The 72,089-nt window shown below is 46.3% G+C and overlaps 1 protein-coding gene across 1 annotated transcript; it reads left to right on the plus strand.

The window, feature by feature from the left end:
* Positions 1-8,866: 8,866 nt before the first annotated feature.
* On the plus strand, positions 8,867-48,389 carry kcnk12 (potassium channel, subfamily K, member 12; the record flags this gene model as incomplete). The annotated part of the gene is made up of 4 exons (XM_080848589.1): positions 8,867-9,203; positions 36,828-37,700; positions 46,331-46,492; positions 48,271-48,389. 4 exons carry the CDS (start codon positions 8,867-8,869, stop codon positions 48,387-48,389), a joined length of 1,491 nt encoding a protein of 496 aa, XP_080704715.1.
* Positions 48,390-72,089: the final 23,700 nt, after the last annotated feature.

Raw genomic sequence — 72,089 nt, forward strand, 5'->3', positions numbered from 1 at the left:
CCCTTATGGAAGACAGTACAGCAGACAGTACAGCAGTCATCCATGTCATCGCCATGACCACTGAGGCCCCGCCCTGAGTCTCCAAAGTCAATGGATAAACCTCAGATGTCTCACCCTGACACAGAACGGGTCATAAGCATGGAATAATCTCTTCAAATCAACATTAAGTGGCTAATTGTTTCATTCAGTTAAATAGCTACTGTACATACTTTAGAAATGAATATCAGATATTGTATACATTATACCGAGAAACAGACAGTCACTATACTTCCAACATACCCGACAGCAGTGGCGAGTTGGGAACAGCTGTTTCACTCTATATCCAAGTGTGTGTGTGTGTGTGTGTGTGTGTGTGTGTGTGAGAGAGTGTGTGTGTGTGTGTGAGTGGGGGTTCACTCTATATCCAAGCTATTGATTTGGAGAGAGGAGGAGGAAGCAGCTCTAAGCAGGGCCCTGTCAGTAGTGGGTCATTCACTGCTTTTAGGACAGGCGCTAGACAGGACAACCTGGTCCTAATGACATATATCACGCACACACTGCAGTGAGGGCCGCTGAGGGTGTTTCTGGGTAATGCTTCTGCTAATGGTGGTTCTCCATAGCCCTTACATCAAAGAGAGATAACACAGTATAATAGAGAGATATATAGAGAGAAAGAGAGGGAACACAGTATAATAGAGAGAGATAGAGAGAGAAAGAGAGGGAACACAGTATAATAGAGAGAGATAGAGAAAAAAAAGAGAACACAGTATAATAGAGAGAGATAGAGAGAGAAAGAGAGAGAACACAGTATAATAGAGCCACATGAGCTGAGAGAGAGAGATGTAGAGTGAAAGAGAGAGTGAAGAGAGCAAGAGCGATAGAGAGAGAAAGAGAGAGTGAAAGAGAGAGAGAGAGAGTGAGAAAGAGAGAGTGAGAAAGAGCACATTTTTTTTTCTTGCTGGACTGATAAATGTGTTTTCTGGGGCAGCTCTTTGGTAAAGGAACAGAACACTGCAGCACATCACATCACATCATCACATGCCAGCTAACCATTCTGAGCTCTGACTGGGGGGATGTGCAGCTGCTCTAAATAGTGGAGTGCTGTGTCTAGGACTAAGAGTCATCTATGCTTGACCCCGTCTATTGTGTGTGTGTGTGCGTGCGTGCGTGTGTGCGTGCGTGCGTGTGTCTGTGTGTGCATGTGTGTGTGTGTGTGTGTGCGTGTGCGTGTGTGTGCAGTGAGCATACATTCGCATCTCATGTTTTTCATTATAGGCTTCTTCAGGCTTGCTTCGATCAATTTTCAAATGAAAGTGTGTAATGGCAACTGTCACTCCGCCTCATGTACACGTATGCTTCAAAGGTCATTATTCAAATGTCCACACGTTTGTTCCCTCTGTTTCTGAATGCTGTGAGTGTACCCCAATAGCAAAGGCTATATGTGCTTCATGTTGGTGGTCAATGTTAAATTGTGCATCTGTTAGCATGACACTACTGAACAACTAACCCATAGTACCATATATTTATCCACTGTAGCATATATATTTATTCCAGCACTTCTTGCACTCTCCACGTCTTCTTTGCACTACTGTTGTAACAATTCACAGCTCCTGTATATACTTTCTTAAACTTTATAGACCATTGCACTGTTTGTTTTTGTATTGTGTTTGTTTTTGTATTGTGTTGTTATGTATATTTTGTGTAAGCACATTGAGAGCCAGTTCACCTGGTCAAATTCCTTGTTTGTGCAAACTTACTTGGCCAATAAAATCTAATTCTGATTCTGATGAGAACATGTCCTCCAGGGAACAGGTCATCCTGCCTTAGTAGACGTCCTTATCCAAGCCAGAGCAGGGAAATCAAAGGAAATGGATCAATGGGCACCGAAGGGATCAATACGTCTAATCAATGGGGACCGAAGGAATCAATATGTCTAATCAAGTGGCGGAATTCTAGCCCACCTCTCCACCTCCACATGTCTCGATATGGCATTGAGACAATAATGGAAACAAGCCTTTGCCTGAGGAACCCCTGAGGACTGGTTCCCAATTTCCTGGAGAGTGAACATAGTCCTCGACCTCCACGTTCCCCTGAACCCTCAGTCGAAGAAATCAGCTCTATTCCATCTAGAACACATTTAGTCCACCTCAAGGCTCTGCATTACTGTACAGGCTGTGCTTGTGTGAGAGATGATTGTGCGTGTGTGTGAGAGATGAGTGAGGTTGGATGTGTGTGTGTGAGAGATGAGTGGGGTTGGATGTGCTTGTGTGTGTGTGTGAGATGAGTGTGGTTGGATGTGCTTGTGTGTGTGTGTGTGAGATACTGTAAGTGTGGTCGGATGTGCTTGTGTGAGAGGGGTTGGATGTGCTTTTCTGTGTGTGAGAGGAGTGGGGTTGGATGTGCTTGTGTGTGTGTGTGAGATACTGTAAGTGTGGCCGGATGTACTTGTGTGAGAGGGGTTGGATGTGCTTGTGTGTGTGTGAGATGAGTGGGGTTGGATGTGCTTGTGTGTGTGAGATGAGTGGGGTTGGATTTGCTTGTGTGTGAGATGAGTGGCGTTGGATGTGCTTGTGTTAGTGTGAGATGATTGGGGTTGGATGTGCTTGTGTGTGTGAGAGGTGAGTGGGGTTGGATGTGCTTGTGTGAGAGGGGTTGGATGTGCTTGTGTGTGTGTGAGATGTGTGGGGTTGGATGTGCTTGTATGTGAGGTGAGTGTGGTTGCATGTGCTTGTGTGTGTGAGATGAGTGGGGTTGGATATGAAGGCACACAATACCACCGGGTACTCCACTTGCACCATATGCACTGAAAATCAAAAATATTCAGAAGTGGTTGTAGTTCAGGACAGTCATATTTCTACGTACAAATTTACATCTGAACTGAGTAGACTCTGGATGAAAATGAATTCTAAGGGATTTTCTGTTACATTAAAAATGCCAGTCAGAACCTCCATTGGTATTCCAGTCATGTATGCACAAGACATCTCATGGATAATTGATGAGTCTTTCAGTATGAAAACAGAGTGAAGTGATTAACACAGCTATTGATATTCACACTGTGTGTAAGGGTGTGTGTTTCCGTGTGCATATGTGTGCTTTTCTTTAAAGTGTTTCACTGTCATGGAGATTGAAACAGGTAGAAGGCACTCAACTGTTAAATTAAATTAAACATTATGTCCACCAGGGAATTAAACATTATGTCCACCAGGTATGAATTTACAAAGTTATTGCTATGGTTAGCTATTATAAGGTTCAATTTGATTCCCACAGCAAGAACACAGGTCTATCGACACACGCAGGACTTGAGTTCCTGGTCAATGTCTTCAAGCTGAGATGACCTGTGACCCCTTGGGGACGAGTCCACAGTGTCAGTCTCCAGCCTTCTAATCAACTGCTGAATGTCAAATTAATTTGGCTCCGCCTCTGCCAACCTCTCTCTCTCCATCACTTTCACACAACAGTTACTGGATCAATACCCCTCTCTCTCTTTCTCTCTCTCGCTCTCTCTCTTCCTCTTCTTTACTCTTTCTTCCCCTCTCAGCACCACTTCTCCTCTCTCCCTCCCTCTCTCTCTCTCTCCCTCTCTCTCTATCTCTCTGTCTCGGGTGTGAGCGCAGTGTGACGCTTCACTCTAGTGTAATTAGTAAGGGAGTGATGATTGACAGGTGATTGATGCCGGCATATGCTATGGGTCGTACTGGCAACTCTGCACTGCAAGCACTGACAAAAACTGACACAAGATGAGTTTGAAGTCCGACGGCAGGTCTCCCCCTCCCCTCTCCCCCTACCATATTGAGAACTGTTCTCAGGATATGACCAGATCAGAGTTACCATAGTTTTGAAATGGTCAAAGTGTTCATCTTATCCCTTATTCCTTATTAAGGGTTGGGTATTGTGTGCATTGTTACCTCCCTCTCTAACCACATTTCATCAGTTTCTCTAAACTGTTTATAACTTTAACTTCTGTAAGGTCTTTCATGTCTGTTCACCCTCTCTATCTCCTGGTTTGTTGCCATGGGGATCCTGTCTTCATATGGGTTCCAGGAGCTGCCGACTGCCCCAGCAGTGCAGGTCACCGTGGAGGTGAGAGTTCCTGTTTTGGTATGAGGTTACACCATTTTGACCTCTTAAATGTGAACATACTGTAACTGACCAATAAAACTACTTGACTTCTGTACCACTCATCTGGCCAGTGCTGGAGGATGCCACACACGCCACCCAAGACCAGCCTGACCTGAACCAGCCTGACCTGAACCACCCTGACCTGAACCAGTCCGACCTGAACCAGTCCGACCTGAACCAGTCTGAACCAGTCTGAACCAGTCTGACCTGAACCAGCCCCGACCTGAACCAGCCCCGACCTGAACCAGCCGGACCTGAACCAGCCGGACCTGAACCAGTCTGACCTGAACCAGTCTGAACCACCCCGACCTGAACCAGTCTGAACCAGTCTGACCTGAACCAGTCTGAACCACCCCCACCTGAACCAGTCTGACCTGAACCAGCCGGACCTGAACCAGTCCGAATTGAACCAGCCGGACCTGAACCAGTCCGACCTGAACCAGTCTGACCTGAACCAGTCTGACCTGAACCAGTCTGAACCATTCCGAACCATTCCGACCTGAACCAGTCTGACCTGAACCAGTCCGACCTGAACCAGTCTGACCTGAACCAGTCTGACCTGAACCAGTCTGAACCAGTCCGACCTGAACCAGTCTGACCTGAACCAGTCTGAACTGAACCAGTCTGACCTGAACCAGTCTGAACCAGTCCGACCTGAACCAGTCTGACCTGAACCAGTCCGACCTGAACCAGTCTGACCTGAACCAGTCACTGTTCTCTGGGCATCTGCTCTATATTCTGAGCCACAGCTCCCTCTCAGTTAAAACTATTACCATCATATTTATAGATAGACCACAATCATCAGAGTATTTGTATTTATAGATAGACCATAACCATCATCAGAGTATTTATATGTACGTATAGATACAGTAATACCATCATTAGTATCTTTTTATAGATAATACCATCATTAGAGTATCTGTATTTATAGATAACACCATTACCATCATCACAGTATTTGTGTTTATGGATAATACCATTATCAGGGTATCTGTATTTATAGATAATACCATCATTTGAGTATCTGAATTTATTGATAATACAATTACCATCATTAGAGTGTTTGTTTGATAGTTCTATTTTATACACAGTTGTTACAAGAACATTTTTTCTGGGGGAATTTAGGATGGTGATGATACTGGTGTAAGAAAATGAAGGCTTTTTTCCCTTTTTGCAGCCTCTCAAGGGTGGGTTTGTAGGAGGGTTTATGTTATCCATCAGCTGATACTCAGGGTGGGTTTGTAGCAGGGATTATGTCATCCATCCGCTGTGAGATGCTGATGATATGCACAGGCTGTACACGTCCTGTGTGCTACAGCACTGTCCAGTACACAGAGAACATCCCATAATGCACATCAGCAATCACAGTGCACACAGCACTAGCCATTAAGGGGGGGGGGGCTGTGCTATTTCACCTGAAAGATGTTAAGCTGTTATAGATGAATGGGGTAATTACAGTCCGCACAGCCATTTGATGTTTGTGTCAGCGGCATTCCTCCCTGCGTGGCGATGGGTTTTCCTCCTGACTCATGAGCATCTATTGGGGAGGAGATAAGGCTGCTGGTGCTGATGAGACTGATGATGAGACTGATGAGACTGGGGCCCTGGGACCAATCACAGAGCACCTGCTCCTTGTTGGCGCTTTTGTATCTATTATCACTTGCCAGTCTAATTAGTTCCCTTTACAGCCCCAGAACAAAAGCCTGGCCCTAAGCAATGCACTGATCCTGGCATGTGAGCGTGCTTTGAAATACCCTCCACAAACCTCCAACCTCCTGCCATCTCTCTCAGTGCTGTTTAGCCCATAAAGTGGCTGAACATCCAAAGGCTGATTTCACACCTTGTGATTAACTCACAGCAGACGGTCCACAGAGGTAGGGGTAAAATAATCTCACAGCGCTTGTGTTGTTAATTAGATAAGACATTTTAATTACACAATGATTCAATTATTATCATTTATCCCCTCTCATCGAACCCATGATCCACAGTTATTTCCCTCCTTGAAAAGGTCTGTGGGTATTTATGCAAGCTTTTACAACAGGCTTTTGCATATTGAGAGGCATAGTTATTTATATAGAGAGGCCTAATAGAGCTAGACGTGTGGCCTTGAATTTCCTCACCAAATTCCTTTCCTTGAACTTCTTTTATTAGTATGTCTGTATTTTCATTTCCCCACCCCTCTGTATGGGGCAGGGGGTGTGCCCTGGGAGGAGAGTGTTTTCATCCCCGCGTTAGGGACTTTAAGTGGGGGTGTTGCTGCTCCCTCTGCATCCCCGCGTTAGGGACTTTAAGTGGGGGTGTTGCTGCTCCCTCTGCATCCCCGCGTTAGGGACTTTAAGTGGGGGTGTTGCTGCTCCCTCTGCCTCTTCTTGCCGATGCCCAGTGTGAGTGTGTGTGAGCGTTGAGAGATCAATAAACCTATAGCGAAACCCAGGCTGGTTGTTGGCGTCACGTCAATTTCACCACACACAACACAACGCAGAGAACCAGGAGAGGTCAAACACAGTGGCACAGTTAGTCAGAATTGATGGGGAAAACAAACACATTTTCTGCAGAAAGGTAACTGAGGCAAGTAACTAAGATTACTAAAATAACTAAGATTAATTAAGATGTGTCTGAGCTCTATAATCTGAACACATTTCCTTGTGATTGTATTTTATTACACTCCAATACCCCTGTGTTTAAATCGGAGCCTCAAATGATCCAGTATCTTACTCCCTAACCTTATATATATATATATATACTGTATAATATATATATATATATATGTGTGTGTGTGTTTGTTCTCTTATGACCTGTCAATGCACGGTATTGATCTAGCTTACAAAAATACACTACACACTTTATGCTCAAGGTTATATGAACCATTTAGAAATAATGAGTGGCAAGTAGGTTTCCCGAAATACATTGGCTTTTTTATTTCGCCTCTTAAAATTAAATGAGGCATGTCAAGTGAAGCTATTCCTCCGTCAAAATGTGATCACTCAATGGGCAATCTGACATTCTATGCAGGCAGTTGCGTTCCGTCCTTGCCTTAGCCGTTTTGCGTGTAAATGATAGCTTAAGATTTCAAACTATATATTTATTTTTTGACAAAATGTACATAGAGCATATTTAGTATTTAAGTAAAACGGTGACTGTAGAAATTACACAATAGAGAACGTAGGCTGCACGTAATAGTATATCAGAAAACTACACTGCAGGTTCTAACAATTGGTAAAATTGTTCCTTTTGATAGTCTTATTGTTTTTGTGTGGACGTTTATTTCATATATAACCTTTTAGAATGTAGGCAAGCTTGGCTTCTCTTTGCGCATTTGGGAACGCCTTTGGTTCTAAGCGAGAGTGAGGTGAGGGGGGGGGGCGCCTTCATTGGTTTGACTTATTTCAGAACGGATTTTCTGGAGAGAAATTCTCACTACGCGAAGGACATGAATGACATTTTCATGGAGAATTGCATTTTTGGAGAGAAATTCAGGACAACACGTTGGTTCTGTCTTCTGAGAGTGCTGGTTCTGTCATCTGTGGCATGTCAATCCCGCATACCTCAGAAGACAAAGTGCAGTTGCAGACTCTCACATGAACACCTCTCATCGGAGACAACAGGGGAGGAGTTGATTCAAACTACTGTCGATATTATGAACCATGCTGCTGGACTCTCAATGCCGAAGGATTCCGGTCAAGACACAAATCAGGAGTGGTAGCAGGAAAGCCGACCTGTCGTACCCTAGACCGAATGAGAATATTCGCTCTCTCAAACGAATTCACTTCACCTTATGGAAGCAAGGGGCGCGATTGTGTTCATTTGCAATAAGCCAAGAGTATCCGAGCACTTTGCGGCGTGTTGAATTGATTTTTTAAGAAAGTATTTATCCTTTTCGGTGTTTTTCACCGCTTGCCTGTTGACTGGCATGGGAAAGGCAAACCTGGCACTGGACTCTGGATGACGGTGAGTTTTGTAACGGGGAGTAGGCACATATTTTCTGCAACAGACCAATCCGTCTACATTTGGACACCAGGCTGCGCATTATATCCGCACCACAGATCCCACCAGAGATACACAGGGGAGTTTGTAGAAAAAGAGAACGATGAACAAATGTGAATAATGAATGAAACGTGCAATCAGTGAAGTGCAACTAATTATTTCTCTTTCCTCTATTCTTTTTTTTTTAATTAAACGGGTTGGAGCCAATGTTTGTGTGCAAAACTGATATGATTCCTGAAGAGACTATTTGGTGCAGCGAAGCAAAGGATGAACTGGCGGTCAATTCATCGGTAGCATGCAAAATGGTGAAGGGGGAGAGATCAACTCGGCTGACTTCAACAACATTGCGAGAATCAATTATTTTTTTTCTTTATTCACAGTGGATTTAACAGCCAACATAATTCGGCGATTCTTCTTTGGAAATGTAATAACCTTTGTAAAGAATTTCGGATTCTACGGTCATCAACTGAAGAGGACGGATCCGAGGAACACCTATAAATAAGCATGACATAGGACTCTTTACCGCATGCGAGAAAAGTATTGATTAAAAAAACTAAAATCTACAAGTGGTGTGAGCTTTTCCCATTGTAATGTTATGAGATACGGTTACTAATTTATAATGTGGAAGAAGTAATACAAGAAGTAGTTTACTGTACTACGCGACTATAACACTTTGGGGAGGAACAAGGTAAGCTACTGAAGTGCGATCCAAACGAATGTCGTTCCCTTCCCCGGTGCTGAGCTGGTCGCTGTCCGCTGTGCTGGTGGTGCTGAAATTTGGATAATGCCTGGACTGCGACTGCAAGGCTGCCGCTCCTTTCACGTAAACGAAGACAACGGCCGCTTCGTGCTTCTTGCCCTCCTTATAATACTCTACCTGCTGTGTGGTGCTGCGGTGTTTTCTGCAGTAGAGAGGCCATCGGAGCTCCAAGCCCATGGCCGCTGGAACAAGGCACTTTTCAACTTCAGCGAGACATTCAACATCAGCCTGCAGGATCTGAACTCTCTCCTCCGGGACTACGAGGCTGCTATCGCCGCCGGCATTCGAGTTGATTCTTTAAGACCAAGATGGGATTTTACAGGAGCTTTTTACTTTGTTGGAACAGTGGTATCAACTATAGGTGAGTTACAATCTTCAGACACCATGCTTGATCAATAATTCCCGTTTGAGCTACTTTCAGGTCATTTGCTTATTCACCAAGATGGTGGATTTTGAATACCTTAGTTTAAATAACTATGTATAGATGGTAAAACAAAACTGAATGACAAACTGATCTGACTCAACAGATCTGTCAGGGTTATGGTATTTAAGCATGCACTGAATGTTGTGTTGATGAACATCAGGTTTTACAAACGAATGAATCCTACAGCGTCCTTCCTTCCAACTTTGTCTCTAAACTCCTATAAATAAAAATAAAAAACGAATGATTTTTTGGTAGGCTACCTTATGAAAAGCAATGCAGTTATGTCCTTGGGACTTCTCAAGCTCCCTTCAAGAGATGACCTCTCCAAATTTAGAAGGATATTCAGATTTCAACAGGGTGGCCTCAGTGAGCTGACATCAGTGGGAATTAAATTAAATCCCAAGGGGACCATTGAGTGGATGGACCTAAATCATTACAGCACAGCTGAGGCATCCACTTCTCTCAGCTTCATCAGCAGCCCCATCAGCACAATCCACCTCCATCAGCCTCCATCTGCCTCCATCAGCTCCATCCACCTCCCTCAGCTCCATCCACCTCCCTCAGCACCATCCACCTCCCTCACCTCCCTAACCCCCATCAGCTCCATCAGCACCTCCCTCACCTCCCTAACCCCCATCAGCTCCATCCACCTCCCTTACCTCCATCCACCTCCCTCAGCTCCATCAGCACCATCCACCTCCCTCAACTCCATCAGCACCATCCACCTCCATCAGCCTCCATCAGCCTCCATCAGCTCCATCCACCTCCCTCAGCTCCATCCACCTCCCTCAGCACCATCCACCTCCCTCACCTCCCTCACCTCCCTAACCCCCATCAGCTCCATCAGCACCTCCCTCACCTCCCTAACCCCCATCAGCTCCATCCACCTCCCTTACCTCCATCCACCTCCCTCAGCTCCATCAGCACCATCCACCTCCCTCACCTCCATCCACTTCCCTCACCTCCCTCCATCCACTTCCCTTAGCTCCATCAGCACCATCCACCTCCATCAGCACCTCCCTCAGCTCCATCCACCTCCATCAGCACCTCCCTCAGCTCCATCCACCTCCCTCAGCACGTCCCTTCTGTCCACTGGAATTGTCTTCTGCTGTCTGCTCACCCTGATTTGAATGCCCCTCGAGGCTGCATCTGAGAGATGAGGGAACCACTAAAGCACACAGGCTTCCCCCAGAACCCATCTACAATGAGGTGGTTCCCCCAGAACCCATCTACACTGAGGTGGTTCCCCCAGAACTGTCTACCCTGAGGTGGTTCCCCCAGAACTGTCTACCCTGAGGTGGTTCCCCCAGAACTGTCTACACTGAGGTGGTTCCCCCAGAACTGTCTACACTGAGGTGGTTCCTTGCTTGTATGGAAGCGGAGGGAGGCTTTAGCTTCTCCGTGTTACTGTTTCAATCAAGGAGAGATGTGCTGAAGCCTGAGGAATGTGTTCTCCCACACCTCTTATGTTTTCTATCCTTTCCATGCAGAGTGTTAAACTGCCAAAAGAAACAAGACAGTCTGCTACCAGATCTCAGTTAACCCTAACCCTAACCCTAACCCTAGATGTTTACGTCCCTCACTGGCTTTTTACGACTGAAAACATGATCAGCACGAGCCATTTCCTGTTGCTGTGTCATGTCCCTGGCATTGCCGCTTGTTTGGCAGGAGTTCTCTGGTTAATCTGGCAGCCCGTGGCGTGGGCCTGGGTTTCGCCGTCTCCTGTGGCCTATCATGCCTGCGGAGCTGCCACAGCGTTCCTGGTCCTGGAACAGCATCGTTATTCATTCCCCCGGTCTTCTCGCGTAGCATTTGCAGTTCTTGTGCAATAGGTCACAAAAGAGCAAGCAGTCCCTACAGCTCCAACCCACTAACCTTCTACCCAGAAACGGGTAACAGTGGCTGGGGTCATCCCAGCACACCCCTGCCCTATCGGCAGTACTGATGTGGTCTCTTTGCATTTCCATCCACAGACTGCAATTTCTCCCTCGCGTGAACTGATGACTGATTTGAAGGAGTACCAGGCGGAGAGGGCTATTTAACAGGGAGAGGTGAAATGAGGGAGAACAAGGAGAGCTGTCTGTTAATCTGTCTCACACACAGGCAGCCTCCTCGGAAACACACAATCTCTGCTTCTTCTCAGAGGGTTTTGCATGTTCTTTTGTGTGCCCACATAAGAAAAGGTTTTTTATTGCAGATGAAATTTACTGTAGACTTACCTCACAGATACACACACCACAGAGACACTCACTCACACACACACACTCACTCACACACACACACACTCACTCACACACACACACACACACACACACACACACACACACACACACACACACACACACACACACACACACACACACAAACACACACACACACACACGCACAAACACACACACACACACAAACACACACACAGAGGCACAGCTGACAGGAACCCAGTGGAGTCGTAAAACTGACATACGATGCTTGTGTTCGTATTTAAAAAAAGGACAAAGGGGTCGATAAGAAGACAAAGGGCAGAATTATAGTGAATGAGAGAACCCTAGTTGAGTAAGAGATGGGGCATGAGTCACATCATGAGGGGCAGAGGGGCAGGAGTGACATCATGAGGGGCAGAGGGGCAGGAGTGACATCATGAGGGGCAGGAGTCACATCATGAGGGGCAGGAATCACATCATGAGGGGCAGGAGTGACATCATGAGGGGCAGGAGTCACATCATGAGGGGCAGGAATCACATCATGAGGGGCAGGAGTCACATCATGAGGGGCAGGAGTCACATCATAAGGGGCAGAGGGGCAGGAGTCACATCATGAGGGGCAGAGGGGCAGAGTCAGTCTCTGGAGGTGTTGATTCTATTCAGTGCTGGTGGACTGACAAGTGTGCACACACCCTGCACTGTGTGTGTGTGTGTGTGTGTGTGTATATATATAAATGTATATTTATGTGTGTGTGTGAGTGAGGGTGCATGGCTATGCCAGCTAGTCTGGACATGTGTCAGTTGGGCCACTGCATATGGCTGTCAGGGCGGGGGAGGTTACTAGGTACCTGTGCCTTTGTGCGTCATGTACGTTTTTGAGTATGGATGTGAGGATGTGTGTGTGTGTGTTTTGGTGTGTGTCCTCTCTGTGACTAAGCTGATGGAGGATGTGAGTGTGTGTGTGTGTGTGTGTGTGTGTGTGTGTGTGTGTGTGTCTTTCTGTGTATTTGTGTGTGTGTGTGTGCGTGTGTGTTTGTACGTGTGTGTGTGTGTGTGCGTGTGTGGGTGTGTGTGTGTGTGGGTGTGTGTTTGTCTGTGGTGGTGGCTGAGACTAGGGAGGCTTCGTCAGTGGTCCATATGTCACCCTGCAGCAAAACTGCCTTCATCCACAACTTTTTCAAAGAGAGTGACACCTTTACAGTCTGCAGCAGTTAAACCGAGCCTCATAACCTCTTAAGGCAGCCGAGCCTCACAGCCTCTTAAAGCAGCCTTAGTTCAGTCTGTACTAGAACACAACATCATCCAGGTCAGATGGATGCTTTTGCCTCTCACGGTGACTTTCTTGTGAGACTGCAGTATTCCACTCTCAGCTTTGGGAGATTGTTCTGAGCTTATTCCAAGGCTTCTATAGTTCAACTCATAAAATAAGGTGCTGGTGATTCTGAGGTTATGAGTTCTCATTCACATTTACCTTGGCAGAATTCTGATGAAATATCCATACCGGTGCACCGCGAGCAGCACTGGTAGAAAGCCTTTTAATGTGCTTCCTGTGTGAAGCGGTGTGTGTTGTGAGTGATCGATTGGGCTTATACTTACTCATGATGCGATTATGAGTGTGCATAGCCCTGGTATGTAAATCGTCTCCTGTTGTTCTTGCGCTATGGGGTTTGATTCAAGCTGACGGGCCATAAAATATGTATTTACGGCTGCTGGTGGCTTTGAACCAAATGTCTGCTGAATCAACATGTGAACCTTTGTTCTTCCTGTTTTGATTTTTTTTATATGTAAAACCACTGACTTGTTTGTCTTGTGTCCTGGGTGGGTAGTGTAGAGAATGCCACTGAAAGGAGGCGCAGACTCTGAAAGGAGACGCAGACACTGAAAGCAGGCGCAGACACTGAAAGGAGACGCAGACACTGAAAGCAGGGGCAGACTCTGAAAGGAGACGCAGACACTGAAAGCAGGCGCAGACTCTGAAAGGAGGCGCAGACACTGAAAGGAGACGCAGACACTGAAAGCAGGCGCAGACTCTGAAAGGAGACGCAGACACTGAAAGCCGTGTGCAGTCACAATCCCATCTCTGGGAATGGTGCTTCCAGTCCAATGGCGTTGCACCAGCCTCCCCCTATCAGTCATGACGGAGGACGTGAGACTGTCAGACTGGGAAACATCATTAATGTCCCGAGGCTAATTACTGAGACTGCAAGGCAACAACATGTCTATTAATAGGCACACTGCTTGAGACATACTGTACACTCTGGAGTTTGGGCCCTACTTTATTTGGATGCCCCACCAAAGACAATACATCTGCGGGTATTCTGTTCACTGGAAGGGATGGAAATAGGCCTGTATTTTGGCAGGGCAGGGTCGAGAGTTAGGGCTAGGGTCGAGGTCGAGGGCTATGGCGAGGGCGAGGGTGAGGGCTATGGCGAGGGCTATGGCGAGGGCTATGGCGAGGGCTATGGCGAGGGCTATGGCGAGGTCGAGGTCGAGGGCTATGGCGAGGGCTATGGCGAGGGCTATGGCGAGGGCTATGGCGAGGGCTATGGCGAGGGCTATGGCGAGGGCGAGGGCTATGGCGAGGGCTATGGCGAGGTCGAGGTCGAGGGCTATGGCGAGGGCTATGGCGAGGGCGAGGGCGAGGGTGAGGGCGATGGCGAGGGCGAGGGCGAAGGCGAGGGCGAGGGCTAGGGCTATGGAGAGGGAGAGGGTGAGGGTGAGGGCGAGGGGAGGGTTGAGTGCTAGGGTGAGACAACAGGACACTGAAGTAAACAAGAGGGTGAGGGAGAGGGTGAGGGTGAGGGCTAGGGTGAGGGCTAGGCTGAGACAACAGGACACTGAAGTAAGCAAGAGGGGACAGTGCAGCACTCTCCACTGAAACACACACACACACATACACACACACACACACAGCGCAGCACTCTCACCCAAACAGAGCTCTTATACCTGCACTCTTCACAGGCATCCAGAGGCACAAGCTGAAACGATGGCACTCTGACAGACCACACATACTCTCTCTTTCACACACACAGACACACACACACACACACACACACACACACACACACACACACACACACACACACACACACACACACACACACACACATGTTGTTCCATAGAAAGCTTTCTAAATTGTACAATGATCACATTTTCTTTTGCAGACCTTTTTCCTATCCTTTAAAAAAAAGCGGTTCCCAAAATAAGAGTTCCTTCATCCATACGGCAGGCAAGTGTGTTTGAGAGAGTGTGTGTGTGTGTGTGTGTGTGTGTGAGTGTGTATTTGAGAGATAAGGACTGAGGACTAAGGCCTGCCCTAACCCCCCCCCCCCGCTCTGTATTTCAGCACGCTGCTTGTCCTGTTGCAGTCCCAGAGCCACAACGTCGCATCTTATCTCCCTGGGAGCCCTGTGCCCTATCTCCTGCCCCCCGTGTCCACAGATGCCCAGGGCTTTGTCCCTCGCTCACTCCCCCATCACCCCACCCTCTGGCGCTGTGTACAGAATGCCTGCGGTCATCCTTGCAGTCTGTCCAGCGTGCCTTGCAGTCTGTCCACGTGTTTTATGGCTCCTGCCCGCCGTCCCCGGCACAATCAGACAAATAGAGGGGGAGGCTGGCTGCGCCCGCCCCCACGCCGCCTGGCTCACAGCGCTTTGACATTGTGACAGGGGAGGATAAATGATCAGGGACATCCATCGCTGTGTCCTGTCACAGTGTGGTTGTCACACACAAACACACACACACACACACACACACACTGTCACAGTGTGGGCTCTGTGAAGGGTAGAAGCCCGTCTCAGTAAGCCTTCGTCCCAAAATTTAGTTCAGCTGTAAAATATACCTTAGAGAAAGCGCTGCGGAGAAAGAGCCGCTCGTGGCTGTGCACAGCCGGCTCCATCAGGAGTCCATAAAGCGGAAAGGCCAATGACTGTGAAAAGGCTCTAACTCAGCCGGCGGCCGAGAAAATCCTCTGCCTCCAAACGACTCCTAGATTTGACACGGCTCCGTATTTACCTCGTTCAGAATTAATGACAGCTTTCTCTCTCTCTCTCTCTCTCTCTCTCTCTCTGTCTGTCTGACTCCCAGAGGGATACCGTTTTGTGGGCTTTGCAGTGAATTGCTGTGAAATATGGAAAGACACTCGGGCAGTTCTCTCTCTAAGCCCCCACGCTCCAGCATGACACACACACACACACACCACACACCACACAGCACTCACACACACACACACACACACACACACACACACACACACACAGGGCAGTTCTCTCTCTATGCCCCCATGCTCCAGCATGAGAAGGGTGGGAGACAACCAGGTGGAACAGGATGGTCTTTGAAACAAACGTCCTACCACAGGCAAGATTTCACAGGCTTTGAAACACACGTCCTACAGGAAGCAGGATTTCACAGGCTTTGAAACACATCCTACCATAGGCAGGATTGCACAGGCTTTGACACACACATCTTACCACAGGCAGCATTTCACAGGCTTTGACACACACATCTTACCACAGGCAGGATCTCACAGGCTCATGCCTTTAGGCCTTGGCTGGCGGGAGCCAGATCTCCTGGCTGTATGCACCTGATTAGCCGGCGCTCCGGCTAGCATAGCCGCTACAAACGCAAACTTGTTCCCTGTTCTCCGACGGAGCTTTAGAAACTAAGTTATACGAGACAGGGATCAAACTGACTCTCGGGTCGAAACTGCTTGTGGAACCCATTTCATCATTGCCTGATGTAGTGTGATGTAGGACCCAGATGTAGGACCTGTAGTCGTGTATTTCATTTGGTTGTGAATGTAATCCTCATTCCATTGACTGATTTTATCCCGTGTCTCTGTCTTACCTTGTCATTCTCACACACTACTCCTTCCTCTCCTTATGCTCTTCATTGTTCATCTGTCATATATGCAGTACATGCAGTAGATTCTACATGCAACAGGAACTATAGGTGGAAGGTGGAACTATGGGCTATAAGCCTATCAGTATTCATTATTTTTCTTCTTATTTAATTCAGCCAAACTGTAAGGAGATAAATGCTGCTGTGTGTGATGGTCCAGAGTGCCGAGCTGTGTGTGTGTGTACAGGTCCAGAGTGCCGAGGTGTGTGTGTGTTTGTGTTTGCGTGTGCGTGTGTGAGTGCGTGTGCAGGTCCAGAGTGCCGAGGTGTGTGTGTGTTTTTTTGTGTGTGTGTGTGTGCGTGTAAGTGTGAGTGTGTGTGAGTGTGTGCGTGTACGTGTGAGTGTGAGTGTGTGTGTGCGTGTGCGAGTGCGAGTGCGAGTGCGAGTATGTGTGTGTGTATGTGTGTGTGTATGTGTGTGTGTGTTTGTGTGTGTGTGTGCATGTGCGTGTGCGAGTGTGTGAGTGTGCGTGAGTGTGTGTGAGTGTGTGTGTGAGTGCGTGTGCGTGTGCGTGTGTAGGTCCTGAACAAGCCTGGGAGGGCTGGTTTGTAACGATGTTTTTGTTACGGACAGCAGGTACAGGGCTACATGTATACTCAAGATTCTATCTCTGTAGCCACCACAGTCAAAACTCACTCTGTCTTTCTCTCTCTCTCTCTCTCTCTCTCTCTCTCTCTCTCACACACACACACACACACACACACACTTCCCCCTGTCCCTTCCCCCAGCCTTTCTCTCTATTTTATAGTAGCCGCTTGGTCATGGCGGTGTGAGCAGAACCCTGTGATTGGATCATGCATCATTGTCCTCTCTCCTTTTCCTCTCCCCTTCTCTCCCTCCTTTTACTCTCCCCTTCTCTCCCTCCTTTTACTCTCCCCTTCTCTCCCTCCGTTTCTCTCCTTTTCCTCTCTCCTTCTCCTCCCGTTCCTCTCCCTCGGCTTGGACACTCTATCCGTCCCGCTAAAGCAGAGGGATGGATTTGAACCTGCAGTTCCCTCCGCCTGCCTGCGAGACTTATTCCCTCTCCTTCACTCTCATTTCATTTTAATCCATCACACTGCCTTCTGTGCGCTGACCCCTTTAATGAAAACACAGCACATTACCATTCATGGAATCATAACACGTGCATTGGACATCATTTGATGAGGACGATTGAATGAATGAATGAATGAATGAATAAATGAATAAATGAATGATTGAATGAATGATTGAATGAATGAATGAATGAATGAATGAATGAATGAATGAATGAATGAATGAATGATTGAATGAATAAATGAATGAATGAATGAAGGAATGAGGCTGCTGAGACCCATGCTGAAGTGATGATTTGTTTAGGGTGCGGAGGCAGAGTGGGAAGCTCTAAGGCAGATATACACAGTGCTTGAGGAAGGGGAAGACTTGAATTTGAAACCAAATAGCTCAGTCTTTGTAATGTGCAAAGCAAAACATATGCAGGTGTACAGTGTACTACAGTATGAGGATGGACTTTGGTTTGAATGAATAAGATGCTTTATTTAGGCAAGTTTCTTCCCTGGACAGAAAAGATAGCTAAGGATTCTGTTACTAAACATGTAGTTACTGGGGCGAGGCTAATAGCTTGAAGCTAAACTGTAATGTTGAATCCCTGATATGAGATGAAGGTCATTAGTAGTCAGTTGCAGTAATACATCGGAAAAGGGATTTTCATGACCAAGTTTTACTGGGATTTTCTTTGAAATATCCACATGCATTAACAGTATATCTTTAAACTGGATGCTTATGCTCATGTGCCGTTAAGTCTGAGCATAGCTGGTGACACGTACAGGAAGTGTTTCTGGTCCCTGAAGCAAAAGGGGGATCCATAATATGTAGTCAAAGCCTCTTTAAAGCAAGCTCAGATAATTCGACCTTCGCCAACTGAAGGCGTTATATGAGAATAATACTTCACTGCGAATGAGCTCTGAAGTGTGGTTCTTAAGTCAGCACAGGGCTCTGTGTATAGCAGTGGTCTCTAGCTGCTCCTTCCAAGAAGTATGAAGCTCCCAGATGGATTTAATGACAGCCGTGACTCCAGCGCCACCTTTTACAATTCTGCTCAATAAAACCTCAGGAGGGAGGAGTGGGGGAGGAGGGGAGGACGTCTGTCCCTGGTGCTCAGTGTGCTGTGTGTAGGTGTGCTGTGTTTTAAGCTGGTCATTGATAGCCAGGGAGGCTTACTCAACAGCACTGAATAATTCCATGTGTGTTTAATCTGTCCATTCTTAGAGAACGTCAATAAGACACAGCAGAGGGGTCAGAGGTCAGGACGTCTTATTGATTAATGAAGGAAATCAGGCTGATGAGACGATTGCAGAGGATCCCACAGCAAGAGCAAAAGACAATGAAAGGAACCTGCTGGAGGTCCCAAAAGTGTTTAATTAATCCTGACGAGACCCGCAAGAGCCATGGAACGTGATGGGCATTGACAGAGGAACTCTGAGCGTGATGGGCATTGACAGAGGAACTCTGATCGTGATGGGCATTGACAGAGGAACTCTGAGCATTGACAGAGGAACTCTGAGCATTGACAGAGGAACTCTGATCGTGATGGGCATTGACAGAGGAACTCTGAGCATCATGGGCATTGACACAGGAACTCTGATTACGGTAGCACACACACACACACGCTATAGAGAGCACAGGCACACACACACTATGGAGTTACATTTCTTACTCTGCATAGAGGAACTATTTCTTTGTCTGCTTGGAGGATAGAAGAGTCTAGAGTTCATTCTGAGGATCAGGCTCCAGGCCGGTGTCGGTGTGTCCGTGTCCCATCCCCTCTGTGTCCGTGTCCCATCCCCTCTGTGTCCGTGTCCCATCTCCTCTGTGGATCAGGCCAGTGTCCCATCCCCTTTGTGGATCAGGCGCCAGGCCGGAGCCAGTGTCACATCCCCTCTCCCCACCTGTTTACACATCTCCTAGGCTGCTCTGTTAAACCGTGGACTTGTAAATGTCAGAGTTAAAAATGGAACGGGGCGCTGGAGAGAAAGGTGAAGAGTGAGTATGGCAGAGTGAAAGTGAGAGAGCGAGTGAGAGAGAGTTCAGTGGGTTGCAAGATGTCACTGGAGCTGATGCAGGGGAGCTGATGCAGCACGAGGCAGGCCTCCACTAGAACCCCACACACCACACCCCCCAGATGCCTCCACTACAACCCCACACACCACACCCCCCAGATGCCTCCACTAGACCCCCACACACCACACCCCCCAGATGCCTCCACTAGACCCCCACACACCACACCCCCCAGATGCCTCCACTAGACCCCCACACACCACACCCCCCAGATGCCTCCACTATACCCCCACACACCACCCCCCCCAGATGCCTCCACTAGACCCCCACACACCACACCCCCCAGATGCCTCCACTAGACCCCCACACACCACACCTCCCAGATGTCACAGACTGCCCAGGAGGCTTCCTGTGGCCAGACCTGCCCTGGGGCAAACTGATCATCTTCTGCTCACACACAGACACACACACACACACACACACACACACACACACACACACACACACACACACACACACTCACACCCTTGCGCACGCACACAGACACAGACACACACACATACACACACAGACACACACACACAAACACACACACACAGACACACATACAGACACACACACACATACACACAGAGAGACACACACACACACACACACACAGACACACACACACACACACACACACACAGACACACACATACACACACACAGACACACACACACACACACCCTCTCTCTCTCGGTGAGAAAGCGTTCTGCTACACTCCACGCCCAGCCTATAGCTGCCTTAATTAGAAATGATGACTGTGTTCAGAGAGGGAGAGGGAGAGCCAGGGAAAGTCACAAAGGCTACAGATCGCTGCAATCATTATTAAATTAAGGTCCCAGGCCTCATGCTCCTGGGAACAGGTGTCATTTAAATAAGCAATGCCAAACATTTTAAAGTGCCTCTACTAGCGGAGACAGAAGAGGTCCCATTGGCAAAAATAGAATATTTTTTTATTGTTATTATTAAGTCAAATTGGTTTCTTCAATATGCCTATGGGTTTGCTTGAAATAATTGACTTGGCTATCATTCCCATTTGTGACAGTTTTGACAATTACGATGTTTCATGATATATCATCTTGTTGCTTGACGTTGCTCATTTGTAAATGTTATTTCCTGTTGACAATGATTGCTCAGAGAAATAATGCCGGTTATGCATATGTAGGCAAAATAAAGATGATGTAGTGGCTGAAGAGGTCTTTCCACTGATACTGGAGTGTGTATGTAAGTCATGGGCTGATACTGGAGTGTGTATGGAAGTCATGGGCTGATACTGGAGTGTGTGTGTAAGTCATGGGCTGATACTGGAGTGTGTGTGTAAGTCATAGGCTGATACTGGAGTGTATACGGAAGTCATGGGCTGATACTGGAGTGTGTATGGAAGTCGTGGGCTATCAGAGTGAGAGAGAAAGCGACCCAAGAAAGGAGCTACTTCAAATGTTCCACAGTCGATAGTGGTGTCTACAGTTTTGTGACAGGCAAACCAGCAGATCAAAAAGTTTGATTTTGTGTCATGATAGTTGACATATTTATGGTGCATGGGGTATTGGAGGGCTGGATAAGAGATGGGGTATTGTAGGGGGGGATAAGAGATGCGATGTTGTTCTATAGTATCAAAGCAAGGGAGAATGTTGCAGTAAGTGGGAAGTTCATAAAATTGTGACGACAATTACACCATGGACTTCTAGTGGTAGTATCTTGTGTTGTTGTTCCACTGGAAATGAGATGAGCATCTGCGCACTGTTTGTGCCCAGGAATCGTAGCATGAAGCTGTCAAGAAGCCCATTGCAGCATTTCAGATCTATTTGCGGTGTATTACAACAAGTACTGTAAAGAGTGTTGTCTATTACAACATGTAAAGAGTACTTTCAGTGTTTTAATTCACTGTATTCTGAGCCACACAGTACTGTTGCTTGGTGACAGCATTTGCTGAAGTTGTGGCAGCACCTGTCACTTTGGAGTGAAGTGTTTTGGAGGATGCAGCGCATGTGCACTTAAGCTTAATGCATGTATTCAGGTGTGTGTCTGTGAAGCACACTGTGCGAAGAGGAAGTGGACAGGGTATCGACACAAATATGAAATGGTTTTAAAAACACTGTAAGCCAGTAGACAAAGTAGCGCAGCAATTAAGGGCTCCCTTAATTAGGGGTGTTGTCCTTAATTAGGGGTGTGTTGTCCTTAATTAGGTGTGGTGTCCTTAATTAGGGGTGTGTTGTCCTTAATTAGGTGTGGTGTCCTTAATTAGGGGTGTGTTGTCCTTAATTAGGGGTGTGTTGTCCTTAATTAGGGGTGTGGTGTCCTTTCCTTTAACATCCAATGAGCCCTAGTATAATGTCTATTTAAAAAGCAACCACATCAAATGTGAGGCCGTGAGAGGAGACGGAGGAGACAGACAGAGCTCCTGGAGGAGACAGACGGAGCTCCTGGTGGAGTTCTTCCCGTAATGGGGGGTGGCTGGAACTATATAATCTAATGAGAAGTGACAGGGCAAAGTGCCCAGGTCCCTCTTCAGAGACTGCAGTGCGTGCTTTGTGTGTCTGTCTGTGTAGGTGTGCGTGTGTGTCTCTTTGCGTGTGCGTGTATATGTGTGTGTGTGAGTGAGTGTGTGTGAGAGTGCGAAAAAGATAGAGAGAGAGAGAGAGAGAGAGAGAGTGAGAGAGAGAGAGAGAGAGAGGTTCTCTTCTCGCAACTATCAGCAACTTGGCTGCACCTCTGCATAGATTTCTTTCAGGCCCTTAAGGGCCATAAATCATAGAATCGCGTTGTGATAAAAGACCCTTTAACTTCAGAACTGATAGCCTGGGGGGTTTAGCTGCGACGTTTTCAAGACCTGTCAGCATATTTGCCTTTTATTAACAAAACTTTTCACCCCTTTTTGCCCAAAGATCCGAGGGACCGGAATACTGCGTCTTCTCCCTGCTGACTATTTTTGGCATGCTACTCCGCTAATGGTACTTTGCAGATTTCGTGGGATTGCAAAAATACCGATTGCGTGCTTTAGGCGCCCTGGCGAATCTTCCTTCAGAGGCTTCTGTGTCCTGGAGGGTGGTGAACGTGTCTGTGGCACTGCTTTACTGAAGGGAGGGTGGTGAACGTGTCTGTGGCACTGCTTTGGTGACGGGAGGGTGGTGAACGTGTCTGTGGCACTGCTTTACTGAAGGGAGGGTGGTGAACGTGTCTGTGGCACTGCTTTGGTGACGGGAGGGTGGTGAACGTGTCTGTGGCACTGCTTTACTGAAGGGAGGGTGGTGAACGTGTCTGCGGCACTGCTTTAGTGATGGGTTTCTCCGCCCCCACATTACGGAGAGGGTTCTGATTGATTGTCCTTGCTCTTCCTCTCACCCATGGCTTGGAGTGAAGAATTTGCCTTTGCCTACTTTTTCTCTTCCTCCTCCTCCTTTCCCCTTTCCAATGAGATGATCCCTCAAATTCCCCCAGGTGGGATTTAGCTTTGAGTCACTCTTGTTTGGGAACAGCACCACGAAGCCTACAGCTGCATGTCAGTGGACATTTACCCCCTGCCTCGTATCTGCCTTATTTACCCCCTGCCTCATATCTGCCTTATTCACCCCCTGCCTCATATCTGCCTTATTTACCCCCTGCCTCATATCTGCCTTATTTACCCCCTGCCTCATATCTGCCTTATTCACCCCCTGCCTCATATCTGCCTTATTATTCTGTGCTGCTGTGATCTGATAGGCCATGCCTGAGTTCTGATAGGCCATGCCTGAGTTCTGATTGGCCATGCCGGAGTTCTGATAGGCCATGCCTGAGTTCTGATAGGCCATGTCTGAGTTCTGATAGGCCATGCCTGAGTTCTGATAGGCCTGTTGGTCCACATCAGAGGCTCTTGCGCTGCTTTAAGTGCCTTTATTGAAGCTCAAAAACAGGTTTCCCTTCAGGGCAGCTGTGTTTGCATTGTTCAACTGCATGCTGTTTAAACACACCCGGTGTATACACTGGCAAAGGTGTGTGTGTGTGTGTGTGTGTGTGTGTATACACTGGCACATGTAGAGACATGACTCATTGGGCTTTGGAGTGGGTTTACCTGAGACTTGTGTCTGATGAGGCTTATTTGGGAGAGTTTGACACTTAGGGCCTGATTTACTAACAGGATTGCGCCCATTTTCTGGCGTAACATAGCGGTCGTAACGAAAAACGGTATTTACTAAGCTGGCGCAGCGCATATTAACGCTTTGAGGGTGTGTACCTGCAAACAGGTGGGATGGTTCGGAAACGTGGGTGGTAACGTAGGCGTGTAGCGCTATTTAATGGGAGGAGTGCGCCTAATGATGAATTGCGTGGTATTTACTAAACTGCCCGGCGATCGCACATCTCTGATTTGCAGGCCAATTCTCCGCCTCATAAAAGCACGTCTTAACCAAGCGCATTTCCACTGAGTCTGAAAACGTTGATATGGCAGCAGCAAGGCAAAGACATAGACAGAGACATCGAACAGAAATATTTGTTTCAACTCGTATAATTCATATATTCATATATATGAAATTAAACTTTCCGAACGTAATTGGAGAAATTGATCGCACCCACATGCAAACAGTCCCACCTTCAATCCGCGAACACGTTTACCGAAACAGAAAGCACACATATTCAATGAATGTCCAGGTCATATGTGATGCCAACATGACCATTACTTACGTGGAAGTGGTCTGTCCATGACAGTTTTATCTTTCGTAATAGTGCCATTTATCCATGATTGAGCAACGGTGATTTTGGAGAGGCCTGTCTACTTGGTAAATGTATTTGTTTCAGTGGGGATATATTGTAGTGAACCCATGTCCCTTGTAGAACGTATTAATCTCGCCATGTACACATATATATTGTTATAATAGACAGTTTATGCATTAATGCCACCAATAGCATATTATTTATAATCGTGTTCTTTTAAACATCTCGCTGTAGATGATGGCGGGCAAAACAACAATATAACCCATTGAATCAGGTTCAGTGATTGAGCGAACGTGAACCAATATATCTATCTCGCTATCTATTCGCTATCTATTCGCTGAACCTTAATTTTTTCTTCCTCGAATCTCCATGGTGGCAGTAACTTGCTGGCAAGTTCTCCAGTCTTTTAACGGTGCGCTAAATAATGATTGCCCAGCGCGTATCTGGCTTGATAAATATCACGGAAAATGCGGGGAATCACCGTGCGTTAATGTGCGCCTGGCAAAGATGCGTTCGCAAATCAATCTTAGTAAATCAGGCTCTTTAAAGGGCGGAGTAAGCACAGTTTGCCCAGCGCAGATCTGGCTTGATAAATACCAAGTAAAATGCGCAAAAACACAGTGCGTTAATTTGCGAACGCAGATTAAGAAGCGCTCGCATATTAGTAAATCAGGCCCTTAGTGTATAGTTCACCTTTAGCCGTGGGTTTGTACATCAAAGGCACAAGGAAAGACCCGAGGACCAAACTGGGACGACCCTGTGAGATTAGCCTACGAAGCAAATGCAGACGCTGTATTTACACAGCTGGGCGCGGCTGATGCAGAGGCTTACAAACAGCTTTGTCATTGACAGAATAATTTCACAGCAAACAAGCTTTGTGTAGTTTGCACATTGATCATTGAGATGTACTGTTTTGTGTAGTTTGCACATTGATCATTGAGATGTACTGTTTTGTGTAGTTTGCACATTGATCATTGAGATGTACTGTTTTGTGTAGTTTGCACATTGATCATTGAGATGTACTGTTTTGTGTAGTTTGCACATTGATCATTGAGATGTACTGTTTTGTGTAGTTTGCACATTGATCATTGAGATGTAGCGTTTCCCCCTTTTTGTGAGTGGTGGCTTATGTTTCAGAAGCAGACGGATGCTATATTGGAGAACATTTTCTCCTGGGGAATTGCTCTTGGGGAAAACATTGTTATTAGACCCACTCAATGTTCAATCAGTGCTATATTACATTTTAAAAAAATATTGTAAAAGGTACAGTATATAAAGGGAATGTATATTCACTCAATACGGTAAAGCTCTGCTTTATCTGAGCCATACAATGACCTTCAGTCTCTATCCCAGGGGACATATAACAATGGATCCCAATTACTCCGTATGTAGCCACGACTGCAACATGAAACTAGGAACAGTGAAATGATAGAAAAGAAAAATAAATGAATGTTCATGGGGTCCTGGAGGCAAGGCTTATTCTTGACAAAAAAAATCAATACTTTGAATGGCAATGGCATGGACCATTACCAGTTGCAGCAGGGTCTGCTTGTGTGTGTGTGTGTATGTGTGTGTGGCATAAACCATTACCACTTGCAGCAGGGTCTTTGCAGATAGCGAATTGAATGCCAACAGACAATAGGAATCATTAGACAGACACATGGCTGTAGGATTTAATAACTGCTGGAGAGGGAATAACATACAGAGGCGAGTGTACAATACAATACACCTGTCTGTCCACATCAAGCCATTTGTCTGCTTTCATACTAGACGTAATTGTATGGATTTGTATTGCATACCCACTGAACTACTACAATATACAGTCTGTATGGATTTGTGTTGCAAACACACTACATACTGCAATATACAGGCCTGTATGGATTTGTGTTGCGTACCCTCTGAACTACTACAATATAAAGGCCTGTATGGATTTGTACTGTCATGCTCTCGCTCAGAGACCATGTGAGAATCTCTCTCAGTGAGAATCAGGGAGTGCTTTTGTGAAACCCCAGCAGCAATCAAGTGCTGTTAGTCCCCCCTTCCCTCTCCGTTTCCCGCAGGCCTTTGCTTCCCACTCTAACCTTCTCTCATCTCACCTCACCTCACCTTCTCTCACCTCACCTCACCGTTTCTCATCTCACGAGAGAGAGAGAGAGAGCAGGAGGGATAGAGAGCGAGAGAGAGGGAGGGAGAGAGAGAGAGAGGGAGAGAGAGAGAGACAGAGTGAATGGGGAGGAAGGGACAGAGAGAGAGGGAGAGAGAGAGGGAGACAGAGAGGGAGAGAGAGAGGGGGAGAGAGAGTGAGACAGAGAGAGAAAAAAGAGCTGTACAATTTTGGCAACATTTAAAAATGAGCGACCCCCACGGACTCCACTACCAAGCACTGAAATGTCAAGAGATGAATATAGGGAAGAGCCCCCTTACCCAAGTTACCACTGAGGCTCAGGACAATGACTCAGTAGCCAGGAAAATTAGACCCAACCAAATTACAATCACTGAAAGAGAGAATTATATTACCTATTGGAAAGAAGCAACCAAAACAAATTACAATGTTATTTGGTCCTAAAACGTGAAAAGTCAACAGCTACTAACCTTTACCTACAGTAAAAGACACAAAACTCAGGGAAACCTTGACAATGTACAGACTCAGTGAGCACCACCTCACCATCGAAAGAGGTAGACACAGGCAGACCTGGCTGCCCAGAGAGGAAAGGCTGTGCTCACAATGCAGTCTGGGGGCCGTGGAGACAGAGGTACACTTCCGCACGGAATGCCCCAAATATGAGACCATTAGAAAAGGTTAATTTGATAGGTTAAATCTGGTCATCCCAGGCTTTCAAACTCTCACAGGCGAGGCAAAATTGCAATACATACTTGGGGAAGACAAGGATTTGGCCAATCTAGCTGCTGGATATGTAGCAGCCTGCCATAACCTGATGGACAGCCAGTAAGGCCACAGAATGTCAAACTAACTGTATGTTTGCTGTTATTTTTTTTGGAATGTCCTTTTGTTGATTATTTATTATTTTGAATCAACTCTGTTCATTTGATTTTGTCCTTCTGTATGTGTATGCAATATGTATGTGTTGAATCAGCTTTGGCAATAGTGTTAAAAAACATTCATGCTAATAAAGCTCTTTGAATTGAATTGAATTGAGAGAGAGACAGAGAGAGAAAGAGAGGGAGAGAGTGAAGGGAGAGGGAGAGAGAGAGAGGGAGAGAGTAAAGGAGACAGAGGGAGAGAGAGAGATAGAGAGAGAGAGAGAGAGAGAGAGAGAGGGAGACTGGTTGGTTGTTTCCCTCAGGCCAATGCTCCCCTGTCTCACCTTCTCTCACCTCACGAGTTTGTCTCGTCTCATGCATGCCTTGTTTTTCTGTGCCACCCTGATGCCTTTTGTTACACTTCCAAAAGTCAATTATGTGCGCGAGACAACAGCACACATCTGATTAGCATGCTAATCACGTCGAGTCCTGCAGTGTTGACACACGTGCAGCTTCATGCCGAGGTCGAGTGAAGGATAAACGAAGACGAACCCATGACAACGCAAATGAGAGTCAGGATTAGTACAGATCGTGTGACATTGCACATGTGCTCAGGCACAGCTGGCAGACATTAAAGTGTTTGAGGATGTGCCAAGGCACTGCGTGTGAACTGTGTGTGTGTGTGTGTGTGTGTGTGTGTGTGTGTGTGTGTGTGTGTGTGTGTGTGTGTGTGTGTGTGTATGTGTGTGTATGTGTGTGTGAATTACAGCTAGAGAGGCCTCAGTGCTTTTAGGGCAGTGACAGTGGATAGGAGGACATTAAGAAGCAGTGTATTCCTTTTCAGGAAACTGTTGAAAGTGCCAACCATGTTTTTTGCTTACAGTTTTTGTACAACTGCTGACACTAGGTCTGCACACACAAAATGCAAAACACCACAAATCTCCTGCAAAATGAAAAGCTGCATTCAAAACTTTTTTTTTTTCTCTTTACAAAATTTTACTTTTCAATAAATGGTAAACACAACTATTGATATGGTTAGACTTTGTCACTAAGTAACTACACACCAAACACCAACACCAACAAACACTAAAACGCGCTAAACACGCTGCTAAAGCCTTTGCAAATACAGTGTTGCAGTACACGCCATAGAGCAATCTGACAAAAGCTGGGTACAATATATGGAAGCATACATATACAGTACCAGTCATTTGACCAGTTTTCTAAAATACTGCAGACTAAAGCGTGACAGATACACAGTGTACCTTTTGTATTTTCATTGCTAGAACGTACAAAAGACGAAATAGTTGGCTGATAAAAAAATTCATTACAGTGAACTGAAATATATGTATTAAACACATAAATGCTAGACCAATTCACTAGTTCACCCATGGGAATGTGTGATCTAGAGCGCTACCGATAAGCCTGTGTGGCTTGTGATCTGGCCGTGGTACTGGGACGCCTGTAGAGGAGTTTGTTTGTGAGCGATGTAAGAAGTATTTGGGTAAAAAAAAAACAGCAGACATGCATTACACATGGACATAACGCACACATGTGTACAGTGAATACACACAGCAGACATGCATTACGCATGGACATAACGCACACATGTGTACAGTGAAAACAACAGCAGACATGCATTACGCATGGACATAACGCACACATGTGTACAGTGAATACACACAGCAGACATGCATTACTCATGGAGAGTAAGGAAGGTTTACATCTCCTAGAAGGTGGAAGTGGGCTTCAAACATCCATCAAACATCTCTGTGGGCTCCTCAATGACTAGGTTGAGAATAAAAATGGTGCAGTGGGTTGTTACAATAACACAGATGCTTTACAGAATAATGCATTACCAATCCAGCATTTAAAGAGTTCATATGGAAACACCACACTAGGCTTTAGTAGGCTATGGAAGAAGTATTTGGGTACAACAAAAACCTGACCCATTTTACACGATACAGAGACTGTGTGACTGGACCCAGCCTCCTATTTAGCCACAGCAACACATCCACATCTGTTGAACTGGTATATGTCTGTTGAACTGGTATATGTCTGTTGTGTGTTTAAGGGCAGTGCCTTGAAAAGGCATGCAAATGTTCAATATCTGATCCATGTGTCAGAAAGTGAACTATCAAAGGCTGAGGGGGATTGGTGGGGGATTTTTCTGTTTCAGTGAGAAATAGTTTGACAAGTAAACATTTTGTGTGTAAGCAGTTAAAAAAAAATGTAGTTTTGTGTCTGGGTGTGATGAGTTAGCTTCACAGTGTATGTGTATGGTCGTGTGTGTGTGTGTGTGTGTGTGTGTGTGTGTGTGTGTGTGTTTGTTTGTAAGGTTATGTGTGTGTGTATGGTTATGTGTGTGTAAGGTTATGTTAATGCGTGTGTGTGCCTGTGTGTGTATGTTGTATTGTACATTCAGTGCTTGTTTGCTCATACTGTATGTGCATTGTGTGACTGTATGAACAACCACAGGGGTGGAAAGGTATAATGTGCTAGTTTGCGCGTGTGTGTGTGTGTAAGAGCGAGCCCCCATACCTGTGTGTGTGCGCACATATGTGTGTGTGTGTGTGTGTGCATGTACTGCTATGGGCAGATGGCGAGCGCGAGGCCACGGGCCGGGTACTCCTCTGCCACTCGACGTCCTGCGTGCGCTCATGCTGCAGCCCCTCCATGCCAGTCAGTGACTAATGCTTTCCTGCTCGTCAGAGGAGCCCAGTCAGAGGAGCGCTGCGCCCTGACCATCCCCACTCCCACTCTCCCCGGGTGGCCATGGAGCTCGCAGTCCTCAGGGGCGCCGGGATGGATGAGAAAGCTTTTTACGGGCACAAACTGCTTTGCTCAAATGTCTCTCTCTCTCTCTCTCTCTGTCTCTCTGTGTGTGTGTGGGTTTGTTTTCTTTTTCCCTTTTTTAATTTTCTTGAAGTTTTAGAAGTGTGTGTGTTTGTTTGCTTATGTGTGTGTGTGTGTTTGCTTATGTGTGTGTGTGTGTGTTTGTTTGTTTGTGTGTTTGTGTGTGTGTGTATGTGTGTGTGGGTGCTACTGCATGGTGCTGTTCACTTTGGGTGTTCTTGAGTGTCTGCTGGTGGGGAAGTGGTGCTTGTGCTATTTTCAGTAAGGCACTATGAGGCAGATAACACACACACACTCACACTCACACACACACACACACACACACACACACACAGATACACACACACACTCACACACACACACACACACAGACACAGACACACACACTCAAACACACAGACACACACACACACACCCTGTCCCTGCTACTCCTTGTGGGTCACGGTACCTGAATACCATTAAAACTTAATGCCTCTCGCGCTGAACTCTAGCCACTCAGTCTGACATCACCCATGAAGGCCATGAAACTCTTCCACGCTCATGTGGACTCACATGCCTCTCAATCATGGACATAACGCACACATGTGTACAGTGACTACACACAGCAGACAAGCATTATGTATAGAGATCACGCTCACATGTGTTCAGTGAATACACACAGCAGACATGCAATACTCATGGAGATAACGCACACATGTGTACAGTGAATACACACAGCAGACATGCAATAGGCATGGAGATAACGCACACATGTGTACAGTGAATACACACAGCAGACATGCAATAGGCATGGAGATAACGCACACATGTGTACAGTGAATACACACAGCAGACGTGCATTACACAAGGAGATTACACGCATGAGTGTTAGCATTACTGCCAATGGTTAGGAGCTGAAGGAATGCCTATAGATCATGATGGGAGCTGCATGAGTGCATATACTGTATATCATGATGGGAGCTGCAGGAGTGCCTATAGATCATGATGGGAGCTGCATGAGTGCATATACTGTATATCATGATGGGAGCTGCAGGAGTGCCTATATATCATGATGGGAGCTGCAGGAATGCATATATATCATGATGGAACAGTGACAATAAGATGAAGAACTGAATAATACGAATTCTGAGTAGTTTGACCGGGTTTCTCATGGGTCTGACAGGGGCAGTTCTGCAGTGGGTCTGATAGGGGCGGTTCTGCAGTGCTGTAATTTATCATCGGGCTAAGATTGAGAGAGCATGTTGCTGAATCAGCATTTACCATACACCGTGAGGAGAGGCAGACAGACAGAGAGAGAGAGACTATATATATATATATATATATACACACACACACACAGAGGGAGAGTTATCCAACAGGTCAGAATACCGGGGTCATTCTTTCTCATTCTGTCACACACACACACACACACACACACACACACACACACACACACACAGACAGACACACACACACACACACACACACACAACACAGAAAGACACACACACACACACACACTCCTCTGTCACACACACCTCTCTCTCCTTATGCTATTTCACTGAGTTTCTCTCTTCCTTCTCACTCCTTTTCTCTCCTGTGGACACACACACACGCACACACACACACATACACACACACACACCACACACACAAACCACACACACACAAGATATGTGAGTTGAATGACTAAAAAGCCAAGTGTTGTTTTCTTTGTCTGTTTCTTTCCACTCCCTCCTCAGTCTGTGTTTCTGTGTGGTATTTATAGCTGGTAGTGTAACATTCTCCCCAGGCTACCTCACACACACACACACACACACACACACACACACACACACACACACACACACACACACACACACACACACACACACACCCCTCTGACTGCGGAGCCACGGGTCGCTCCAGGTCGATGGAAATGCAGTTGTGATCGCAGCTTTGATAAGACTCCCCCTTTATGCTTTCTGCCAGACAATTATTCACTCGGTGCATGAAATAAAAATAACGCACCATGATCGAGTCCACTCCTGTCACAGGTGGTTAAAATAGATCTGATAGGTCCTCTGTATGTCAGGTGCATTGAGCTCCCACTGTTTCTCCCAGATCCAAGAAAAGGCTGCTGTGTTACAGAAACTGAGAGTTTCCCCCAAAGACGGTGGGACTGATTCCAGAGAGCTAAATATGCTGATGCTGTTGGCGGTTTCTAAAGCATTTGTTTATCTTCATGAATACCTTTATTGCCCCTTGCCTATCCCCCAGCCCCCCCCCCCCCCCCCCCCCCCCGCCCAACCTTCCCCGAGGCCATTCTGTCTTTTGAACTCTGATTATTTTTGCATGCAGTCAAGCAGGAAGATAAACGGCGGGGGCGTAGCCGTTTTCACTGAGATGCGGCTCATAAAAGCGCTCTTATCGGCCATTTACCTGAAAGAGAGTGGAGGACCGGCGGAGAGAGGGGAGCATTAAGGTGCCGTCGGAGAGCCCCGGTGTGTCCAGGCTCATGCCACGCCATCGATACATAATTACCACGCTTTCTCAGCTCAGTGAAAGTGTATTGACCCAGGATAGCATAATCAATCAATTACACAGAGCCCCAAAGAACAATGTTCCAGTAAAGCCATCTCCTCCTTACAGAGTTACACAGATCCATTTGACAGTGTTTGTGTTGTGCCCTGCGTAGGGGACACAAACAGTAGGCTCGTGACACTAATACAGTCTGAAGTGAATTTATGATTCTGGTTTGAATCATTGCCTGAGGCGGCTCTTAGTGCTGTGGTCCCAGTTCCCATTCTATTCTCTGTGTGTATATGGGCACTTCTTACCACTCGTAACTATATGAATAATTGTATAGTTATATAGCGGATGTAGAATAATCCTCTGATTTACTTGATTATTTATTCATTCAAAAGGAATACACTTACTTCACTGACGTCACCTCATATACTGTATAAAAACTCATTTTCTCACTGCTCGCCTGCTTGTGAAGTTGTACGTTTCTCAAATCTCATCTCAGATTCAGAGTTAAAAGCCTCATAATTAATAATAATAATGAAACCATTTCAATTTCTCCTTCTACTTGAGTCCCCCAGGCATAATTACACTCTTGGCAACCATTAACCATTACAGCCTAATTTCGTTTGTTTGCAAGCCTGAGTAGACCCTAATAAATATACTTTCCTTCCTCATCTATGTTTTAAACAGATGCAGGCTTGATTTGCCTCTGTGCGAATGCCAGTTTTGATTAATCCCAGCTGGTTTAGAGAGACCTGTTCTGAACAAGCAAAGTCCTTCAGCGCGTGGAAAAGGATGTCAAGTATAGATACTTTTTTCCTGGCTGGCACTATTCTGGAGCGCCAGGGTAATGTAATGTGGGCCATTAGCGCTCTGTCACGGACCTGTAGCGAGCAGGCTCTATGGCAGGTGCAAGTGACTGCTTTTCAAAGAGAACATGGCAGGGGCTAAGCTAATGAAGCCAGTGGTCTTTGAAATAGAATGGTATGCTTTGATGCTTTGCGTCACCAAGTAAGTTTGTTAAGTCTTTTGCTTCGGAGGGAAAGGATGCAGCCCCCGACCTTGGGGCGGCTCAACGTCCTCCTGTCGCTTCATGTTTCTCTCCCTTCCTCCCCTAATCTCTCCTGACTCTTCGGGCTGAGGTAATGGCTTCAAAAACGGCTCACAGAAATCAATGACGGGTGCTGAGGTTACCCAGGCTGTAATGAGAACCTGGGCCGAGTGTTGTTTGTGCGCCTCAGAACTTAACCTTGTTTCCTCCTTTTAAACAAACGCAAAGCGCCGAGACGGTGGGAGAGAGGAGCTGTTTATTAAGCAGGGTCTTAATTCAGCCTCACCTAGGGTTAGCGAGTCTCTTATCTGGGCCGGGGCAGGTTTCAACGCTCTGGATTTTCTAACTGACTTTGTGGGAAGCAATTTCGAGTCATTAGACAGAAGAACCTTCTGGTGCAGCGAGATTGCTTATGTACGCTTGCCATTCATGTGTGTTCGTGTGTGTGTGTGTGTGTGTGTGTGTGTGTGTGTGTATGTGTGTGTGTGTGTGTTTGCTTATGTACACTTGCCATTCATGTGGAAGCAGCTGCTTGTGTTTGAGAGTGGCTTTAAAGATGACTAAGCCAGGTAATCGGCCAACAATCGTCATGTGTGTACAATAACAGACGAGATAAAAACCTCATTGCCTTTCGTGGAGATGTGGTGTTTTTATGATAGGCCTCATCTCCTATCATTTGGACTGCTTAAAAGGCTCCATGGGATGTACTGTACCTGAACTCACGTGCACATTTTGGAAGGCTTTTGAAGAGGTTAGTGAGGCTTCACAAATTAAATAGTATGCAAGACAGAAAGGTTGGTGGTGTGTGAGACAATGTTTTATTGTATAGCAATGCATGTGTGTGTGATAGAGTGTGTTTGTACACGGCTGAGCATGTGTATGTGATAGAGTGTGTTTGAGAGCATAGATGGGAATTATTAAATTAAACAACTCAACTGTGCAGTTGGCTTTGACCATTTTGGGGCTCAATGCCAGGCTATGGCTGGGTCATACACATGTTTAGAACAGTGCGGTGAGGTTTAGCTATTGACGTTGCGAGTCAGGTCAGGCGAGGGTCAGGCGACACATTCTTTGGCAATACTTGGCTCAGCCTTAAAATATCAGGCCAAACTGCAGCTCTCACTCAAGTTTATATCCAGGCAGAAGACAAGACAATGTTTTGGCACAGTCTGTTCAGAAAATAATGTTCTATCCAATCTGACGTGGTTGATAAGTTTGGATAGACCATCTGAACCCCACTACCATCACCCATAGATCATCTGAACCCCACCACCACCACCCCTAGACTGGCTGGGGGACACTGACCTGTCAGTTTGAACTCATGCTATTAAGGAGATACACATTTTATTAGAATTTTACTTGTAATTAACACCATCTGAACACCAACTGAACTAAATAACCTGTATTAGGAAGTTCAAAAAAATCAAATATCATTGAAATACATTGGTCTATCTATGGTATAAAACATGATAATTAATCAAGTTTTTTAAAAAGAAAATTGATCATGCTTGAGAGTTAAAAGTTGAAGTGTTTCATAGGCCTACTATGATTGATATTGATATACTATTATTGATTGCTTAAGAAAACAGCTTTTTAATCATTGGTGATGTGTGAACTGTTAGCTAACCCTAACCCAAGCCAGTATGAGAGAAATAGCCTAGCCGTCATCACGTCCAGAGTATGCATACTTAAAATGTTTTACACAATTGCATTTAGGCCTCCTCCAGACACTTAAAAAGGGTAACTGTTTATAAGATTTCTTACAGATAATGGCATAATGATCGTTGCTGCCTAATGGTGCAAATAGCTGCATTCATGCCCTGTCTTGCAATTCTACCACAGAGCTCAATTGCAAGCCTAATCCGAATTAGAGCATGCACTCTTCTTGGAGGAGAACTTCTTAACAGCAGTTTTAGTATCCAGTTGTAATGAGCTCCTCCTCGAGTTTCCCTGAGTGATAGCTGTGAACGGTCAGCTCTCAGCCTCCTCCTCCACCTCCTCCTGCTCCTCCTCCTCCTGGAGTTTCCCTGAGTGATAGCCGTGAACGGTAGGCTCTCGGCTCGCTGCCTGCTGTGCGCTGACTCAGTGGGGCGATTACCGAATACAGCAATATTGATTTGTAGAAACATGGGGGTGGACGCGAGTTTTTATATCCGGAAAATAACGTGCATTTTGGGATAGAATAAATGTCTGTTTACGTCTCATTATTTCTGCTTTCCCCAATAACGTATTCATATTCAGATACATCCCTAACATGTGTGTGTGTGTGTGTGTGTGTGTGTTCAGATACATCCCTACCTTGCAGACGGGATTTATGTTTGTGAACCGAAGGATGGCAATGACCCCCCCTTCCAGCCCCAGCCCATGAAGAGCATCTACCTACCCTGAAGCAGGAGCTCATCAGCTAATGTGTCTGGAGCTCCTGAGTCAGGGGCTGACCTCTGACCCCTATCTGCTGGATGGAGGGGAGTGGTAGTGGGGGTGATGGGGAGGGAGGAGAGTGGTGGGGGGGGGAGAGGGAGGAGAGTGGTGGTGGGGGGGGTGGGGGGGGGCAAGGGGGAGAGTGGTGGTGGTGGAGGTCTCTCATAGAGCTGAATACCAAGAGTCGGCCCTGCGGTGGGTAGTCTCCCATTCCCATCCCCCGTCCTGGTACAGGCCCTGGAAGCTCTTTGACTTACTCTAATTGACTGCGAGTCGAAAAAAAAACAACTGAGGGAGAAAGGGCGCGAGAGAAAGCTCATTTATAGATCACCAGAGGATATCTTAATAATTTAGGACACTTAACTAAATTGTTGACACTTGCAGTTTAGCTCGGTAGATCTGTTTAATTCCTCTGTGTCTTTATTTCTCCCCTGTTTCTTTCTATATTTAGACATTCAATCCTTATTTAGGTGACTTTATGGCATGATGAAGATGTGTGTTTGGTGGTTGCCGAGCTCTGGATGCTGAATTCATGACGTTGGCATTACCAGCCACGGGAACACAAGCTCACACAGCCTGCTCATTCATTGTCTTGTACAGAGTCTGTATTAACTCATCCTCCTCTCCTCTCCTCTCCTCTCCTCTCCTCTCCTCTCCTCCCCTCTTCTTCTCCTCCTCTCCTCCCCTCCCCTCTTCTTCTCCTCCTCTCCTCCCCTCCCCTCTTCTTCTCCTCTTCTCCCCTCTTCTCCTCCTCTCCTCTACTCCTCCCCTCCCTTCTTCTCCTCCTCTCCTCTCCTCCCCTACCCTCTTCTCCTCCTCTCCTCCCCTCTTCTCCTCTTCTGCTCCCCTCCTCCCCTCCCCTCTTCTCCTCCTTTCCTCCCCTCCCCTCTCCTCTGCAGGCTTCGGGATGACCACGCCGGTGACTGTGGCCGGCAAGGTGTTCCTGATCTTCTACGGGCTGCTGGGCTGCGCGGCCACCATCCTCTTCTTCAACCTCTTCCTGGAGCGCATCATCACCCTGCTGGCCGTGGTGATGAAGGCCATCCGGCTCCGTCGCCTGCGCAACAGCGGCCTCCTCCCGCCGGGCATCTCGCGGGACTTCGCCGAGAGCGCCCTGCCCGGCTGGAAACCCTCCGTCTACTACGTGATGCTGATCCTGGCCCTGTCCGCCATCATCATCTCCTGCTGCGCCTCGGCCATGTACACCCCCGTGGAGGGCTGGTCCTACCTGGACTCGCTCTACTTCTGCTTCGTCACCTTCAGCACCATCGGCTTCGGTGACTTCGTGAGCAGCCAGGACGGCGAGTACGACTACCAGGCGCTCTACCGGCTGGCCAACTTCCTGTTCATCCTGCTGGGCGTGTGCTGCATCTACTCGCTCTTCAACGTCATCTCCATCGTCATCAAGCAGGTGCTCAACTGGATCCTGGGCAAGACGTGCTGCCAGCGCTGCAACAAGCCCAACGCCTTCCTGGGCCGGCGCAACGCCATCCGGCCCGGCTCGCGGATCCGCAAGAAACACCACCTGGCGCGCTCCAATGACTCGGACGGGCCTGGCGACAGCGACACGGAGGGCCGCAGGCTCTCGGGGGAGATGATCTCCATGCGGGACTTGGCCGCCTCCAACAAAGTGGCGCTGGCCCTCATGCAGAAGCAGCTGTCCGACTCGGCCAACGGCTACCCCCGGACTGTGTGTGGCGGCTCGCGGCAGAATGGGTTCTCGGACGGCGTAGGCGCCTTAGGCATCATGAACAACAGACTGGCCGAGACCAGTAAGTAGTACTAGCCGAGGGGAACCCCTGGAGCTAAAGGCATGGAGAGGACGAAGCAATCCGTACTTCTTTATTTATTTCCGTGGAATTTTAACACTGAGAACTGTTTCGATTGTATCGCAACACCGTAGACACCTCTCTTAAAGGATAGAGCCAAGCTTTCTAAAGATTTTTTTTTTATTTCTTAACAAACAAAACTAACGAAACGACATCCATTCTGAGTTTGCCTTGTAAAGATCAATGACGGAGCATGTTTTGCATGAGCTTCTTTGGATACTTTCATTAGAAACTGCTGCTGGTGTGTCTACAACTGACGTGCAGGATGATGACACTGCTGCTGGTGTGTCTACAACTGACGTGTAGGATGGTGTCATCCTCCCAAAGCCTGTAACCTGAGGAAATGTTCATATTCTCTCCTAACCCAAGAGCACTGCAAGGGCACAGAGTAACATCCTCAGGACAAAATGGTGGTGTCCCAAATACATCTCTTCTCCGATTCAGAACCACCGAAATACATGTCCAGTGATTATGTAACATTGCTTGCTCACATAAATGAACTTAATCCAATTATATCTGTCATCTGGAGGCTCATAGTGTTGATTATATTGGCAGAATTAGGTAGTGCTGATATGGTATGGAACAATTTGAAGTTTGATGCCATCCACGGAGGTTTAGCACACTCTATATAGACTATGCATGCAAGCCATTTAAACACCCCAAAACCAGTCGCTAGTAAACAAACTGCTTTGCGTGATTCTAATCACGATGACCTGTCTTATATTAGTTTAACGCTACAGTCACACAACACTACCCTGAGGAGGGGTTTCCTTTCAAGCCCAGTGAAGTTCAACCTATACATATCAGAATGATATCCATCGCTAAAGCCATATGCCTAGACAGCTTTTGGAAACATAACGATCACTGTTCATGCTGCTATACTCCTTCACTGGATGCACTGCTCCAGGTTCTACACTGTCTGCATGTCACACTCATCGATCGCCGCGTCCCAATGGACCCCTTCTTGCTATGCACAGCATAACATTGATTAGGCCGAGTAATTAAGTCATTTGGCACGGTGGCCTCATCCTCTAGCTGCCTCAGCTATCCACCTCGTCTCTTTCTCTGCCTCTATGTGTATTCCAGTCAGTGAGAGGAGGCTGATGTCTGTAATTTTGTATCCCATCTGCACTTTTGCTCAGATTATTAATCATTCCCTGGCTGAGGTGTGGATGAAGTTGGCAGTGTTCCCCTCGAGGACGCTCTGAATGGTGAAACGGGTCGATAAGTCTCTTCTAATGGCTGAGCCATTATTCCTCGGTTTTAATTGGCAAACCCTTTTGTTTTTACAAAAGTTTGACAAAAGCAGCTGAAAAGAAAATCGATGGTGTAATTGAAATTCTAATTGAATGCGGTGTTTCTCACATGATTATTAGTCCTCATTGCGGGGTTCTAACGTTCTATCGACATCTGTAGGATTAGTGTTGAATGGATAAATAGGTTTCATTTATTATACTGTGTTAATGCCCTTTACTAGGCATGGACAAGCCTTTATGTTTCAATTGTACATTTCTATCAGCGAAACCCACTGTTATTCTTTTACCCTTTTCCTTTGAAAAATGTCTGAAAAGCTAGAAAAAACAAGCAACACATGTTCTAACTTAAATATTCCCATGTCTTTGATAGCCTAATTTTTCTAAAGTATTCAGGGTTTTTCCTCCTTTTTCCCTGGAGTATCGCGAGGATCAGGTCAGAAAACACAAAGAGAGTGAAAAGACTTTTTGATACTGTGTGTGAGGTCTTCACGTAGCGATTTCCCAAAGTTTTAAAGATGACCGCCATGAAGAGACCCATGGGGAAGTGAACTTGGCCTCATTTGGAGTGGTTTTGAAGATGGGAATGTAAATGTCAGTAATTCTGTGACTATAACCCAGACACTATTGCTTGGCCTCAATTTAAGCAGAATGATTTAGAATAAGACTAAGAACAGAAGACCGTTTTCCTGTACGTAGCTAATAATACATTTTACAGTCTGGAGGACTTGGAGGAGGCAGAATTAAGTGATCCTCGCATTTTGTGTTGAATAAGTTCGACCTGTTGCTGTTTGACAAAAAGCGATGCTGTTTGACAAAAAGCGATGGTCTCCAAAGAGAATCTTGTGTTGGGTCAGGTCACCAAAGAGAGGTTTCTAAAGCATTAGCGTATGAAGTGATTCTCCTCTCTGAGATTTATACACCATTGTGTGGGCACATTACAATACAGAGGCTGTCTGTGTAGGAAGTGCTGCTGGTCTGTTGCGCGATGCAATCAGTGACCTTGTATTGTTCTTTTTTCCCCCAGAAAACAGGCCGTAAGAAACAGACACAAGGCGACGTGCTAACGATAGGCTGTGTGAGGTAGACAAGGGCAGAGAATAACAACAAGCGGGGAGGAGAATCAGCCTTTCAGACAAAATCACTAGTCAGAGAGAGATAGAGAGAGAGGGAGAGAGAGAGGGACAGAGAGAGAGGGAGAGAGAGAAAGAGAGAGAGAGAGACAAACAGAGGGAGAGAGTGAAGGAGGAGGAAGGGAGAGAGTGAAGGAGGACGAAGGGAGAGAGAGAGAGAGAGAGAGGGAGAGAGAGAGGGACAGAGAGAGAGGGAGAGAGAGAAAGAGAGAGAGAGAGAGAGAGAAACAGAGGGAGAGAGTGAAGGAGGAGGAAGGGAGAGAGTGAAGGAGGACGAAGGGAGAGAGAGAGAGAGAGAGGGAGGAAGAGAGAGAGAGAGATGAAGTGGATGAGACAGAGTGAGCATTAGAGAGAGATAAAGATAGGGTGAGGGTGAAATTGGGTTAGTGGCAAAGAGAGGAGGAGAGTAAGAATAGAGAAATAACGGCAAAGAGGAAACCATAGGAAAGATTGACATGGACAGAAAAAACAGAGCTTGCCTGTGAAAAGAAGAGATAAAGAAACACATACACACACAAAAACACACACACAGACAAACACAAAAACACACACACACACACACACACACACACACACACACACAAACACATACATAAACACAGACACACACATAGCCTCAATGCTTACTGCAGACCCAAAAAACAGTTGGAGCAGGCTGCGTTAGTCCGTACCCCCCCTTGCAGCCTTCAGTCCTTCTGCCAAGAGCTCAGCTCCACCCCCCAGCCCGCCCACGCCTCTCTCTCTTCCTCTCTTCCTCTCTGCCTGCCTCTCTTCCTCTCTGCCTGTCTCTCTTCCTACCTCTCTTCCTCTCTTCCTACCTCTCTTTCTCTCTGCCTGCCTCTCTTCCTCTCTGCCTGCCTCTCTTCCTCTCTGCCTGTCTCTCTTCCTACCTCTCTTCCTCTCTTCCTACCTCTCTTCCTACCTCTCTTCCTCTCTTCCTACCTCTCTTCCTCTCTCTCTTCCTCTCTCTCTTCCTCTCTTCCTCTCTGCCTGTCTCTCTTCCTCTCTCTCTTCCTCTCTTCCTCTCTGCCTGTCTCTCTTCCTCTCTCTCTTCCTCTCTGCCTGCCTCTCTTCCTCTCTTCCTCTCTCTCTTCCTCTCTTCCTCTCTGCCTCTCTTCCTCTCTGCCTGCCTCTCTTCCTCTCTCTCTTCCTCTCTGCCTCTCTCTCTTCCTCTCTTCCTCTCTCTCTTCCTCTCTTCCTTCCTCTCTTCCTCTCTGCCTACCTCTCTTCCTCTCTTCCTACCTCTCTTCCTCTCTGCCTGTCTCTCTACCTCTCTTCCTCTCTCTACCTCTCTGCCTGCCTCTCTTCCTCTCTGCCTACCTCTCTTCCTCTCTGCCTGCCTCTCTTCCTCTCTGCCTACCTCTCTGCCTACCTCTCTTCCTCTCTGCCTGCCTCTCTTCCTCTGTCTCTCTTCCTCTCTATCTGCCTCTCTTCCTGCCTCTCTTTCTCTCTGCCTGTCTCTCTTTCTCTCTGCCTGTCCCTCCTCCTCTCTCCCTCTCTTCCTCTCTGCCTGCCTCTCTTCCTCTCTCTCTTCCTCTCTTCCTCTCTGCCTGTCTCTCTTCCTCTCTCTCTTCCTCTCTCTCTTCCTCTCTCTCTTCCTCTCTCTCTTCCCCTCTGCCTGTCTCTCTTCCTCTCTTCCTGCCTCTCCTCCTCTCTTCCTCTCTGTCTCTCTGTCTTTCTGCCTGACTCTCTGCCTGGGCTCGCCAGCTCAACATTCACCTCACAGACTCAGCCTGCCCAGAGTCGCCGCCACACTTATCTACCATCATTCGCGATATAGAAGGGAAAACATGAAATAAAGCAAGTTAAAAAGCAAAAAAATAAAAAGGACAGACATTGTAAATAGCCTGGGGCGCTTCCTGAAAGATGAACAGTGCGATAAGGCGAAGGGATTAAATATAGCTATACTGTTTTCTAAGCGTCCATTTGAACCGACATGAATATTTACGTTGTACTCTTCTTTTTTTGCTTACCGGAAAAAAGCAACGAAAGAAATGATGAAGAAAAAAAAAGAAAAAACTCAGGTAGTCGAAACTTCAGGCTTGGTGTAGTTGCCTGCATGCCAATTATGGTAAAGCCATATGAGATATACTTGTATATTTAGACACAAAATACTCCTATAAGTATATTTTTATAAACCTGTATAAAATATAAGACAAAAGGGATAGGGGCAGGGTCTCTGTACTCAGTCTTTGACCACATATGTGGGTTGAATGGACATAGACGCTTCTAGGGTTAGTGTTTAACCACATATGTCTGTTGAATGGACAAAGATGCTTCTAGTAGTTACACATGTATAGCATATGACATGAACGCATCATTGTGTCCCTTAGACGTCCATTTGTGTAGTTGTGCTTGCAGTAGAGTGAGCATGGGGGTGGTGATGTGGTTTCTGCAGATTCTGCAGTGAAGATCATATCTGGTGTGTGTTTGAGAGAGAGAGAGAGAGACAGAGAGAGAGAGAGAGAGAGAGAGAGAGAGAGAGAGAGGGATGGGGAGAGAGAGAGGGAGAGAGGGATTACTTGGGAGGAAAGGAATACATACATGGCTAAACTAGGGTTAGGTTGAGTGGAGCCAGACCACGCCCACTGGAACGCTTCTGCATCTCGTATAGATCCTATACTGCAGACACCCTGAGCTCATACCACAATGGGGGCCTAAAGATGCTCTTCATATAGATCCTATACTGTATACACCCTGAGCTCATACCACATACGGGGCCTAAACGTGTTCTTCATATAGATCCTATACTGCAGACACCCTGAGCTCATACCACATACGGGGCCTAAAGATGCTCTTCATATAGATCCTATACTGTATACACCCTGAGCTCATACCACATACGGGGCCTAAACGTGTTCTTCATATAGATCCTACACTGTAGACACCCTGAGCTTATACCACATAGGGGGCCTAAACGTGTTCTTCACAAGCCTGTTTATGCATTGGCCTTTTACAACATTAGGCATAAACATACACTACTTCAATTCAAGATGCTCCACTTAAATGCATGGCTAGTTGTCAATCGCCTTATTTTCCTCCCTTGCATACACAGCATACTGAGAGATCTCAAACCTTGGCCAGAATCTGTTTGCTGTATGTAAAGTAGTTCGTTTATTCTGTATAATACAATCATTTTGCATTTTGCAAAATTTATCTCCATTGATTGCAATGGATCCAACCATCCTGAGGTCCTCCATTTCTTCTGTGGCAGGAGTGGAGAGGCATGGGAATCTGTACAAGAGTGTCCCCCCTTGCTCTTACTACCATGTCAACCGTTTATTTCTCTCAACTGTTTATTCCTCGTTAGTCAGTGAAGATATGTCATGTCTCTTCCCATCTAATCGACAGCAATATTAAACCCAGAAAAGTCACAAATGTCATCGCCTCATTTTTCCGCCCGGTCCGTTTGTCTTGTCGATTCCAGAGAGAGTCCTTAAAATGTGTTCATCGAAATATAATATTAGATTCAGTTTGTTGGATGATCCAACATGTGGTCTAAGGGAGGGCGGCAGGACAAACATAGTTTTGCACTTACAGGCTCCGGATTCATTTCCTTTTTGAGAAATGTTGGATGAAAGAAAAGAGACACGAAGACAAACTGAGATGCAAGAGCCAACAAAATGATCAAACAGCGATGTAGCCTTTGATAAGCAAACACATTATGGGCAGATGTAGCCTTTTATAAGGATGCACGTTATGGCTAGACTGACATGAAATCAAACACCACTGAGTATTATTTGTATTATTTTTGCAGGGGAAAAGTTTGACAAAAGTTTGGATTATGATGGACTTGCAAAGATTTTAAATTAGATTGTAAATTGCATTCTCATAATGACTTAAGGTAACAGGGTGTGATGACATCACTGTGTACCTATTCATTATTTGACTGAGAAGCTGAACCTTTTAAAAATGATTAAATGAAATTGCATGCTGTAATGCCTACTTATCATAACAATAAAAATATCACTTCATACAAATCTCAGCTATTCCCAGCAGGAGGGGATTATATTGCATTACGTTTCTGTGGACATATTGCCTCTGTCAACAGTATCAATTTCTCCAACAACATCCATCTTCTATTCATGTCCTTTGTTCAAAACGATTAGTGATTATTTGACTGGTTAGAGGAAGATATCTTATAATACCTACATTGTACCTTAATGACTACAGCTTGTGCACATCAAGGCAGTTTCAATTTAATAGAACCAGAAAGAATATGTTGGAACGAAAGAGTTAGGTGTAGCTCGATTTTTATTTCAGATCATAGTTTTCAGGTCTGTAGCCTGGCTTATTTTTGTAATGTATGAAATCTCATTAGGGTTTGAGACGACGGTTACTTCAGGCCATACCGTGTTTTTGTTGCCGTTTCACCCTTGAATGTGACTGGTCATGGACCGGGGTGGTTTCCCTCTCGCTGACCGTCTAATTGGCTCATCAATATTCGGCATGGCATCCGCGGAGGCATCTTGAAGTTCTTGGGTGTGCTGATACTGTAGCTGGAAGGGCATCTGGGGCAGCTGAGGGTCCTTTACTGCCCCTGATTCACAGTCTGCCAGTGTTTTCGCCGTCAGCTGTAGCATGGCGGCCGGCAGTGCTGTTCATCACTCAGAGGTTCATATTTGTAGGTCTCCGTGTTGGAACAAGTCTGCGTTATTCAATGTGGATTTTACTGAGCCTGAGACTATTTCCTGACCCAGTCATGTGACTCCTTGATTTTCTTGTGTTGGAACCATAGACATAGTATAGATCTGTACTACGTCTATGGTTGGAACCATGACCCGTCCAGCCCCTCTGTCACGCCCCCCACGGCAGTTTTCCCATGTTGCCTGCATTGTGATGTACCATTGATTTTAATGTATGCAAATCGATTCTGGTTGCAAGTTGCACATTTATACCAATGATTGTACTTTTATATTTCTGTAATTAACTCCTACAGGATAACAAAAATGTTTAGCATTTAAAACAAAATAAACTTTATTGTAAAGAACCACTGTATCTCTCTCTCTCTCTCTCTGGCTTCATTTCAGTCTGAATGAAATGGACACCTGATATGGGCATATGGGATACGAGTGTGGCAGCTGAGAAAATGTTTCTGCTGCTGAAGTTGTGAGTTGGTGTGAGACACAGTTCCACCATGACAAATACTTAATGCGATGTCAACATGGCTTAGAGTTCTGGAGGGAGGACCTCTCCTCTGGGACCACTCTGCCTGAGGGGGAACTTGTCCTCAGAGAACCTTGCTCTTATGTATGTATGCAGTGGTGTAGTGGTCCTTGGAGACGTTTTTTTAAGCAGCCCATACAGCACAGGATAAACGCCCTGTTTTGAGAAGTGGGTATACTCAATGCTGACTGACTGCGTATACCCTGGACTACACCACTGTATGTATGTATGTATTTATTGACTTACCTACTGACTTATTTATGTGTGTATCCGTCTGCATTCTGATGTCCACCTGCTTTAACCTGGCTGTGCATTTGGATTCTTCCTGCATCCTTCCTCTCTGCTTCCTGCCGTCCGTTCGGCCGCGGCCTCTCTTGCGCCAGGTGTCAGCTCAGCTAAACCCTGATGAGAAAGTACAGCGGGTGTGAGGGAGTGCTCAACATTTCACCTCCTCCTGACAGCTCGGAGCAAATAACCTCTCGCAGGTGTGCTTGCTGCAGCAGAACTACGCAAGAATATGTGTCTCTTGACCCCCCCCTGCCACCCCCATCCCCAATCAAAGACAAAGCAGGGCATGGAGGGATGTTGAGGGATATCAAATCTTTTCTGGAGGTAATCACATTCTAGAACCTTCTCACTGTGGGGAAACTACACTAAAGAGGATAAACACAGATCCCGAGTCTATAATCATTGACTGCTCAATGGAGAAACCTGTAATCTCATTAATGAATGGAATTAATGTAATCCCTCAGTGTTAACAGCAAGAGCCGCCTGCTGTTTTTAGATTTGCATCTGCATAATTATAAGAGGGACCTGAATAGGCTTAGTGACGCAGACCTGTGAGAGGACTGCAGACTGCGGTAGTTTGACAAAGATTACATAAATGTGGAAATTCGGGTGAAAAGGTGGAACAATTCTGAGCTCTGACGTATGGATGAATCAGCAGTCAGATGTACGCCTATGTCTTCACTTGCACAACTCCAGGGAGCCCTTTAAATGGACTCTTGTTTAATGTTTTTAGATGCAAGTCTGAGCGCCGCGCCGCGCCACACTGCACCCAGCACACAAGTCCCTCTGGTGCGCTGGCTTTCTGCGGCGTGTGAATCTATGGGAAGCGTGCGGCGGGGCGGCTGCATCTCAATCAGACTCAGCTCAAACGCTCCCCCGGGCATCCGCGTGTCAAGTCTGCTCCCTCTAACGTCGGCCTCTGGGGACGCGACTTTTCCTAACCCTCCCACCATCCATCACCGGTCTGACAGTCCTTTCCCAGCCTCCCGTTTCTGCACTCTCTCTCAGTCTTGCTCACACAGAATAGAAATAGAAAGAGTGCCTACTGATGAAATGGGGAACAAAGAAATGCTAACCTCTACCTGATTCCTTAGGATTTTCACCTCTGCCTATTTGAGGAACACTTTCACGTGCAGATGACTTAAGTGTCAGTAGGATGTCCTCTAAGTTTTCTTATATTAATGATTAACTTATGACTAGTATTATGCCTACAAATAACTGTTGGTTCATGGGGAATGAAATGGTTGGCTCCCCAATGGCTACACTGGAGTAATATAAAGCCTTGCAAAGGGAACACTTCACTTCACTTCATTAGACCTACATGCTTATTGATGTAATGAAGAATACACTTTAACATCTGCATATCTAACTTAACTGTCTAAGGTCTATATCCCTCGTCCGGGATATTTTTATTTTTTTGTCAAAAAAAATGTTAAGCTCCGCGAGTTTTCGTCTTAGAGACATAAAAAGAACAACCACGGAAACATTGAACCCTTTTCTTTTATAATATATACAGTTCAAAATTTTTAAATAAATAAGCACTTTGTCAGGGGAATAGAACTGATGTGTTGCACTTTCTAGTATCTGAGTGGGGTTTCTGCTGCTAAGGACCCACCCATTAGCAAATGACAGCTATTCATATGATAAGGGGATGGTGATTCAGTGATCTCCATTGGGTCATGGTGTGGCAAGATTCACTCCGGGGGTTTTGGGCCACAAAGACATTCTAGGGCCATTAGGATATGGCCTTTGTCTTTGCGAGAGGTGTCACAGGTTTGTTCACACCAACTCATCAATATGCATTTGAAGAGGCACAGATTTAGGAATGGCACAGGTGACTCTGAAATTATAAATATGTGGTAGTGAAACAAGACATACTTTTTGAATGCTAAACTAACATGTGTTTAGCCAACACCTATGTTTACAAGGCTCAGAAATAAAAAGTCTTGTGAATAAATCTTTACAATGTGTTTTTGTACAAAGTCTGAGCACCTCTGAAACAAGGTTTTTCCAAGGGTATGTTTACATTTGATTTAAATTAAACTTTTTTTTACTACATTCCTTTTACTTACATGATATTATTGCTGAGGTCTTCTAGAATAGAATCATATATTCCATTTGTGCATTAATGTTTTTAGTTAAGCAAAATGTACAAAAACATCAAGGCATGTCAGACAACTTAGAAAAGTCTAAAAGGCCTTGGACCTTAGGGTGTTAAGAATGAACCAATCTAAAAGTAGACCTATGACACACAAACACAAACAATGCTAATGATTGAAAAATTATAATACAGCGTATTCAGATTTGTTTGTTGCATGACGTATCAACATAATAGGCCTTTGAGGAAAAAGTTGCCCAAAATTGACAAACACAGACAAGAACACTTCTCATCCTTTTTTCTTTCTCACACACACACACACACACACACACACTTCAACCTTAGAGAGCATCACCCGTTGCCAAGGCCCAAATGGAGCTCATTAATGTCAGCCCGTCTTATTAAAACAGACACGTCTAAGAATGAAAGCTGCTGGGAATAGCTATGCAGCCCCCCTCCAACGTGGCAAGAAGTTGTTTGTGTGTGTGTGTGTGTGTGTGTGTGTGTGTGTGTGTGTGTGTGTGTGTGGAGGGATGTTAAAAAGCTGTTAAAACGCCATTCATCTTCAATCTTAGATGTCAAGCAGCACAGATGCTTCAAGCTGTTTGCTGCCAGTGCCACGCAAGCCCCCATCAAAACCAGGCCTCCATCGTCCACGCGCTCCGGCAGCAGCAGCAGCAGCAGGGAGGACTGACAGTCTTTAGCAGAATTTAAATACTTAAAGTGACACCGCCGCCGCTACTGCCTCTCCATTTTAGCAATTTTTGGTCAAATCTGAGAGGTGGTGTTTGGCTTCAGCTGACACAACCCATTGAGTTTGAGAGGTGGGCGGTAGGTCAGCTGCCTGATGGCATTACCCTCCTGTTTAAAACCTTGTGATGGGCATGACAAAATACGTCCAGGCTAGGAGAATGATATCTTTGTCCCTAGTGTCTGTCCTCAATATGTCAGCCGTTTTATGCATACATTATCATGATATATCCCACAGCACACTAACTTAAATTTTAACGCCGGGATGGCAGTGACATATTCAGAGGGTGTATGTGTGTATATGGATATGATTTTCGGCCTTGCTGGTACAGTGGAGAATACTGCTGCAGGGAGACTGTATGTTTATCAGTGACATATTGAACCATTTGTCACCTAACTGCCAGTATGAACTGTTGACAGTAAACTTGCAGAATCCTCTTAGAAGGGGGCAAAAGAAAACACACGTTTATACAGACACACACACACACATACACACACTCTCTCTCTACCCCTCACTCGAGCGCACATACACAAGAACAATTAAAGTTAATATTTCCAGCAGCAACCCAAGGGTATTCATAAAACATCCTCTTCCTCCATTTTGTTTGACAACTCACCGACATAAGCATCCCCTACTCATCTGAAGTTAATTTGTTTGGCAGACTGCCTTGTGCTGAACACATTACCACCGTGTTGTGGTGTAATAGCACTCGCCCCTAACTCCTAAGGGTGTGTGTGTGTGTGTGTGTGTGTGTGTATGTGAGTGTGTGTTTGTCATCTTTCTCCCCTCACTCCTAAGAGTGTGTGTGTGTGTGTGTGTGTGTGTTTGTCATCCTTCTCCCCTCACTCCTAAGGGTGTGCGTCTGTATGTGTGTGTCATCTTTCTCCCCTAACTCCTGAGGGTGCTCCTGTGTATTAATTTGTTTTGGTCTATTGATTAGATGTACCTTGAAACAGAGGCCCGAATTACATTTGTGTGTGAAAACAATTGCTACGGCAGCATCGCCTATGAATATCAGAAGAGGCTCTTTGTCATCCACTGCTGATTACTAGAATGCTGCCGCACAGCTATGAGTGGAGCCTTCAACAGAACCTTCATAGGGAGACGTACTACAACAGTACCCTCATATGGAGACGTACTTCAACATTACCCTCATAGGGAGACGTACTTCAACAGTACCCTCATATGGAGACGTACTTCAACAGTACCCTCATATGGAGACGTACTTCAACAGTACCCTCATATGGAGACGTACTTCAACTGTACCCTCATACGGAGACGTACTTCAACAGTACCCTCATATGGAGACGTACTTCAACTGTACCCTCATACGGAGACGTACTTCAACAGTACTTTCATGTGGAGACGTACTTCAACAGTACTTTCATGTGGAGACGTACTTCAACAGTACCTTCATATAGACGTACTTCAACAGTACCTTCATACGGAGACGTACTTCAACAGTACCTTCATAGGGAGACGTACTTCAACAGTACCGTGGGACGTGGGGGATTCAGACTGAGTTTTGTGCCTTTAAGGTTGGTTTAGATGATATTTACGCACATGTACAGGTCTCATGTACGCCAACTCCCAGTAACGTCAGTAACCCTAAAAGGGAAGAATTCATCATAACAAACCAATTTACTGAGGCTATAAAAAGCTAAAAAAGGCCAGTTTTTGTTGTCTTGCAATAGGGATAATTATCGAAACTGGATAGAAAAGTTAATTTGCTCTGGTTTAATGTCTCCTGTCTTTCTCTAGTAGATTGCTTTGTTATGGTTTGTTGTCTTATGTCAGAGTTACAGAGGTCTATGACAACAGAAAAACAGAAACACTGTGTGGTAAGCAAGCAGCGCCCTGTTTTCCAACAACGATGATTCTTAGCAGTTCAGTGTTCACTAGAAGTGACTCACGTTTGTTAACTTCTCACACAAGCACAAGGACGTAGCACTGTTGGGCGTGCCCTGTTCTTAATTAGTATATAAACACTGATGAAATATCACCTCATTTGGTGAGATCTTTTGAAACTTCATTGGACCTACATGCTTATTGACGTAATGAAGAATACACTTTAACATCTGCATTATCTAACTAAAGAATGAACCAATCTCCGAGTAGACCTTTGACACACACACACAAATAATGCTAATGATTGAAAAATTATAATACAGCGTATTCAGATTTGTTTGTTGCATGACGTATCAACATATTAGGCCTTTGAGGAAAAAGTTGCCCACAATTTGCAAACACTGACAAGAACACTTCTCATCCTTTTTACTCTCACACACACACACACACACACACACACACACACACACACACACACACACACACACACAGGTGCAGTGCACACACACTTCCACACATAAGTTGGAACACATACAAACTATCACCACCACTCCTGCCCCCAGACCTATCACCCCCCACTCCTGCCCCCAGACCTATCACCCCCCACTCCTGCCCCCAGACCTATCACCCCCCACTCCTGCCCCCAGACCTATCACCCCCCACTCCTATCACCCCCCACTCCTGCCCCCAGACCTATCACCCCCCACTCCTGCCCCAGACCTATCACCCCCCACTCTTGCCCCCAGACCTATCACCCCCCCTCCCCTCCTGCCCCCAGGCCTATCACCCCCCACTCCTGCCCCCAGACCTATCACCCCCCCCCCCCCCCTCCTGCCTGCATTTTCTTACTGGGATCAATTGATCCTACCTCCATTAGGCCTACCCAGATATCACTGGGATGCAGCTAGCTACATAGCGCACTGTTATATCGTTAGACCTATTGGAAAGCTGCCTGTTGTTAGGATTGACAACCCATTTATCTGCAGGGAAAATTAATCTTTCAAGCAAGTGCAACACAAGACAAAGCAAGACGGCAAATAAGCTACTTACTAGTTTGGCAGAACGTAAACAAGTCGGGCTGCCACAGGCAAAACTACAGAACAAAGTTATATGCCTAAGGACCCTGGTATGGCAATGGCACGGAGGCGATTATCCACATTAAAAGTCATTGTAGCGCCCCAGTTTTTTTTTTTAAGGTAAAACTCGTATCCTAACCCTAATCCTGAAGTATAATTGTTGCATAGTGTTACTGTAAGTCAACATAGGCTAAGAGATTCTCACCAACCACTATATTTTTTCATCTTCTTTTCCTTGCCGGCGCTTTCGTTTCCAGTCGCGGGCTCATGACAGGTAGTCATGTTTCACGGTGTCGCAATGGTGCAGTGTTAGAAAGGCCTCAGCAAGGCCCCGAAGGGTATTTCTCAACGTGTCACGGCCGTCTCCTGAACCAAATCGACGGAGATTTCGAGGCGGTTCACATCAAGGCAGTTCACATGGAATTGCCTTTGCTGTAGAATAATGTAATCAGCCTTCCTCGGGGGCCCCCCTTCCAACTCGGGGCCCTAAGCAATCGCCTGCTCTGCTTCCCCTGTCGGGACGCCACTGGCCCCGCGCCTCGCCTGAAGACAGTTATTGCAGTGTGGAATCTGCTGACGGGAGTTAACACTCTAAGGTCCAAGGCCTTTTAGACTTTTCTAAGTTGTCTGACATGCCTTGATGTTTTTGTACATTTTGCTTAACTAAAAACATTGATGCACAAATGGAATATATGATTTTATTCTAGAAGACCTCAGCAATAATATTAGAAAAGGGTTCAATGTTTCCGTGGTTGTTCTTTTTATGTCTCTAAGACGAAAACTCTTAAAAAAAATATCCCGGACGAGGGATATAGACCTTTTAGTGTTAATAGTGGCTTGCCAGTGATTGCTTCTTCTTTAATTCCACGGGACGCCAGAGCGTTACTGATTGAACAGACCAGTCACGGCTCGCTACGGCGAGATGGGACTCTGTGACCTTGTGCGATTTAAAAAATCGAGATGAGAAGCGTCAAACGGACGACTAGCGCGTGGACGGCAAATATTCGCCTGATACCAATTTTCAGCCATGCGGTTTGATGGAGTCCCTCGCGTGAATTGAATTCTGGGGTACTTAGGGATGACAAAGTGGAAGACTCTGAGCACAGAATTAGGTGGGAAGCAAAAGGTTCCTCCTTTCAACTTCCTGTATCCTCACATCTCTCATTCTCCAACATCTGCCTTTGCATATTGGCCTGCAGCATATCTGCAAAGGGAGGATGGGGGAGAGAGAGAACAATGAAAGAGAGAGATGAAAAGAGAGAGAGGAAGGGAAAGAGAGAGAGAGCAAACAGAGAAAAGGGGCATAAAGAGAGCAGTATAATGATTTTCCTTCCTGCAGTGTTAAAGGGGAAAACAACTGCATAATTTAGAAGTGAGACTTGTCCCCCTTCTTCATGTTGTTACTGGACATATCATTGTGTCCTGTTAAGCTATGTTACAACATACAGCATTTGACATGGGGATAATGAAAAAATTGGATAATTTAATGTTTGCTTGTGAAGGCTCCTGGATGCAACTTTCTTCCATAGCTTTCCACCTGTAACTCCCTACTCTAGCTATGTAGCAAGAGGGGAAATATTAATGTATTGTGTGCTGCCAATAGTGGAAAAAAGGTATTGCTGTATTAGGTAATCAGCTAACGTAACGTACCTACTGAATGGGTCGCCTTAATCATTATCAAAAAAATTGCCCCCCCTGAGAATTTTTTAAGGAGCCGCCACTGAGTGAGAGAAGTGATAAACACTGAGAACTAAAGATAACTGATAAACACTGACAACTTAAGATAACTAATAAACACTGAGAACTAAAGAGAACTAATAAATACTGACAACTAAAGAGAACTAATAACCACTGACAACTAAAGAGAACTAATAAACACTGACAACTAAAGAGAACTAATAACCACTGTGGGCCAGCGCCCTCCCTCAGTCTAGGAAATTATCCTATTTAGCCCTTTCACTTGACTAGCCCTGTGCAGTGAGAGGGCTAGAGGGGCCAATAGATACAGCACACAGAGGGATGAGACCAGCCAATGAGAGGTGAGAGGGAGGGACCACTCCAGAGATCCTATAGACACAGAGAAGAACAGAGCAGAGCAGAGGAGGATTTCTGTTCTCCACCCTAGTGTCCTCTGTGACCCTGTGGGCAATCCCCAACCTGCAAAGGCTGCACTCAAAAATGTGGATGTTGACATAAACACACGTGTGTGTGTGTGTGTGTGTGTGTGTGTGTGTGTGTGTGTGTGTGTGTGTGTGTGCATGTGTGTGCGTGTCTGCATTTTATCATATGAATGACAACCACAAAAGGGAACTAGAGCTGGTCAGATCGTACAGCAGGAGGACTGATATTATAAATTCTATTTAATCTTGTTAAGGAAGCCTCTGACGAGCTATTAGAATGTCTTCTCATAAATACAGCCATTACTCGTCAAGAAAATGACTCTGATGTCATACTAAGAGAGATGGATAGGAGAGAGAAAAAGACATTCAATAAGAAACAAGCACACACTGGTGCCTTAGACTAAAGCCACAGCATAAAGTGACAGGTAAATGATAGAGTGCAGAGCCACATCACATGATACCGCCAAGAGCCATATAACAACTCCACCGTCTTTTATGCAACAAGGACAGATTTGACAATACATGATATCTCATGTGAATGTGCTACCAGGAAGACTTGCTACCTTATGCTGAGGGAGACATGAGGGAGACATAGACGTGAGGGAGACATGAGGGAGACATGAGGGAGATGGAGATGTGAGGGAGACATGAGGGAGAGGTGAGGGAGATGTGAGGGAGAGGTGAGGGAGAGGGAGAGGTGAGGGAGACATGAGGGAGACGTGAGGGAGAGGTGAGGGAGACGTGAGGGAGAGGTGAGGGAGAGGTGAGGGAGAGGGAGAGGTGAGGGAGACGTGAGGGAGAGGTGAGGGAGACATGAGGGAGAGGGAGATGTGAGGGAGAGGTGAGGGAGAGGTGAGGGAGACATGAGGGAGAGGGAGATGTGAGGGAGAGGTGAGGGAGAGGTGAGGGAGAGGTGAGGGAGAGGGAGAGGTGAGGGAGAGGTGAGGGAGAGGTGAGGGAGAGGTGAGGGAGAGGGAGAGGTGAGGGAGAGGTGAGGGAGAGGTGAGGGAGAGGGAGAGGTGAGGGAGAGGTGAGGGAGAGGTGAGGGAGAGGTGAGGGAGAGGTGAGGGAGAGGGAGAGGTGAGGGTGAGGGAGACGTGAGGGAGAGGTGAGGGAGACATGAGGGAGAGGGAGATGTGAGGGAGAGGTGAGGGAGAGGTGAGGGAGAGGGAGAGGTGAGGGAGAGGGAGAGGTGAGGGAGAGGGAGACGTGAGGGAGAGGTGAGGGAGACGTGAGGGAGAGGTGAGGGAGATGTGAGGGAGACATGAGGGAGAGGGAGATGTGAGGGAGAGGTGAGGGAGATGTGAGGGAGAGGTGAGGGAGAGGGAGAGGTGAGGGAGAGGTGAGGGAGACATGAGGGAGAGGGAGATGTGAGGGAGAGGGAGAGGTGAGGGAGATGTGAGGGAGAGGTGAGGGAGAGGGAGAGGTGAGGGAGAGGTGAGGGAGATGTGAGGGAGAGGTGAGGGAGAGGTGAGGGAGAGGGAGAGGTGAGGGAGAGGTGAGGGAGATGTGAGGGAGACATGAGGGAGAGGGAGATGTGAGGGAGAGGGAGAGGTGAGGGAGATGTGAGGGAGAGGTGAGGGAGATGTGAGGGAGAGGTGAGGGAGAGGGAGAGGTGAGGGAGAGGTGAGGGAGATGTGAGGGAGATGTGAGGGAGAGGTGAGGCAGAGGGAGACGTGAGGGAGAGGTGAGGGAGAGGGAGACGTGAGGGAGAGTTGAGGGAGAGGTGAGGGAGATGGAGATGTGAGGGAGAGGTGAGGCAGAGGGAGACGTGAGGGAGAGGTGAGGGAGATGTGAGGGAGAGGTGAGGGAGAGTTGAGGGAGAGGTGAGGGAGATGGAGATGTGAGGGAGAGGTGAGGGAGAGGGAGACGTGAGGGAGAGGTGAGGGAGAGGGAGACGTGAGGGAGAGGTGAGGGAGATGTGAGGGAGAGGTGAGGGAGATGTGAGGGAGAGGTGAGGGACACGTGAGGGAGATGGAGATGTGAGGGAGAGGTGAGGGAGATGGAGATGTGAGGGAGAGGTGAGGGAGATGTGAGGGAGAGGTGAGGGAGATGGAGATGTGAGGGAGAGGTGAGGGAGATGTGAGGGAGAGGTGAGGGAGATGGAGATGTGAGGGAGAGGTGAGGGAGATGTGAGGGAGAGGTGAGGGAGATGGAGATGTGAGGGAGATGTGAGGGAGAGGTGAAGGAGAGGTGAGGGAGAGGGAGACATGAGGGAGATGTGAGGGAGAGGTGAGGGAGATGTGAGGGAGATGAGAGGGAGATGAGAGGGAGAGGGAGACGTGAGGGAGATGAGAGGGAGATGTGAGGGAGATGAGAGGGGGATGTGAGGGAGATGTGAGGGAGATGAGAGGGAGAGGGGGATGTGAGGGAGATGTGAGGGAGAGGGGGATGTGAGGGAGATGTGAGGGAGATGAGAGGGAGAGGGGGATGTGAGGGAGACGGAGACGTGAGGGAGATGAGAATGAGACGGAAATGTGAGGGAGACGTGAGGGAGATGTGAGGCAGAGGGAGACGTGAGGCAGCCAGAAACAGACCAACAAGACAGACAGGGGACCATCAGGGGGTTGAGTTAGCGCTGAACACCCTGCTGCAAATTAACTTAGAAGTGATCACTAACACAGCGATCCACTCAGTGGAAACAACTTGCTTAGCCGTAAACATGTAGCATCCTCTTTACTGCATCCAAACGGGGCTAATGCACAGATGCATTGACATGTATTCTTTTAGCAGACTCTCTTATCCAGAGTTCCTGACAGTGCGATGCAGATCTGGGTTTTCATCAGTACGTGTCCTTCATGGGCACTGAGGCCATTATCTTGGCATGGTTAGGCCCGAGCTCTACTAATTACTCTACCAACAGACACTTGCAGATTCTAAGAACAGTAATAACGGCATCCTGCATCCGTACCCTAATGGTATCCAAATCTCCCATCCTCTCCTCTCCACTAGGTGACACGATACTCCCTAATGGGGATTGGATAAGAGGCTGAACATGTCAGGGCACATGTCTGCAGCACGTCCCAGTCCTGAGTTGGTGTGGAGCGGTGACACCAGGAGTGTGGTGACCAGCTTGATCGATGGCAATGCTTCCCTGGCAGCTGTTTCCCAAATGACCATGGGGAGCGAGGGAGAGGACGGGTTAAGAGATCACTTATGCTGCTGATGGGGCGCAGAGGTTCAACACACACTTTTAGGTTCAACACACACACATGTTTAGGTCCAACACACACATGTTTAGGTACAACACACACTTTAAGGTTCAACATGCACATTTAGGTTCAACACACACGTTTAGGTTCATCACACGTTTAGGTTCAACACAAACGTTTAGGTCCAACACATACACACGTTTAGGTTCAACACACACGTATTGGTCCAACACACACACACGTTTAGGTTCAACACAGACACACGTTTAGGTCCAACACACACACACGTTTAGGTTCAAAACACACACGTTTAAGTTCAATACATACGTTCAACACACATATTCTAGAAGCAATGGAAAGCTTAGGTAGTGGCTGAACAGGAACTACCCACCTGAATATGAGTCACAGATGTTTGGAAGCGTTCTAACATTAGTGATGTCCTTTAATGTCTCTGTGGTGAAATTAGCAGAAGGGCAGCGGAGAGAATAGGTTCAACTCTGTGCACTTTAACACACGGCTCACTTGGTAGCTTACCCATGGAAAGCTTCCTCCCTTGGAAGTAATGAGATTGATATCATGCTAAAACAGTCTGAAAAACTTGATCGAGATTGGTTGAGTAAACAAAGCTAAAATATGAGCATCTGGGCTGGGGACCTCTTCCAAGATGCCCTATTAGAGTGAAACTCGGCTCAAATATCTCCTACTGTCACAGGCCTTGTGTAATATAATGGGAGCGTGTTTGTAGGTACCCTTACACATGATGGGGCCATCACTAATGTTTTGTTGTTGTGGTTTTGCCTGTTGTCACATATGTCACACAACATGCCTCTTGATGATGGTTTGATTTGCATCTGCCTGATAGATGGCTGGAGGCTTCATACAGAGAGACGCTTTTCCAGAGCAGCTCAGAGACGAACCCATGTGGAACAGGAGGGGAGATGGGAGAGGAGAGGGGGGGGAGAGGAGAGGGGTGGAAGAGGGGAGGAGATGGAGAGGAGAGGAGAAGAAGATGATGAGAGGGAGGGGAGGAGAGATGGGAGGAGTGGGAGGGATGGGAGAGGGGAGGAGAGGGAGGGGAGAGGGAGGAATGGGAGAGGAGAGTTGAGGGAGTTGATGAGAGGGAGGGGAGGGAAAGGGGAGGAGATGAGAGGAAGACGATGAGAGGGAGGGGAGGAAGAGGGGAGGAGAGGAGAGGAGAGGAGAGGAGAGGACAGGAGAGGACAGGAGAGGAGAGGAGAGGATAGGAGAGGGAGGAGAGGAGAGGGAGATGATGAGGGAGGCATGAATATACATGCGTGTGAGTTAAGTTAAAACTCTTTCCCCACTGTGGTGCCTCAAAGGCGGAGCGACCTTCCCTATTAGTCGGCTTTAGTGAAAGTCTTAATCTTTTAAAGAATCATTTAAAGACCCATCTCTTTAAGACTCATCCTTCAGGCCATTTACTTGTTATTTATTCTTATAATTATAATGATTATTACTGTTGTGATTATTATTATGGTTATCATGATCATTATTATTTTCATTTAAATACACTATTATGAATGTTGTTGTGGACATTATGCATCCATTTGGTTATTGTTAAAGTTTTAAATATTGTTTATAGGGCACAAAATACTTATTAGGGCAAAACTCTACATATATTATGTGTATTCTACTAAACTCTACATATATTATGTATATTAAATCTCTACATATAGTATGTATATTAAAACATATATAACAGATGTATATTCTACTAAACTCTACAGATATGATGTATATTCTACTAAACTCTACATATTTGATGTATATTTGACTAAACTCTATATATATGATGAATATTCTACTAAACTACACATACGATGTATATTCTACTAAACTCTACACATATGATGTATATTCTATTAAACTCTACACATATGATGTATATTTGACTAAACTCTACATATATTATGTATATTAAATCTCTACATATAGTATGTATATTAAAACATATATGATGTATATTCCAGCACTTTCTGTGGTTAGTTGTGCGCTCCCTGGGCATTGGCCGCTGAATGGGTAAAACGCTGACGCCGAGAGAGAGGGCTATAAAAGGAAAGACGTGTGTTTCTGTGCAACTCTGAGGAGTGCTGGTCATCCTCTTTGGCCCAGGGGGGAATTGGTCATTTATGATTTGAAAAAGATCCGAGGGCCCACGGAAATAAATCACAAATCCAATCCTTTGCAAGGCTACGGGGTGTCTGGTCCCAATTACCAGAACAAATGAAATAATCTGATCAGATGAATCGACAGAGGCCGGCGTTCCGGGTGGGCAGCGCCGGAGATGCGGGATGGCCTGCGCTGTAATGATGATGCATGTGATGAGGGCTCGCTTAAGGTCCGCGCCCTCTCTCCTCAAAATAAGAGTGCCTGTGTCATCAAGAGGGCCGTGGAAATTTCCAGAGAATAAAATACAAACTAAAACAGACCATCATCCCCATCGTTCCCAACCAGTCTTCTTCACCTTCTCTCTTGGTGAGGTCACAGTGGACTGGGCATTACTTTGCATGTAGCATTTCAGTGAAAAATGCCAACATTTAAATAAGAGATGCCCAAGATTTAAAACAGTAACTACTGTGGACTGGGTACTGCACACAGCACACTGCACAGTACAGTAAGTTCTAGGGTTAGGGTAGGCACACTGCACAGTACAGTACGTTCTAGGGTTAGGGTAGGCACACTGCACAGTAGAGTACGTTCTAGGGTAAGTAAGGGTAGGTACACTGCACAGTATTTTCTAGTAGTAGGGTTAGGTACACTACACAGTATGTTCTAGTAGTAGGGTTAGGTACACTACACAGTTTGTTCTAGGGTTAGGGTTAGGCTTACAAAATGCACCCAAACTCATTCTTCCGCCGGAGGTTGACAGGAGCTGTTCCCTTTCTGAGTTACAAAGGTCTCAGCTACAGCTGGATATGCTTTGAGGGCATATTTCTGAACCGGAAAACACACACTCACACACACACACACACACACACACACACACACACACACACACACACACACATAATCACACAATAGCATCAGATCTAGACCAATCTCTGAATAACACTCACAGAATCACACAATAGCATCCGTTTCACCTTCTCTGCCTTATCAATCTCATTTCAAACGTCTGAAATGACAGCTCATTAATTGAGCGATCCACTCAGTTTCCCAAGCAGCCAGTTCTTTGAGCCAAGCTAACAGATCATACATCAGTGTCCAGAAGCCCAGCCCTGAATCTCTCTCTCACACACACACACGCATGCGTGCGCACACGCACGCACGCGCACGCACACACGCGCACGCACACACGCACACGCACACACACACACACACACACACACACACACACACACACACACACACACAGCTAAAACCCATCAATGTGTTTAACCCAGGTGCTGGAAAGACAACATATCCACATTTCGCTTTCCTTCCACCCTCTCACAGTAATGAATTGTCTCCCGTCACCCACTCACCATATGCGGTAGTGTCACATTTGTGAAACTGTTGAGAAAGCAGGTGTGTGTGTGTGTGTGTGTGTGTGTTTGTGTTTGTGTGAGATATCAAGAATAACAAGAAAGACACAAGAACAGACTGGCAGTGAAATTGAGCCGCTGCCATATGTTAAATCCTGCTTGTGTAAATAAACCCAAACACATGCATTTCTTCATAAGATGCGGCTGCATTTGAACACATCGAGATAACAAGGACATGCCATGGGGAAATGATTCAGAGGGGTTTCTACCTGCCATGTGGGACTACACCGCTGACTGAGGAAATGATTGCCAACAATGAGAAATGTTTTGCAGTTCCGAACAAATAATAAAAAAAAACCTGCAGAACACAATAATACACTGTGAAGTATTTATAACTCAATTTCCCTCGACTGCTCTGCTCTACTCAGTGAAGTTAATATCCACCGCCCATAATCTTCAGGAAACACTCAGCAGACACACACAGTCCCACACCTACCGCTCTGGAGCTACTCTCGGTTGCACATCAACCTCCCGTCATCTTTGTGTTTTTCTCACTGAGTGGGTAAATCTTAAAATGAGGCTCAATTCCGCTGAGCTCAACTGTCTTGATTTATTTAGGTGTCTTTATTCAGTTAGTTCCAGTTGTCTGGAACTACAAGGTCTTTAAATGATTCTGAAGAAGGCCAAATATTTTTCAACAGTTTGGCAATTCCCTCTTACATTACCTCTGCTCTGAGCAGAATGCACTCGAGGTGTTTCTAGAGGAAGTCATAAAAGTGTCAGTGGCTGTGTGACACCTCATGGGGGGGTTTGGTGTTTCAGCGGCTGTGTGACACCTCATGGAGTCAGCAGTTATGCGGCGCCGCATGGGGAGGTTTTGGTGTTTTTCACCGCTGGGCCCTGATGTGGCAGAAATGTGCCGGTGTGATTTTAATATGCAATAGTGCGGTGTTCCCCTCCCTCAGTGTGATTTCAGTAATAGTTCTGTGTTTACCTCCCTTAGTGTGATCTCAGTAATAGTTCTGTGTTTACCTCCCTCAGTGTGATTTCAGTAATAGTTCTGTGTTTACCTCCCTCAGTGTGATTTCAGTAATAGTTCTGTGTTTACCTCCCTCAGTGTGATTTCAGTAATAGTTCTGTGTTTACCTCCCTCAGTGTGATTTCAGTAATAGTTCTGTGTTTACCTCCCTCAGTGTGATTTCAGTAATAGTTCTGTGTTTACCTCCCTAAGTGTGATTTCAGTAATAGTTCTGTGTTTACCTCCCTCAGTGTGATTTCAGTAATAGTTCTGTGTTTACCTCCCTTGGTGTGATTTCAGTAATAGTTCTGTGTTTACCTCCCTAAGTGTGATTTCAGTAATAGTTCTGTGTTTACCTCCCTCAGTGTGATTTCAGATATAGTTCTGTGTTTACCTCCCTTAGTGTGATCTCAGTAATAGTTCTGTGTTTACCTCCCTTAGTGTGATTTCAGTAATAGTGCCGTGTTCACCTCTCTCAGGTCAAAGTATGTCCACCCTCGGACACCGTCAGCAACTGTGAAACTGAAAGGTCGGTCTCCTCTCAACTGCAAAGGACAGAGGGCCCCTTTAGAGGAGACCTTTAATTCACTGCCGTTATGGTCTGTCCCCACGGTAACCCCAGTTACCTCCAGAATTATAACCCCTTCCAGTCATATCTTACATCAGGGCAACATTCACAGGCCCAGCGCTAGTGCTTCTGCACCAAACCTCTTCCACTATCTTCATGAGAAATGAATCACAACAGAGATGGAATAAAACTGAAGGCGTTATTCTCTGATACGATCATACCCCCTGATACAGTTTTCTCCACTTTAACGGTAGGGGTGAGTGTTTTTTTCATAGCGGGGGGGGGGGATGCTGGGCCGACAGCGGTGTCTTTTCTGTTCACCAGGGGCTAGGGAACATACGACGGCCCTCGGCTACTGTCTCAGCAGTGGGATAGAAATGAATCTCAGAATGTGCCTGCTTTCTGTTTCATCAATCATCCTCACAAATGGGGAAATGTCATCACCGATTAAAGGCAATCAATCACTGCGCGCCGTGACTGCATAACAAAACATTAATCCAGCAAACGGCTCGTCTGATGCATCTCCCGCTCAATGCTGAAGCGACATGCCTGACAGAGATGAAGAAAGTACAGTTTTCCTGTGAGTGTGTGTGTGTGTCTGAGGGGAATACTGATGATGCTGGTCCGCACTGCCTCACCATTACTCTCATCCCCCCACCTTTACTCTTTGCCTGTTTTTTTACATACATTTCATAATTTCTTTTCCCTCCTATAGTCCTCTGTTCTTTTCCCTTATATATTCCTCTGTTCTTTTCCCTCCTATAGTCCTCTGTTCTTTTCCCTTATATATTCCTCTGTTCTTTTCCCTCCTATAGTCCTCTGTTCTTTTCCCTTATATATTCCTCTGTTCTTTTGCGCTCTCTCGCTTGCTGACTCCTTTCTCTACCGTCTGTCTGCACACACACCTTTCTTTATCTGTCTGTCTGCACACACACACCTTTCTCTATCTGTCTGTCTGCACACACACACCTTTCTCTATCTGTCTGTCTGCACACACACACCTTTCTCTATCTGTCTGTCTGCACACACACACCTTTCTCTATCTGTCTGTCTGCACACACACCTTTCTCTATCTGTCTGTCTGCACACACACACCTTTCTCTATCTGTCTGTCTGCACACACACACCTTTCTCTATCTGTCTGTCTGCACACACACACCTTTCTCTATCTGTCTGTCTGCACACACCTTTCTTTATCTGTCTGTCTGCACACACCTTTCTCTATCTGTCTGTCTGCACACACACACCTTTCTCTATCTGTCTGTCTGCACACACACACCTTTCTCTATCTGTCTGTCTGCACACACCTTCTATCTGTCTGCACACACCTTTCTGTATCTGTCTGTCTGCACACACACACCTTTCTCTATCTGTCTGTCTGCACACACCTTTCTGTATCTGTCTGTCTGCACACACCTTCTATCTGTCTGCACACACCTTTCTGTATCTGTCTGTCTGCACACACACACCTTTCTCTATCTGTCTGTCTACACACACACCTTTCTTTATCTGTCTGTCTGCACACACCTTTCTTTATCTGCCCAGTTGTTCACGGCCATCTTCATGCGTGTGAAGCTATAGTATTTGTAGTCATTGTATGTGTACAGTGACTATGTGTGTACATACAGTATGTGTGGAGTAGCATATGATATAAGGCACTGAATAAGAATAAGGCACTGAAATCACAGAGTAGACAAGCACAACATTTCACCCAGGGTTAGTGATGTGAGTTAGTGATCGGGAATATAGTGATCGGGAATATAGTAGTAGTAGTAGTAATATAGTATACATGTCTACTGCTGCTGCTGTCCAGGTCATGATGTCTTTTCCATCTATTCTATGTGTCTGTGTTTGGGTGGAATGATGCTGGCCACCGTGTGTTTCAGTTTTACAGCGTCACTATGAATCCCAACCCCAACGCCACTGTTTTGCATCGGAAGAGACCCAGCATGGAAGCAGCACTGTGGTTTTTAAAAGGTGCAATCCCTTACTAGAGTTATCCCTGACTGACCCTCGGATTGCCACACTAGATGTGTCGCCCCCGACGCTCAGGGCTAAATGTGACCATCCATAATAGATCAAAGCACGTCACTGGAGCAGAGCTCTGGAAGTGTGGGTGCCTTCTGCACGTGTGCCAGGGCGCAGCAGCCCACTGCAGCAAACAAAGGAGCGGAGAAGAGGTTTGAAGCGCACTGAGGAAGGAACGAGAGGGCAAAGCAGATCAAGAAGTGGCTGTGAGGACTGCAGTGGGGTAAGTGGAGTGGGGATGGTGCAGTGGGGTAGGTGGAGTGGGGGTGGTGCAGTGGGGTAGGTGGAGTGGGGGTGGTGCAGTGAGGGTGATGGAGTGGGGCTGATGGAGTGGGGTTGGTGCAGTGGGGGGGGTGGAGTGGGGGGGGGGGGGTGCAGTGGGGGGGGTGGAGTGGGGTAGGTGCAGTGGGGTAGGTGCAGTGGGGGGGGGGTGCAGTGGGGGGGGTGGAGTGGGGTAGGTGCAGTGGGGTAGGTGCAGTGGGGGTGGTGGAGTGGGGTTGGTGCAGTGGGGTAGGTGCAGTGGGGGGGGGGGGGTGGGTGCAGTGGGGTAGGTGCAGTGGGGTAGGTGCAGTGGGGGTGGTGCAGTGGGGGTGGTGCATGCAGAAGATGTGAGATTCGGAGAAGCAGGTCTGAAGATGAGAGAAGAAAGGATACATGGAGATGGTGCACTCAGTTATTGCTGATGCCCTTCGCTCTTCTGCACACACTGCCAGAGGTACCTGAGACTACTGCTGATTAAAAGGCACAGATCAAGCAGCACTGCCCAGGCGTCCTTTGCTCGTTTGGCCCTCCTCACTGGTGGGATGCGCTCGCTTCAAAGCGCCTTTGATAGCTGGTGGTCGGCCAAAATGATCCATCTGAACACAGCCACTCAACACATTAGACAAACACCAAACTGAAAAGAATCAAAATCATTATATGCATTAGTGTTGCCGTTTTTGTCCCGAATAAAAGAGTGCCTAGAGAAATCAGTGGTTTGTTAAGTACGTAAGGAATAGTGAGTGCCTATTTAATGACAGCAATTACGGATGAAGAAAATATTGTTGCAAACAAACACAAAAGACTATCCTCACTCGGCATCTTTACCGCAGCTGATCTCCTTGTTTTAATTAACATCACACAGGGGCACTTGTATTCGGAAAGGAAACTGAGACTATGAAGCTCTTTGTTATGGACCGGAGGGAAAGGGTAGGAGAGAATGAGAGAGAATAAAATGAATACACAGGGTATCCTGCGCACACACACACACACACACACACACATTCACACACACAATGTAGTCAATTACTTTGACTTGCTAATGTACGCTTTGAACGCCGGGGGCGACAAAGTAATATTAACTCCATCCGGGGGCGTTAGTCAAACTTGTTAATTCAGATAAAGTTCAGCCAAAGAAGCGTGCCTGAAACAATGCGCCACTCCTCCATCGTGTGGCGGATAGACAAGCCAAGACAAGCTAATGCAGTGGTTCTTAACCTTATTGGAGGTACTGAACCTTGCAAGCTTCATCAGTTCATTCACCGAACCCTTCATAATTGGAAAAATTCAGATATAATTTCTTCAAAACATAGGTACAGCATATATAAAAACGGCTCAACATTGCTAGTGTGACCCGGGCTATACTGTGTGTGTCTTGACCCCTGCCGAACCCCTGAGAGTGACTCAACAAACCCCTGGGGTTCGATCGAACCCAGGTTAAGAACAACTGAGCTAATGTATTTGCCATAAGCCCACTAGGCCGGACAGACCTTGCCAGACGAGAGCTGTGGTACATAGTTCTCATTACTGTCTCTGTTTTTGTCAGGGCGTGCCATTCAACCAAACGTGACACACACGTTTCCCAGCAAGAATTTCCAGTGACACCCCGCACGAGTCTGCAAAGACTATGACCTGCCAGCCCAGCCATCATCTGTGGAATACATGAGTGAGTAGCAGGTGACGTCACATTAAGAGAGAATGATCCAGAAACACTAGAGAAGCAGGTGACGTCACATTAAGAGAGAATGATCCAGAAACACTAGGGTAGCAGGTGACGTCACAGTGACAGAGAATGATCCAGAAACCAGAAAGGATGGAAGAGTTCAGGGTCAGACAGATCCCAGAGGAGGAGTACACTAAATGAAAAGGGTTGGAGAGGAGAGTAACGCTAGACTAAATGAAAAGGGTTGGAGCGGAGGAGAGTAACGCTAGACTACATCAAAGAGTTGGAGCGGAGGAGAGTAACGCTAGACTACATGAAAGGGTTGCAGCGGAGGAGAGGAGAGTAACGCTAGACTACATGAAAGGGTTGCAGCGGAGGAGAGGATTGTAACGCTAGACTAAATGAAAGGGTTGGAGAAGAGGAGAGTAACACTAGATTACATGAAAGGGTTGGAGAGGAGGAGAGGAGAGTAACGCTAAACTACATGAAAGGGTTGGAGAGGAGGAGAGGAGAGTAACGCTAGACTACATGAAAGGATTGGAGAGGAGGAGAGGAGAGTAACGCTAGACTACATGAAAGGCTTGGAGAGGAGGAGAGGAGAGTAACGCTAGACTACATGAAAGGATTGGAGAGGAGGAGAGGAGAGTAACGCTAGACTACATGAAAGGCTTGGAGCGGAGGAGAGTAACGCTAGACTACATGAAAGGGTTGGAGAAGAGGAGAGTAACGCTAGACTACATGAAAGGGTTGGAGCGGCTGGGGTAAAGATGCAGAGAGGGAAAGAGGAGAGTGACGCTAGTCTAAATGAAAGGGTTGCAGCGGAGGAGAGGATAGTAACGCTAGACTACATGAAAGGGTTGCAGCGGAGGAGAGGATAGTAACGCTAGACTAAATGAAAGGGTTGGAGTGGAGGAGAGTAACGCTAGACTACATGAAAGGGTTAGAGTGGAGGAGAGGAGAGTAACGCTAGACTACATGAAAGGGTTGGAGAGGAGGAGAGGAGAGTAACGCTAGACTACATGAAAGGGTTGGAGAGGAGGAGAGGAGAGTAACGCTAGACTACATGAAAGGGTTGGAGAGGAGGAGAGAAGAGTAACGCTAGACTACATGAAAGGGTTGCAGCGGAGAAGAGGAGAGTAACGCTAGACTACATGAAAGGCTTGGAGAAGAGGAGAGTAACGCTAGACTACATGAAAGGGTTGCAGCGGCTGGGGTAAAGATGCAGAGAGGGAAAGAGATGAGTAACGCTAGACTACATGAAAGGGTTGCAGCGGCTGGGGTAAAGATGCAGAGAGGGAAAGAGATGAGTAACGCTAGACTACATGAAAGGGTTGCAGTGGCTGGGGTAAAGATGCAGAGAGGGAAAGAGATGAGTAACGCTAGACTAAATGAAAGGGTTGGAGAAGAGGAGAGTAACGCTAGACTAAATGAAAGGGTTGGAGAAGAGGAGAGTAACGCTAGACTAAATGAAAGGGTTGGAGAAGAGGAGAGTAACGCTAGACTACATGAAAGGGTTGCAGCGGCTGGGGTAAAGATGCAGAGAGGGAAAGAGATGACAGGACGCAGGCAGAGTGCCCCATTTCCTCCAGTCATCTCTTGTGCTCTAATGGGTCACGTTGATCCCCCAAAGCCATGGCAGCAGGGTCATGCAAGGGAAACAGGAAAACAGGAAACTGGATCTGTGCAGAATCTAAGTGCAAAACTTTTAATATGCTTTTTAAAGAATTGTTGACATCGGTTTTCGTGGACAAGGAGGCGATGTGCTGTACAAAAATAAGCTGAATCAAATAGTTTCCTATCACTAACTATAACTTCCTTATGGTATTATATGAAGAAAAACACGACCCTCATAGGAGAGGTAAATAGCGGAGGGATGTTGCTTCACCCTGAAGGGGCTTATTTTCCCCGACAATGACCTGCGTTCTATACATTATCCCTTACATATTTACCTCTCCTATGAGGATCGTGTTTTTCTTCATATAATGCATTCTATACATTATCCCGATTATTATACGGCTTCTTGCCAAAACAAAAAAATGACTTAACACAGTGTGTCTTTTTACAATGTATTTGTTACTATACGTAGTGTTAAAAAGCAGAGAAATAGTTCGCCAAAGACGTTGAACTTCAAAGACGTTGAACACTCTATGAACACAGCTGCTCAACCATCCGCTGAAACTCCATTGATAAGTTACCGGAATACTTGCGGAGTGCTACGAAAGATTTGTCTGGGAAGTCCCGCCCCTCTTCTTCCGGCAAATTTGATTTTGCCTGAGAAGTGGGTCTGGCAAAGATTAAACCGCATTTCACTACAGCATTCTCAGGATCTCTGGGACCAATCACAAACTGGCTTTTGGCTACCTGGCGCGCCATTGGCGGATTTAAAATAACCACCTCTACGTAACAAAAGCGAAAGCAAAGAGAAAAGCACAGCAAACTATATACTGCTCTCGCGGCTGTCTTGGATGATTTCAAAGGCAAGTGTTCTTTGAAAATAGAACAGAAACCTGCTCTGGAACAATTCATACAGAAAAAATATGTGTTTGCTTTATTACCGATCGTTGTATCGTTGTATAGTATCGTTGGTCTGATTGGTTAAAGGCGTGTCCAATTACGTGACTGAAGTGGACCTCCATTTAGTACTTCGCCAGACTAACTGAGCAAATGAAATCGATGAAGGGGCGGGGAATTCCCAGACAAACGAAAGACGTGAATCAGAGGCAAAAAGGCCACTTTCCTTGACAGCGGTCATTATTGCATAGCAACGGTCAGGTATCGGTTAATAACTGACCGCAGAACGTTGGGAAGCCCCATTCAAGTGAATGGAGCATTCTACAGCATTAAGAAGAGCCGTGTAATAATAGTGCATATTAGACACAAATGATAGGACAAAATGTCAGTAATCAGAGCTCTGAAATATCTTAGCTAAAAATTTGGCAGGTCCACCTATTCCTGCGTGTTGTAAATGTACATAAAATATGTTCACGTCCACACAAAGGATCCTCATAAACATACAGGTCCTATAATAATCCAAGCAGTGGTAACGGGGGTTCCATGAAGGTCACCATTTTCTTTGGGTCACCAGTCCTGAGAAGCACCTACCAGCCACGTCACCAGTCACGAGACGCACCTACCAGCCAAGTCACCAGCGATAGCTTTCTGTCACTAGCTTTCTGCTACACTTGTATGATCCTGTGTTGAGCATTTAATAAATCTCAAGTCACCAGCGATAACTTTCTGCTCCGCTTGTATGATCCTGTGTTGTGCATTTACATTCACCATCAGCCTCCAGTAATCCGTTGGCCATAATTATAAACCTTCATCACTGAAAAAAGTGATTTGTCTTACAATACCTGTGGCCATAGAATATTGCACAGTTAATCATGGCTTTCCGCAGACCATAGCATAACATGACAATGTCATTGATACCTGTCTGCAATGTATTTGTCCCCCCACACTGCCTTATTTAATAACTCCAGAGTACTTTATCTTTGATTACGGTGTTGCAAGTATTCCAAGGGACTATCACCAAGCAGGTCCTGCTTAACTGAAAAGGTCCTAAGAGACACATTGGCTTGGCAGTGCCTCCAGTGTAATTGGTAGAGCCTGTCAGGCACCTAGTAGTCCACTCACTGGTGAACAACGGGGCTCTCGTACCGAAGAAGCTCGATAAAAGCGTAGGGTTCATCGCCAAGACAAGGGAAAGACCAGGAGAGAACAGGCCGACAGTCGATCGATATCTCCAGGACTGCAGTCTCCACTCTGCTCTCTGAAGCTCTTGTGTAGTTGAATGAATCCAGATCTCTCCAAGCCATCACCCATTAAACAAACATCTTCATTTAAATATAGTGGTGTTCCCTCAATTAAAAGTGCATTTTAATCAAATACCATAGTTGCGTATTGGTGTTCCAATTATGCCTAGCAGATATCACAAATGCCAAAGAAAAGAAACTCTCACACCCAATGACAGATCAGCCGAGCGTATAATCGATCATGTCCCAGAGTGCACTTCACCCTATGTACCAGTTACGCAGGTAAAGGCTCTGAAGAACATCACTACGTCAACCCCAAACTGACAAGCGCTGTTATGCAACACGCTCTTCCTGCGGCAGAGACAAGAGACAAGAGACAAGAGACAAGAGCGATGAGCTGAATGCTTCCTGCAAATGAACAGGGAGGCAGGATAACGATTCGATTCGAGCCGGCCTCTGCCCATCCGTCACGCCATGCGTCTTTACATTCATCCTTCTTCTTCCGTTCATATCTCTCCCCCCCTGCCCTTACCTGTGGGCTGGGTCATCATCATCTTATTTTAACTCACAGCACAGCACAGCACAGCACAGCACAGCACAGCACAGCACAGCACAGCACAGCATAGTTTGGTTAGATAGGCTTCAAAGGGCAGAGCAAAAAAACAGACAGTGTGTGAAATTTGTACAGCTGCAGAGATTATCATGAGAGAGCTGATTCTTGCAGGCTGTTATCTAACACCTCTGATTAGTCTGAAGCATATACAGTATCATACTCCTCTCCATATCCCATCCTCCTCTCCATATTTCAGGCGGTTCTTCTGAGCCCCATTAGAGGTCTTCATGTAAATTAGTCTGCAAGCTGCTTCTCTGCTGGATTCCCACGTGTTTTGGTGTTGGAAAACAAATCCTTGTGCCTTTCCCTGCTGGTGCCTTCTCCTTGGCCAGAAAGACATTAATAAAGAAGCATTACCACAGAGAGGAAACTACAGAGAAGTGTGGGGACAGCTCATCTCAGCTCATCAAGTGTGGGGACAGCTCATCTCCACATTAAAGCTTGTTTTCCACAGAGAGGACCGGAATCAGTCATCAAAACATGGCTACCCCTGTGGTGGTCTAATCAGCACAAGAAGTTTCTGGGTTCTGAGGGAACTGATATTCCTGAAAGGCCCGTCAACTCATTACCCACGCTCTAAGAGACTAATATCATCCCTTTCCAATCAAAACAGCTGCTGCCCCAGACATTCACTCAGAAATATGCTGCAAGTCTGAGCTACAACAACGCATCAGCACTCGCTGACATGACATGTCAGACCGATAGGCTATTTGAACTGATTAAATAAGCCCTGTCTCATATTGGGTCCCACAGACTCCATCTCCACTCAGCCAAAGTGTCTTCTGGAGTGCTGAGAAGGAAAATGCAACAAGAAACCACATTCAATGAGACTTGCTGTTAACATTGGAAGGGTAGTGGCTTAAAAAAAGGCACTTTCTGATGTGCTGAAGCATTCACAAGCATCACCACTATTAGTATCTTTTATGCCATAAAAGGTTCGTATTTGGTACATTTCCAAAACGCACTGACCTCAACGCAGCACGCCTGTGGCAAACTTTACAGCGCTTTCAATTTTCTCTAAGCAGTGCGCTTCATTATGCACATCAGCGTGCCACGGGTCAGCCTTTTAGAAAGGGTTTATATCGCGCTAATGTAGGTGCGTGTGTGGAGGTAACCAGCCGAGCACCCCACTGAACAATAGATCTCCACGCCGCACAGATAGGTGAGGCTGCTGGGTTCAGCCGTAGTCCCTGCTACACATCTCGCTGGGGCTGATGGGAGGCAGGAGCAGCTGTTGCAATATAGTATGTTGCCACGCAACCGGGCCAAAGTTACATAAAAACATAAATCTTTACCACAACCCACATAGACAGAATAACTACATAATTTATGGATTTTTTTGTACTTCACTAAAGGCTTTCTTTTATTTAACATTTTTTGTCAGGATAAAGTCTAGTTAATTATACTTTATGGAAATTTCAGCCTCGGAATATAATTTCTCTGGAAGTAGAAGTGAAAATGGGAGAGAGCAGGAATGTTTTTTATAAAGCACAGTCTGACATTTCTCTTGGCCTCCGTTATAGTACATATTAGCAAACTGCCGTTCAAACCTGACACACTACGGTAACCACTTTGTGAAGAAGAAAACCTGTCCACAAAGGTCAGGACATTATGCTGCTGATTGAACCATTCAGATCGTCGACATGTATTTTTATCTTTTGTTGTGGCTCCCTTGGGCCTTAGCTGCCTCTGCTCCCGACCCCCCCCCCCCCCCGCCTCTGCCCCTCCATCCCTCACCATTAGGCGGATCATCCGTCTGTATTGACAACTGGCTAAGGAGAAACAAAGGGAGCCTATTAGTCCGATAGTCAAGAGTCAGACTCCCTGCGTTTGTCCCTTTGACAGAGAAGGACAGAACAGCTGTTTTTAGAAGAGGCTATCACATCAAATGCATGCCACACATTCTGTGCCGAGACTCACAGAATGTCAATTACATTCCAACATCTGTGGTGGTAATTGGCCGTGGCCGTCCCCAACGTCTCACTTGGTTGTAAGTGCTTGTATACGATTATTTGTTTTGAACACAGAAGCCAGACTAAGGGCGACAGGAAAGCAAGTAGGC

The sequence above is a fragment of the Sprattus sprattus genome (genome assembly GCF_963457725.1).
Source record: "Sprattus sprattus genome assembly, chromosome: 12".
NCBI classification, from domain to species: Eukaryota; Metazoa; Chordata; class Actinopteri; order Clupeiformes; family Clupeidae; genus Sprattus; species Sprattus sprattus.